At 44.2% G+C, this 65757-nt stretch overlaps 1 protein-coding gene across 2 annotated transcripts; it reads right to left on the reverse strand.

The window, feature by feature from the left end:
* Window positions 1-14721: 14721 nt before the first annotated feature.
* On the reverse strand, window positions 14722-58202 carry LOC119463882 (CCR4-NOT transcription complex subunit 11-like). Of its 2 annotated transcripts, XM_049668508.1 has the most exons (14): window positions 58060-58202; window positions 57698-57749; window positions 57472-57577; window positions 54711-54845; window positions 51254-51367; window positions 45854-45907; window positions 45665-45780; window positions 44866-44998; window positions 38521-38730; window positions 28934-29013; window positions 28702-28771; window positions 22727-22882; window positions 17218-17372; window positions 14722-14959 (listed from the first exon to the last, which is right to left on the reverse strand). In XM_049668508.1, exons 2-13 carry the CDS (start codon window positions 57733-57735, stop codon window positions 17235-17237), a joined length of 1350 nt encoding a protein of 449 aa, XP_049524465.1. In that variant the 5' UTR covers window positions 57736-57749; window positions 58060-58202; the 3' UTR covers window positions 14722-14959; window positions 17218-17234. The 2 variants fall into 2 exon arrangements, with proteins under 2 accessions (XP_049524465.1, XP_037580634.1); XM_037724706.2 differs by lacking the exon at window positions 14722-14959 and having other exon boundaries at window positions 17103-17372.
* Window positions 58203-65757: the final 7555 nt, after the last annotated feature.

The following is a 65757-nucleotide window of genomic DNA, read 5'->3' on the forward strand; positions in this document are numbered from 1 at the left end:
ACCTCGCAACAAGATATTTAAATATACGTATAAGTCTCCAATAAATCTACGTATTTAAGCAAACGTCACTGTATATAATGCGTCAAACAAGACACATGTTGTGCAGTCACAGATAGTAAACTTTACGCATAGAATGACAGACGATCCAGGCAAAAACAAAACTATGATAGCAGAAATCGTAATATGTACTTGGGCCTTGCGGCGGTCGCGACAGCACCATATCGGTAGAATAATAGAGGAATAATGCAGAAATCAGTATAAAATGTGTAATTTACATGCCTACAGAGCGGCAATAAATATTCTGTACCCAAAATTAAAGAAGGGTATTGCTTCAATTCGAAAAAGAAGTAAAAGCAGGTAGCTAAAAAGGCAAGAAAAGGCCAAACGTAAGCCACAGATGATGCGGCAAGTTGAACTGCCCAATGTCTGAGTGTTTGTTGGGAAACGCCGCGTGGGCCGGGCTTTCAATGAGCATGGTCGGTCAAAATTGGTTATTGATGTCCTCGTATTTTCACATTTGCATAATAATTTCGATCATGATGGTAACTGTTAGAATAAGTGGTGAAAATTTCTGCTCTTTTAAAAGCTAGTGAACAGTCATACGTTTTCATAATTACGAGTTTATGGACCTGAAGGAACAGAGCTTTTACTTGCATTGATTTTTGCTGCTTCGCTATCTAAACGACAAACTTCACTCGGCGGGGAAGTTTAGCGAAGCGGTCAATGACTCCGGACACGTTGATGCCGACGCCTCTGGGGGCATATAGAAGCGCCAGCCTAACCATGTGTTCCTCAGACATTGTAGAGCGCAAGTAGTCTTTTAGTAATCTCATGTTAAAAAATATTCTCTCTGCGCTGGCAGTGGTCACTGGAAAGGTGACTAGAATCTGCAGCAGTTTGTACACATTTACATAGAACCTGCAGTTGCAATGAGAGAGGGCATCTATTCCGGTGCTAAAACCTAAAAACACTCCTTCGGTGTCGTTGGCATCCTTTTTTACGTACCTTTCACAAACAGTAGGCTGTTCGATTTCAGCAATATCCGTCGTTTCGTCAGCAAGTATGGAGAAGCAGCCTGCAGCGTTTACTTTTGCATCTAGGCTTTCTTTGATAATTTCACCACAAATTTCTACTATTTGGTTTTGTACATCTGGGCCCAAATATGAGGCATTACTTGGGCAACTTTCCAAATAGTTCTTCAGATATGTATCTCCACAATCAGCTCGCATGCGAAGAAGTGCTCTGAAAATACCAGTATTTTCAGCAGGGGCTTTGCTTAAATCCATAGGACCACTGTCCCTATGGCCACGAAGAGCCAGACCTTGTCGCCCGCAAAAAAAGAACTGCCTCAATAATAGGCCGTTAACTTTCTTCTGTTTTCTCTTACTTTACTTTGCCTGCCCTGGTCCAGCTGATCGATCACATTGGGCACAGTTCCTGAAAATGTTTGGAGAAAATTATCAGCTGCCAGCTGACAGCCACGGTGATATTTAGTATTTTCGTGTGTATGGAAGATTGTGAGCGCGTGCTTCCATTTCTGGGACGGCTTAGACACGACGACTTTGAACATTGTAGTGCGTAGGGTCGCGGTTATTGCGCGAATTTTCTTACTTAACTTTTTTTATTTATTTGTTTCTTCTATCACCTTTTATTCCCTTTACCCCTTTCCTCAGTACAGGGTAGCCAGCCGGTATTTATACTGGCTAACCTCCTTGTTTTCTTTCCCTTTCTTTCTTTCTCTTAGACACAAGGGCTCCAGTGCGCGCATGTTGGCCCAAGTTTACAACATTAAACCAATAACGTTCCAGAATTGAAAATCTAAAGCATGCCTTAGCAATTTTCAGTGCACCTTTCGTATCAAATGTTTACAAGAACTTTATACCCATAAAGTTTCGGAATTGAAATCCATGCACTCCGTAGACTCCGCGGCCACCGAGAGATGCTGCAACACGCCCGCTGAGAGATGCCGCAACACGCCCGCTCGCTATCGAAAAGCCCTTGAAAGTATGTGCTCGGATGGGGCTCCTTGCGTTATGTGACTCCAGGTGCAAGGGCGTGGCCACGAAATCCAGCCCGAGTTCACAATGTTCGTGTCGAAATGTCTTTTCGAGCATGAAAATGACATTATAGGCAAAATCCAGAATGATTCCCAGCGTTGGTAGTAGTTTTGGTCGGCGGTGCATGCCAGCACAAAAAAATTTCGGGAGGGAGAGGGGCTGAAGCCCCATCAGACCCCCCCCCCCCCCTGGTAGCGCTGTATACTTGTTCTCGACTAGCGAGTTTCCGACTGGCGTAAAGGACGGGGTGCTCCTCCTCGGTCTCTCCCTTTTGGTATATAGTACAACACCCATGCCTCACTCACTCGCATCGCACTGAACCACAAATCCCCTTGTGTAGTCCGGCGATCTTAGCACGGGCTGACTCGTCAGCATAAGGTGTTGAAAGCGGATCCCTTTTTTTTTGTCCCAGAGGACGCTCTGTGGCTCAGTTTTTTGTAGAGAATCAGTCAGAACGCTAGCTAGTTAGGAATACCTCGGGATGTACCACTGATAGTACCCTGCGACGCCTAAGAAAGATCGGATATCGGTCTTTGTCCAGTGCTGCAGGAAATCTCGTATCACAGCCACCTTTAGCTCAGAGGGACAGCGAAGGCCCTGTCCAATTATGTGACCGAGATAGATCACTTCCGCTTGCACAATCTGACATTTTGTTGCCTTGACGGTTAAGCCAACACTGCCCTGAGATGTTGCATATGCTCCGACCAGGATGCGGAATATATCGCGACATCATCTAAGTATGGCAAGGGGAACTTTTCCTGTCCTGTCAATACTTTATCCATAAGGCTTGAAAAACAGTACGGGGCGATTTTTCAAACCGAAGCTTAGGCCCTTAGGGCGGAACCTTCCCAACGGCGATATGAAGACGGCATATCTACTAGCCTGCTCGATGAGTGAAACCTGCCAGTAGCCACGAACTAGATCTAGTGTGGAAATGAATCGGGTGCTACTAACCTCGATGCGCTCTTCGATGTTTGGTATAGGATAAATATGATCTTTAGTGATGGCGTTTAGCCTGCGGTAATCTACTCAAGGACGCGGATCCTTGCCCGGCACCTCAACTAAGATCAAATGTGAGGTGTAATCGCTCGCGCAAGGCTCGATCACACCTAGAGTAAACATTTTTTTCCCTTCCACATCCATAATCTCACGTTGGCACGGTGACACTCGATAAGCCTTTAAGCATACCGGCGCCGAAGAAGTGAGCTCGATGTCGTGCGTAACGACCGATGTCCTTCCTGGCCTATCTACAAATAAATCCTGAAATTCTTGCAGGACTTCCTGCAATTCCGTCGTTGTTCAGGCTTCAGCTGCGCTTTAGAGACTAGTTCCTTAATCAATGCTGAACTCTATCTCTAACAGCCGCTGTAGGCCTTCCAACGTGGGCACTACAAACAAATCTGGCAATTGCTCTTCCAATAGCTCGGCTGGTGCCACTACGGGTACTTCTGATTGCGCGGATCCAAACTCCTGTGGTTCCACCGCGGAGGCATTCTCGATCTCCGCTCCCTGAGATTGCGAACGACCATCCACCTCACTTAGTGCGGTTTCTGTGACTGCTTTTGCAGCTAACTCACCAGCTTTCGGTCTCGTTTGTGCCATCACGCTAGCCTTTTCGAACATTAGCCCTTTCTCGCGCAGAATCTGATCCGACCTATTTGAGAACAGGTAAGGCTACTGGAGACGAATTACAGCAAATGATTGAGGACCTTAACCAAGAAAGTGTAAGAGTGGGGTTGAAGATTAATATGCAGAAGACAAAGATAATGTTCAATAGCCTGGCAAGGGAACAAGAATTCAGGATCGCCAGTCAGCCTCTAGAGTCTGTAAAGGAGTACGTTTATCTAGGTCAATTACTCACAGGGGACCCTGATCACGAGAAAGAAATTTACAGAAGAATAAAATTGGGTTGGAGTGCATACGGCAGGCATTGCCAAATCCTGACTGGGAGCTTACCACTGTCGTTGAAAAGAAAAGTGTACAATCATTGCATTCTACCGGTGCTAACATATGGGGCAGAAACTTGGAGGTTAACAAAGAAGCTCGAGAACAAGTTAAGGACTGCACAAAGAGCGATGGAACGAAAAATCTTAAGACTAATGTTAAGAGACAGGAAGAGAGCAGTGTGGATCAGAGAACAAACAGGGATAGCCAATATTCTAGTCGACATTAAGCGGAAGAAATGGAGCTGGGCAGGTCATGTAATGCGTAGGATGGATAACCGGTGGACCATTAGGGTTACAGAATGGATACCAAGAGAAGGGAAGTGCAGTCGAGGTCGGCAGAAAACCAGATGGGATGATGAAGTTAGGAAATTTGCAGGCGCAAGTTAGAATACGCTGACGCAAGACAGGGGTAATTGGAAATCGCAGGGAGAGGCCTTCGTCCTGCAGTGGACATAAAATAGGCTGATGATGATGATGAAGGGTACTGCTTAGGAAGCGTAGGTGATACGGCAGCTTCCGTCTCAACTGCGCTGAAATTAACTTTATTAGCTACTTTTGCGACCGGAAAACATGCACTGTGAGTTGCTACACCTCTGGTTCCACATAAGAGTTGTGAACCACGTCCATGGTAGCCACGGAGTCGCACAGTACGTGACATGATTTCCCGTTTACCTCAAGGCTGCGTATATATACGGTACGAGCAGCTTCATGTTCTCGTCATTGCAACCAACTGATAAAAACACTACCATGACCTCTTTACATTGCGCAGCAGTGTCCCCTGGTTTGTGACAGTTATAGCAAAGAAAAGGTTTCCTTTTTTGCAATTTCTTTTGCTGCTCTGCTGTAACTCCAGGGGTCCCTTCTGACTCGGGAAGTTCTACATTTTGAGGTACCGTCAATTACAGGCTCGTTCTTTCTCTTTTCGGGCCCTAGCTTTGGCCTGCCGAACCTGAAATTGAGATCGCTTTTTCGACTGTCACTGACTTCGAGAGCCCGACGCGTCACAGATTCCTCGGCTAGTTCAGCGGCTCTGGCTATCATGCTAACTTCTGGCCTATCTTGAACCCAGTACCTCACACTCTCAGGTAACCAGTTATAAAATTGTTCAAGTGCAAAGCACAAAACAACTATCGCGTAATCACCATAGGCTTTTTTTCCTTGAGCCATTCCTCCATGTTTGACATAAGCTTATATGCAAACTCTGTATAGGACTCATTCCTAGCCTTTTCCATTTCGCGGAACTTCCGACGGAACGCTTCCGCTGACAGCCTGTACTTTCTCAGTAAACTGGACTTTACCTTATCATAATCCTCAGCTTCCACTCTGGTTAAGTGAGCGATTACGTCCGTTGCCTTGCCCAGTAACAGTGTGAGCAGACGCTGTGGCCACGACTCGCGAGAGAACCCTTGCTTCTCGCATGTTTGCTCTAAGTTCACCAAGAACAAACCAATGTCTCCGCATTAGCTCTGTCATCTTTAATGATACGCGCTCTCCTGCACTGTTTCCATCGCTCCTATGCCCTGGTGCTTGAACTCGTTCCATTTCAATCTCGAGTCGCGTCAATTCTAGTGCGTGTTCCCTCTGTTCCTTACGTTCCCGTTCTTTCCGCTCTTTTTGTTCTTTACTTTCCTGTTCTTCACGTTCCTTCTGTTCTTTACGTTCCTGTCGTTCACGCTCTTCTGCCTGACTTTTTGCAGTCTCCCTCTCTCTAATGATCTCTAGGCATTCCATAAGCTCATCATCCTCAGCCTTTAGAGCAAGAATAGCCTAAATCAACTCTGGCTTTCGGAGTGTGTCAGTGACATCCAGGCGCAACTCCTTTGCTAGCTCCAACAACTCCGGTTTATGCAACGACTTCAAATTCATGGCTGTTTTCAGTGCTGCTCTCTTTACTGCACACAACTATCTTGCCGCAATCTAACTAGGCGACAACAATAGCTCGAATTACCCGTTCTATTCTAACACTTCAACAAAACCTGGCAAAACTCAGCAAAGAAAGTCCCACACTCACCACCATGCAGCCAAGAATCCGACGTAGACCATCGCAAACGCTGCACTCAGTTGCGAATTGGTAGACGAGGCTCGTAGATCCATATATCACCACTTGTCATCCAGTTGCAGAGCGCGTTGGGATTTGATGGATCTCGCCGCTGCCATACAATTGTTACAGGCCGGGGTTTGGTGAACCTTCAACAGCGTCTGCTTGGAGCTCGAACCAGGTTGACCATCGGAGAGGGTCCGGCAAGGAAGACGAGGCGACGTAAAAACAAATAACACAATTTTAATACAGGGACACGAGTGAGCGGTGTGCTCCAAAGAAAACACACGAGAAACGTTCAGCGTGTATACACTTGCACGCTAGGGCAAATCAAAAGTGTTCCCCACATGGCTGCTTGCTGGCTTTCTTATACCCTCCACCATCCGGGCACTCTTCCCCTCTCCTCTTCCCCACTGCAGGACAGGTCAAACCAGACGAAGTAGTGAGGGTGGGCGACCGTAACGGAGTGAGTGTCCCCAGCGGGGGTGGTATGGTCGCAAGGCGGCGCGGCAGGTTTCGTCACTGACGTACCTCTGACCCTCGCGACGGACACATCTGTTCACGTTGACGAGCGAGATCGTTAGGCACGCCATTTCCCAAGCGTTTGCACGTGGTATGGGCATGGCCGCTCTAAGTGAATCGTAACAGTATGCTGAATATTCTGCTGGGACTCCATGACCGCGTACGTCATCAACCGATTGAAATGCAGCACTATAGGTTCTGCTTTCTGCTGTGAACAATTATGTGCGAAAATACAGCCTCTGGATCGGACTTTTCGTGACTGTTAGGATGCATTGCCTGTTTTACTGAAAATCGAAATAGCGGCTTGTAGAGGAGCTTTCTTTCCAGCTTACTTCGATGTGTGCGTCAGGCACTTAAGATATAATGAATCCAGGCCCTGAAAATATTAATGCCAAGTATACTCGTGGTATTGCGGGTGATGAGCGCTAGCTAGTCTGCATTGCGTACTTTCAGTTCTTGAATTCGCTTTGAATTGGGCTGCCACGCACGCACGAGCTGGTGACGATTATTTGGTTTTTCTCCGGATACAGGCAACGTGCAGGGGTTGTTCACATGATTGCGCACGCTTGCTCACACTGAAATTGTGCAACCGTCCTATTCAGTTTAGAGACCACAGTGCAAAAGCTACTTTCACATTGAGAAGACAAACACATGGACGGATGATGGACTCGCGACTAATTTATTACAAGAAGGCATGCTGAATATAATACTTGCGGTGCACATGTGCGCACAGGCAAGAAAAAAGAAGGCAAGCGCAGAGGGATGTGCCACAAGTAATACTAGATCAGATGCACAAAGTAAAGCATCTTATCATGTGGCAAAAAAAATGTCTGGATATAGAACTCGCCTCAAAGCTATTTTTACATCTTTACATCAGTATGCCCCATTCATACGGCTTTAAGAACGCTAAGGTGACTGTTTGAGCATGTTGGTAAGACATGAAAGAATTTTATGCACACAAGACGAGGACAGAGAAGAGGCTTTTCACTGCGCTCGTGTGTCCTGTTCTCTGTCTCGTCTTGTGCGCATAAAGTTATTTCATGAAGAAACCAACCTCCTCACGAATGTTACCTTCAGAATTCTCGATGCTGCTATCACCATTTTTAAAAATTTTCTACACCACAGGCCCAAACAACTGGCCCAAAATCATGCGCCTCCATCGAATGCTGCGGCCCGTCGGCGGGAGCCAAGGAGGAAAAGCGTGCCGTGCGCAACGCGCACGAGGAGATGATGATAATAATTTAACGACATCCCCTCTGAAACGAAGCAGTGACAAATAGTCACCTAGCCTGCTTGCTTTAATCAGGTATGCTATCCATGTTTTTTAATCTAGCATTTTTGTATACATCTCCTTCACATATATATATATATAAATATATATATATATATATATTTCTGCTTCAAAATCTACCTTGTACTGCTACCTATGACTGTAAGAAATCCGGTCGTATCAATTTCTTCTCTGATTTTTTTCCACCAATACTCTAAACGTCTCTTGCTTATCTCGACTGCCAACCGGTTCACGCTTTCGTCCACTTTAAACCCAAGCGCTTCTGGAAGGTGTACGTTACCTACGGTTCTCACTGGGTGAATCCCTTTGCATTCCATTAGAATGTGCTGAGTGGTCTCCGTATTATTGCTGCAGCATATACAAGGTGACCGAAAAATACTGTAATGCACTTTGAATTTTATTTTATATTGTCCGCATTTTTTAGCACCAACATTCAATTTGTGTTCCTTGTGCTTTTCTGATATAGAACTGCTATTTTTACTGTTCTTGGTGTCCCGTCTTTTCAGAAAGAATGGTCTCTGAAGAGTTGCGCCACACAATTGCTGCTCATCCAAGAAGCAGGATATGACGATTTCATAGATAGTGAAGATGCTCAAATTGCAGCGTGTTGAAGTCCAACGCGTCGTCAAACGGTTTCAGGAGACGGGGTGTCAAGGACCGGCAGCGAAGCGGGAGGCCTCAAACGGCAAGAACCCGGGAGCTTAAATTGGCCGTCAGCAAGAAAATCAAAAGAAATCCACTGAGATGCATGAGAAAACTCGCCAGAGAGCACAGAGTTAGCAACTCGGCCATGCAGCTACTCGTGAGAGAGGATCTCAAGCTCACGGACCAAATGAAGGCCTCCAGGCTGGAAAAGTGCCGCAAGATGAAGCAACTGAACCGTGATGAAGCCCTGAACTGGATTCTCTTCACCAATGAGATTTTCATGGTCGGTTCGAACCGGCTTGGAATTCACAGAATCATTGAGAATTGTTGGCGAAGGATTCTTCGTGAACTGTCCAAGTGGAAAAAAAACCATTTCCCCAGGCATGGTCTGGGGCGGAATTTCAGGCTTTGGGAGGATCAACCTCGTTTTTGTGCCGAAAGGGCTCAAACTCAATGCCGAGATCTACCACGAGCTGATCCTGGAGGGCGCCGTCATTACCTGGGCTCAAGGGAATGCAGAAAACACTGACTGGTGGCTGCGGCAGGACTGGGCCCCTGCCCATGGAGCAAAGAAGGCTCTTGAGTGATGCGAGGTGAGCCTTCCTGGCTTCTGGGGGAAGGACGTTTGGCCTTCGAATTCCCCCCGATCTCAACCCGATGGACTTCGCTGTTTGGTGGATCCTGGAGCAAAAAGTGTGCTCTTTCAAGCACAAATCCATCGAATCACTCAAACGTGCTCTGGAGAAGGCCTGGGAGGAAATCACTCCAGAAGACATCATGGCTATCTTGAAGCGTCTATCTTGAAGCCCGGAAGCGTCTTCAAGCTTTTATCAAAGCATAAGGTGGACATTTTGAAACTGAAAAATGAGTTCTACAGAATTCAATGGCCTTTTGAATAAAAAATGTCACAGTTTCGCCCTAAGGGCAAAGCAATGAATGCGATAGCAACACAGCAATGTCATACGAAGTAAGGTGAGCGGCTTTGGTAGCAATATGAATTGTAGTAAACATGAGCTGATTAAGTAAGCAGGTGTGCTGCGGCGTAAGTAGACCGAGATGAAGAGAGACTCGATGACCACGAGAAGGCGTGTGTGAAACGGTGCTGTTGATGAGGAGCGCTTCCCGTGGGCAGCGCGTGCGAAGGGACACACCTGTAGCGCTGCACTGCCGATCCGGGCAGCATTGCATGTGTAGCGTGCATTGCAAAATGTAGCCTGACTATTACTAACTGAATGAACAAGCGTGGTGTGAGCGCGCACAAACAAACACGAATAGATCACACTGAATGAGTGCAGACAACGACTGTCAAAACGCTGGCAGCAAGCATACGCCGCAGCGGGCGAAGGTACGTGCGGTCTATCGCTACAACGGAAACTGAGCGGCGAATGCACGGCGCATAAAGGTCAGAGCCATGTGGAGATAAGAGACGGTGCGGACGAGCGCGGTTGTTGGCAGAGAAGAAGTGCGCTCCCCCCACTCCCTCCGGCGCTGGCTTCCTGCTTCCTTGCTTGCGCGTGGGAGATGAGTGCGTTCGCTCTCCGTGATAGCGCGCGTCCCCGCACTAGGGTGGCTACCTGCACGCTTCCGCTCGGGCATACGGCGCGCGGCGAAGATTTTATCTATAGGGAACCTCACGGCGACGACGACGGCAGAAATCCGGTTGAAGTGTCCATATAATTGCTATCGCAATAAAAAAGCACGCCTTGTTTTGTTCATTCGTTGAAAAGCTATGGTTGTTTTCGCATTACAGTATTTTTCAAAAGGTCACCCTGTACATGCCTCATCTAGTTCCGAATATTTGCTCCAATATGTTTTTGTCCTTAGGCAACCAGCTCGGCCGCTCAAGCCTCAAATAGCAAGGCACTGCCCTTTGTGTTATCGCACAGATTTTCCCTTCTACTAGCTCATTCTTGTAAATTTCCATGGTCCTTTTTGTTTCCATTCTTTGCATCCAATTAACTTATCTGTTTCTCCCACTTTCTTTCTGATGACTCCTGGTTGTCTATTTTCAGTTTCAATTACCCTGTACTTGGTTGCCAACTTTCTTGACCTCTTCCTCCATTCTGTGTCCACGCTTTCCAAGTACAGATATTTGTGCACTTCAGCTGCCCATTTACTTTCATCCAAGTTTCTGAGTCTAACTAATTTTTCTCTGTGCCTCTCTGACTTGAAAAGAAACCCAACCCATGTCACCCTGCACTGCCTCATTTGTGGTTTTACCGTGGGCTCCCAAAGCCAACCGCTCTACCGATCTTTGGTTAACTTCCAACCCCGACAAGATATCCGATTATAAGTATAGAATGGCATTTGCAAACATTAGCGCTGGCACCATTACTCCTTTCCAGTTTCCACGCACCACCTCATACTTATTGTGGCCCAACAGTGCTCTGTGTTTCATTATTGCTGCATTCTGCTTCCACATTATTTTCAGGTTATATTCGTTGGTGCTTAAGTAAGTCTTTACCCGCCGTGCTTGCTTAGTGGTTATGGTGTTGGGCTGCTAAGCACAAGGTCATGGGATCTAATCCTGGCCACGACGGCCACATTTCATTGGGGGCGAAATGCAGAAAACACCCGTGTACTTAGATTTAGGTGCACGTTGAAGACCCCAGGTGATCCAAATTAATCCAGAGTCCCCCACTATGGCTTGCCTCATAATCAGATGGTGGTTTTGGCACGTAAAACCCCATAATTTTAAAGTAAGCCTCTCCTTCATTTATGTCTACTGCGAGGTATTTATATTGTTTGACTATGGGTATGACTTGCTGTTGAATTGACACCACGTAATTTCTCGTCTCCTTCATTAAAGATCATAATTCCCAATTTCCCTGTGCTAAACTTAAGGCCTTGATTTGTCGCTGCATTGCCACAGATATTCGCAAGTGCCTGTAAATCTCTTGCATTGTCTGCTAGTAACACTATGTCGTCTGCATACATCAGTCCAGGGACCTCTGTTGCACGATTTGTCCATTATGCATGTAGGATAAATCAAACCCTCATTCGCTGTTTTCCAGTTGTCTTTCTATGCCCTTAGCATAAAGCGTGAACAACAGTGGAGACAGAGGACATCCTTGCTTCAGCCCTTGGCGAATTTCCACCACCTCATTACCTTTTTGACCTTCTCATACAACTTGTACTCGGTTGTCTCTATACCCCCTCAGCAGCTCTGCGAAATTTTGTCATCTATGCCTTCTGTCTGCGTTGTCATAGGCTCCTTTAATTTCTAGAAATGATATCGATCGAGGAGGAAAGCGCCGCAGGGAGGCGGCCTGGATGGCGGATGGCTCCCTGCAGCCTGGATGGCGCTGTTAGCCCTCAGCTAACAGCGCCATCCAGGGGCGACCAGGCGCGCGCGCTGCATTACATTTTTATGCTATGGAGCATGCCGAATGGGATGACCAGAGCAAAACCTGTCAGTGGGTGCAATCTCTGAGGCCATGTCGTGGCTTGGGTATGTCCGGCAAGAAGCACCCCCAGGCAGCGTCCTGTCTTCCAATCTCTTCACGCTTCAGTTAGAGATAAGCTCCCAGAATTAGTATCCAAACACGTCCCACTTATAACCATATCTAACGATAAAACTAACCCTTGGTTCACAAGAAAGCATCTGCATATGAGAACGAAAAAAAAAAAAGACTGTACATAAGCGCAAAGCGCGAGAGTACGCCATGTGCCTGGGATAAATATAAAAACTACCTGAAATCATACTGTTCTGCTCTTTGTGACACAAAAGATAATTACTTTTCAGAAGACCTTCCTGCACAACTGCAGAATAATCCGAGTAAGTTCCGGAAAACAATAGGTCAGAAAAGTGTGAGCAATGATACTTTAATACATAACTACAACAACACCCCATACACCGATGCTGACAGTCCGATAGCATTTAACACGTTTTTCACAGCTGTTTTCACCAAAGAAGACAATTCTAACATCCCTTACGTACCTGATTTTTATTACCACTACATGATGCCAGTTGACATTACACTTGATGGCATCGTACATCTAATAAATAACCTTGAAGTGTCCTCCCCCCCCCCCCCCCCCCACTTCCTCCGGTGTTGACGAAATTAATTAAAAAATACTAAAAAATAGCATTTCCATCTCCAACTTCATCTTACGTTATCATCTATAGGCAGTCGTTATCACCAAGTGAGCTCCCCACTGATTGGGAAGTAGGAAAGGTGATACCGCTGTTCGAAAGTGGCAATAAACATTCGCACACAAATTATCGCCCCATCTCACTAACATGCATCTGCTGAAAAATGCTTGAACACATTATCGCATCCTATATCTACAAGCACCTGGAATCTAATCATTTTTTTCTTCCTCAAACAGCATGGATTTAGAAAAGGCTTTTCCTGTGAGTCGCAATTATTTCAACTCACTACTGACCTACATTACAACATGAACAAACCGATTGCATATTCCTGGACTTTGCTAAAGCATTTGATCGTGTAGCACATTGCCGACTAATATCTAAGCTTTCTGCGCTCAAATTAGATTCGCTAACCTTGTCATGGGTCCGTGACTTTCTTTCCAATTGCCAGAAGTTCACTATTGTTAGTAATTACTCCGCTCCTCCCTCCGACGTCAATCAGGTGTTCCGCAAGGAAGCGTCCTCAGTCCTTTACTCTTAATTTACATTAATGATCTGCCAAATAACATCTCATCTTGTATAGGCATATTTGCTGATGACTGCATAGTTTATCGTTCAATAAATGGTACTGATGTCCACCTTTCACTCCAAAATGACCTGGATCGCATTAACGATTCGTGTAAAACATGGCTAATGACTCTGAACATTTTAAAACGTAACACAATCTTTTTTTACCCCAAAATCAGCTTGTTCGCATTTTCCTTACAACATTAATAACAACACATTGGCTAGAACCACACGGTATAAGTACCTAGCTGTCCACCTCACACCAAATCTTTCTTGGGTTAATTATATAACCTCCATTTCTGCTAATGTTTCCAGATCATTAGGGTTTCTTCGCCGCAACCTACAAAACACTACCCCTCACGTGCGTAAACAAGCCATTTGTCAGACCGCAGTTAGAGTACCCTTCATCCATCCTGGTCACCTCATCAAAAATACTTAACAGACAAGCTAGAAGCGATCCAGAACAGAGCATGTCATTTTATTTCGCGGAATTACAATTATCAGTTCAGTGTAACCCAGTTGAAGCGTGACCTTTCACTCCACCCGCTGAAAACTCATTGAGACATAATCCTTTTATCTCACTTTCATAAATACGCCCATGCCCCTCGGTCGCCCCTACCACAATTACAACGTCCCTCTTACTTATCGCATAGATTACATAATAACTACAGCTGCACCCGCATTTACGGCACTACACATGCTTTTAACTTCTGGTCACTCCCGCGCGTCATCCGCCTGTGGAACGATCTTCCGGACTGCATCGTCCTACAGCGCAATCACGACATCTTTCGTGAACATCAGCTCAAACGCTTCATTGATAACACTAAGCACGTCCATTTGTTCTCATGATTCATACAACCTTTTTTTGGGGGAGCATTGTGCATAAAACTTTATGCATTTCCCTTATTTTGTTCCATGATGCGTAGTTGTCGTCTTGTACTTCATATCATCATTTCCGAATTGCAATATCTAGTAATTTTATATATGTGACCACTAGTTTTGTACTTACCTCTATCTTGCAGTTATGTTTTTTGATTGTTATCCTAATATGTATTGACTTTTATATTTGACCCCCCTTACACTATGCCTCTGATGAGGCCTGTAAGGTATTTGTATATAAATAAATAATATCTGAGCGGTGAGTGCAATAGTCTTCTTGTACAGTTTATGTATCTTGTGATGTCCAATATATTGGACATAGGGCCTCAAGCACAAGTCCACAATGAAATAAACATGCAATTTATTGTCGTTACATCAAAAGAGGTGATAAGTGGCTACGTTTATAGCACTAATACCATTGTTTTGCTATATACCGGGTGTTTTTTTAAAGTTGCCTGTGGCAGATATCGCAATTTTAGTTCATGAGCTGGTATACTCGAAGAGGCAGACATTACTTGCAAATAAAAAAACTTAAACATAAATTCACTAATTAAGTTTCTAACTAATTACCTTATGGCCCATATTGCAATTTACAAATTCTAGCCATGGAGTTTGCAAGGCCACTTGGAACGGATCCTCAGGATGACACCTGTTTCGAGATATTCTTTAACTTTGCGGAGAAATGCATTGGTGTTACAGTTACTTTTGTGCTTTAATGTATAAAATGACATTTTGTTAAGAAAGTAACTGGTACGCCAATGCGTTCCACATAAATAAAGGCCACAAGGGCTTGAATGGATGCCAGCTCTGGAGTTGATCGCACTGAGCAACCAAAGAGACCAGAGAAGAATCGGAAGAATGTCTGGAAGATGGACAGCTGAAGCTAAATCTCGTCATCACAGAGCAGCAGAGAGAGCCCATCTGAAGGAAGAAGGTCGCAAGGTTTCATTGCATGCAAATACATCCTTTGCAACAGTAGTAAGCATGTTTGGAAACAATCAAGTTCATTTTTATCTTTTTTTTTTTTTTCAATTTTAGGCTGTTTTCACTGCTTGTGCAAAAAAAAAAAAAAAATTCCTGTACATAATGCGACTCTCTCTCAGCGAAATTTTGCATGCACATGTGCATTACAGGAAACCATTCATCAATGTTCTCGATAATGATAGTTGAGATTACAAATTTTTCTTTAAATAATCTAAACAAAAATTAATTTACGAGCTTATTTACAATTTGCTGTCTATAAGGTGCAACATGGGCTGTTTTTTAACACTCTCCTAGGCCTGGTATGAAGCCTAAACCTTGCAGAAGAGACTATACTTCCACTTTCAGGGGGCACGGAAAAATGACGAGATAATATATTGAGTAACTAAAACTAGGGGTGTTCAAATAGCGTAATTTTCTGATCAAATGCGAATATGTATTCGAGAAAAACAACCTCTGAATATTGAAGAGTATATTTTATCATTTCTAAACAAGGTGAAATATTAATTTTGCATGGGGTGAGCTTGGCAACAACTGCATCACTTCATATGTCAGTGTAATGCTATTTGCACTTGAACATCCGGTTAACTGTGCAGCTTGTAAATGAGAACTTATTTCATTTGCTTCAAGTGACCATTCACATTCCGCTTCCATTCACTGGTGTCACAAGTAAACAGATTCGCAACTATAACAGAGCTGATTACGATAGCATTAATGCCGAACTGCAAGTGCTTTCTGATAACATCCTGATGCCCTTCTTTCACCTCGGCAGTAATGAAACAAGATATAGCACCTGACCAGATCCACATAAAGTATTGTGTTCGTTGATGGACATAAAAGTGTGACATACTACAGCTCCCCGCACATTGTTTCAATGAAATGTAAACATGGCGAGACTGGCTAAATAATAAATTGCTTTGCCTAAATCATGAGAACAGGTTCATAGGCTACCCATAAACAAGGCATTCTTATTGCATGACAGGAAATTATTGAGCAGCAGTAATCTGACACATGCGTGCGCTCATGAATTTGTGCCCTTGTGAAACAACCATGCCCCCCCTCTCCTATAGCACACTCATTCAGAACAGTCCTCACTTGCATTGGTCTTTCTTCCCTGCGACTTCAATAAATATTGTTATCACTCATATTTAAAAAGAAATTAATATTCGACAATTTCGAACAGTGAATTCTCAAATTAAATTGGTGGGACTAATCAATTTGCATTTAGAATTTTGAATATTTGTACACCCCCATTAAAAATGTATTCAAAAGTTTAAGATTAGACTCTATATTCTGCATAAATTTAAACCAGTTGGCTTTATCATTAATGAAAATGTATCTCTGAGGAGCATCTCCTCTTAACAAATCCAACTGATTATGCACAACCCATGGAAACAAGGCAGTTTATTTTTGGCAGGCAGAGTTCATTAGGCATATAACTTCCAAAAATTTTAAACCACAGGACTACACCAGATGTCAGCAGGCTAACTACATGTGAAAAGAGACAGAACACAGCACTAACTGTTTTGATTCTCAAAATGAGAAAATATATACTACTAGAAAGCAACAAAAACTAAACATGCAAAACAGCATCTAAAGCATGCTTACTAGGACGACAAATAGACTAGTTATTTTTAATGTGAAACGACTCGCTGCACACTCACACAACCCATACCTTTCAAGCCAATAAATATTTTTCATATGCATTCATTACAATAGTGCTTCTTTATTGCCACTTTGTCAAATGAAGGGTGACAGCCGTACATGCCACAATGTATTGCCAAATTGCTGCCGGTCTTCGTTTTGAAAGCTGTTGCCTTGCTCATGATGCTTGTCATAAATGCCAGCATCCTGTCTGCTCCACATATGTTCCACAAGAAAGCAGTAATTCATATATGACATATATATGACTGCCTGTTACTGATTATGCCTGCTATGAACACAGTTCACAAAGCTTGCAGCAAATTGATCAGATGACTAGCCCAAACCTACACACTTCCTGAGTTCTATTAATTTCACTCATACAAATACAGGCAAGAGCTATACTGAGACACTTGCCCAGTCAAAGTGACAACACAAAACACAAGATGCTGAAGTAGTTTATTTTCAAAAAACAATTAATTGCAGCATAAAAATAACAAACCTCTTCAGTGACAACTGCTTAACCAGACCGTATTTTACAGAACTGCTCAGCTTACCATAGTAATCCACAGAGCTATTTCGTACTTGTTTGAGATGGTGATGACGGTCCTTGCTCTGCAGTATCAAGCTGCTTGAGAAGACGAAATAAAGCTGCTGCTTCCCTGATTCGGCTGAACTCTATGCAAAAGGCCTGAACTTCAATGAAGAGATCCTATAGAAAAGAAAAGGCAGGTTTCAAACATCTAGCATGTCTGCATGAGACATAAGACATACCAGTGCCTAACACAGGTACAACATAATATAGTGAAAACGTCACCGATGTAAATTAGGATGCACAATTTAAAAATGCCCACAATAGAAGTCCATGTGTTTGTTCACATGCTTGATTCAAAAGCTAGTAATCTATCAAAATAGCAAATTCAAAATTTTTTAATTCACAGTAGCAGCCTTGTAAATTGGAATAATTCATGCCAAAGCACTGGACTTCAAGGCAGAAGTGCTACAAAAAAGGATAAAGTGGTTACTATAACACCTAGTATGTTCTCATTATCTAATTCACCCACTGCAGTGGTTCGATGGTCTGCTACAGTGCAGAAGAAGGTTGCGAGGTAAAACCTGGTGGTGGCTGCATTACTTGTGTACAGAAAAACACACGTCATGTTCTCAGTACATACGATTTCTCCGAAAATAGTTTTTCTTGTATGTTTTTTTTTTAACATCCAGTTCAAAGATTGAAGTGTACACTCACTCACATACACGTCGGAACACCCAAGGTGGCCAAAATTAATTCTGAGTCCACCAGTACAATATGCAGGCAAATCATGTTTTGCATTGTGTAAAACCTCGTAGAGTATAAAGAGACACTAAAGAGAAATATAAGGTTAAGCTGTGTAGGTAAATTACACTTCTGCACTATTTATTTGCAAAATAAAAAAAAAAGGCGGAACTTTGGTCATTTTCTTTGATAGTAACCAATATTTTGCCACCAAATAAATGAGAGTGCTTGAGGATCATTCCACACCCATTGATCCAGACCATGCGCTCAACCATCTTCGATTCCTAAAAAAAAATCATGGCTTATTGCGTTACTTTGACAAACAATAACCCAGCTTGGTTCTGGCGAAAAATTTTTTTCGCGCCGTGGCCACCATCTTAAATTTGCAAGCGGCCACAAAACCTAGTCTAAAAAAAATTTGGTAAAAAAATAAGCATTTTTACCAATGACTAGGAAACATTTTTCATACATTAAAAAAGATGTTTTTCTTATATATATGAACTTGAACTGAATTTGTTTTACTTTTTTTTAAATATAAAACACGGAAGGAGGTACAAAAAAAAATGGAAATTCGAAATTTTTAATAAAATTTTATGTTCTCACAATAGTCATTCCACCTATTTCTCCATGTTGTCCAGAAGGTGAAGAAGCCGATAAAAATGTTTCATAGATGAAAAAACATTACGTGTCAGTACCTTTATATAGTCAGTACCTGAGCACAGTACCTGTGCTCAGGTACTGACCATATAGAGAGTCTGCTCTGGGATGCACTGCACCTTGAAATTGAGGAAGAAGAAACTATGCAGGTACAACAGTGGATCAGTGGTGTACGGTGTCAGCTAGAGACAATTATTTTAAATTTAGAAGACTTCTGTGAAAAATTTGCGGAGATGCTCAAGCACCTAAATATTCATCACTTTGTGAGCAAGCAACAAGCAAAGTACATACTTGTGAGAGTTGAAAGCAAACATTAAAAAAGACGAGGCAATCGCACTCATGGACTTTGCAGAGAACTACAGTTTTATTGTTCAAGACGCCCCGCAATCATACTACTGGGTAAATACGCAGGCCACGTTGCACCCAATTGTCATTTGCTTCCGTTCACGAGAGAACAGTGCAGACATTTCAGTGCAGTCGTTTGTTGTGATTTCAGGGGCCGTATTCTGAAACGTTCGCCTAGGTGAAATTTCTTTTTTTCGCTTTCAGGCGTGCGCTGATTGGCTGTTTTAGCAAAATTAGATGAGCTGATTGGGTGGTTGAGCCCGGCGTCATTCAATTTTGCTCAACCAGCCAACCAGCGCGCACGCTGATTTCGCCTAGGCGAAATTTTGCCTAGGCGAACGTTTCAGAATACGGCCCCCGACTGCCTAGAACACAACACAGTTGCTGTCTGGTCATGTCAGAAAGAAATGCTGAAGAAGTTGAAAAATGATCTACCAGAAGTTAAGAAAATTCATTACTTATCCGATGGTGCGGCTTCTCAGTACAAGAATAAAAAGAACGTCATGAACCTCTGCTACCATAAAAACGATTTCCATTTTTCACCGGAATGGAATTTTTTTGCCACCTCACATGGCAAGAGTGCTTGCGACGGCATTGGTGGAACTGTGAAGTGCTTGGCAGCAAGAGCAAGTATCCAGAGGTCATACAAAGATCAAATACTGACCCCCTATGAGCTGTTTACATGGGCGGAGAGAACTATCAAGCGTGTCGTAGCCCTCTGGGTACCCCAAGAAATTATTCAGCAAAACGAAGCTGACCTCACTGGGCGGTTTGCAAGAGCGCTACCATTGAAAGGAATACGGAGGTTTCACCACATCAAGCCTTTATCCCTCTCAACGATGCACACGGGACTTTCGTCCTACTCAGCAACCCAAGAGACCCAAGATCTGAATGAACACGGCAGTGAAGTTTTCAAAAGCAAAATATGAAGAGCTTCCACTTGGAGCACGGTGCAGTGTTTTTTATGGGCCTCCTTGACGTCGGCTCTAGCGTGCACTGCAGTGAAGAGCAAGCACGAAGCAACGCTGGCGTTGAACGCAAGGACTCAATTTCCAGGACTATTTTTTTGCTTAAAACAAAAATTGTTCTGATTAAACTTTCAGAAATAAATGCCATTGAATTGTACTGTGTAACTTACTATCTTTCATATTTTTATTTGGACCACCTCACTATGCAATTGACAGCTGAATATGCCTCAAAAAGGAAATTTTTTCAAGTTTGCAATTTTTTCGCACACACGCGTACTGTTTTTTCATCTCTGAAACATTTTTATCGGCTTCTTCACCTTCTGGACAACATGGAGAAATAGCTGGAATGACTACTGTGAGAACATAAAATTTTATAAAAAATTTCGAATTTCCACTTTTTTGTACCTTCTTCCGTGTTTTATATTTAAACAAAATCAAAACAAATTCAGTTCAAGTTGATATATATAAGAAAAACAATCTCTTTTACATGTATGAAAAAAAGTTTCCTAGTCATTGGTAAAAATGCTTATTTTTTAACATTTTTTTTTGTTACACTAGGTTTTGTGACCGCTTGCAAAGTTAAGATGGCGGCCACGGCACGAAAAATTTTTTTTTCACCAAAACCACGCTGGGTTATTGTTTGTCAAAGTAACGCAATAAGCCATGATTTTTTAAAAAGAAATCGAAGATGGTCGAGTGCAAAGTCTGGATCAGTTGGCGTGGAATGACCCTTCACCCACTAAACTGGTTTAGTGTTGCTCTTAAGTGTCCATTTAACACAAAAATGACATAGAGGAGTGGTACTACCATAAATGAAAAGTGAAATGGAGATGGAATGGAAAAGTACTTGTTTACCTTGGCTCAGCTGCACAAAAAAGAAACCAAGGTAGCCAAAACTTTCAGAGCACCATGACATCCCTCATAGCCCACAGTCAGCTTAGAACCTTAAGCACCGAAAATTATTGTCTCATTCTAGGAACTGCAGTAAAGTTAAACAGGTGGTGCTACAGCACCATTTCACTGACTTGTTTTTCAATGTTATACAATAGACTCTCCAGTAATTCTGTTAACTCTCAGATAAATATTTTACTGATTACTGAGATTTTACTGAGATAAATAGTTCACTGATTAAGTGTTTTTTCAGCAAGCTAAACGTTTGGTACAATAACAGGGCCTGCATTCAAAAAACTTCTTATATAAATGCATTTTCTCACTGCCAGCACCTACACACAGGCTCCAGCCACTCTTGAAGACAGCGCTATGTTCAGTCTTCCATCTTTACTTGGTCCTTCGTTTTATGTGCCCTCTCTTCGCCAACTCATCTGCTAACTATTATTCCTAAATCCTGATTATAACAAAACGATCACCTCGGCAATAGTCTGCCAGAGATTGCACCCAGGTAAGATATGTTTTGTCACTACAGGCCCAGATGTCCAAGGTTTCTTTGTGTCTACTGTATGATGGAAAACAATTACCTGCAAGAAACCTTGAGTAAATTCATAATTTGTCTGGTGTGTAGATCATCGAGTGGCAACACATGGAGGAGAATAAATCTTAGGCATTTACACAAAAGAAAATTTTAAATTACAAACACACATACACACCCAAAATAAATAAAAAAAACATAAATGGAAATTTATACAGTTAAACCTTGATATAACGAATGTGGTAAAATCGACAATGTGCTTTGTTATATCGAAACTTCGTTTGGAATTCGACCTTTTATGCAAATTAGTCATAGATAAATTTTTCATATACGGAATGGGTCGCGAAATTTTGCGAGTCATCGGACAATCGGAAAAAGCAAATTTGAATGAGAAAATATTCACTTTTTTTGTTTAAATTTGAGCCATGATAAAAGATACGGTTTGATACCGTGCCGACGATATCTTCACATAGGCGGTATGAAGCGAGGCCAGCCACACTCCCGCATCTACTCAGACCCCGCGGCTAATGTCGTGGTGGAATGACACTATCATGAAAAGCGCCGGCAGCAGGGAGCGAATGGTTCGTCTGCCCCTTGCTGCAATGCGTTTTCGAAACTCAAGATTACGCAACCTCCAGTACTAAATGTGCCAGAAAATAGTGCACACGATGCCACGCCCATCTCAGCACGTCCACTCTCTTCACACGCAGTAGATTACCTCTAAAACAATGCGTGCGGGCTGCATATGCGCTCAGCCGTGCTGAAAGCTAGTGCAGCCACGGCAGCGCTAGAAAAGGAGACGTGGGACAACTTTAGGAACAACCTACCCCCCCCCCCCCCTCGGGGGCACTTGATCGCGTTACCGGGAGCTCGCTACCCTTCCTACCTTTCCCCTTGCTCACACATGAAGACAGCGCTCATCAAGCCACAATCCTTCTCGGCTCACCCCTCGCACGCTTTTACTCGCACTCAAAGTATACAGCGCACAGATTTTATCGCACTTTATACGGAATGTGACGCTGCTCCGCATCGGCTGTTGCTCTTGGTCGTGCGGCGTGCGATTTGACATGTGCGTGTTTACAAGCAGCTGCTTGTACTTCCAAGCATTTGACTCATTATCCGCGGAAGTTTCCATTTAGTGTCTCGGTATTCCTTCGTGGCAGCAGTGAAATTTCATTATATTGAAATCATGTATAAACACACCTCGTTATATATTGAGGTTCTAAGTACATGGTGTTGTATGGACAAGAAGTTATAAAAAGTTAAATAATTTGCTATATCGAGGTTTAACCTGTATATGCTATAAAATCTTTAAAGTGTTCACAATTGAGTGAAATTGTCCAGCCTATGTACTGCCATGCATAAAGCCCACCCTTAGCTACAAAGCCACTTACCTGTACATTAATAATCTTGTTTCTGATGAGAGACTGGAGAAACACACAAACCAGTCGCACTAGTCTATTTTGCATGTAGCGATCCTTGATAGTCTCACAAGTCGATATGCAGTTTGAGATATACAGATGTACAAATTCTGTAGGGAGCTCCACAGCCTGCATGGATGGTCAACAGAAATGCTTTAATACATTGATACTGTATTTACTCTAATCGAAATAGATACTTTTCCAAAAGAGGCATATTGAAACTTGTGGTTTGGTTCAGATTCGAAGATATGGTGCAGACTGCAAACCACAGGTCACACAAGCAATTGCCTGGCAAGATGAGAGCTAATTTGGCAAGCCATCGAAAGCCAGAAGATGCCAGGCATACATTACATTTTCTTCAAAAAAGCATGGTAGCCAATAAGCAACTAGAAGTGAGCAAGGAATATGAGTAATTGTGTGAGCAAGTAAGCTCGGTGCAGTGTCATTGCTTTAATAAATCTACTTTGTGGTGCCCAAGGTTGGTGCTTTTTATGGTCTTTATTTAAACTGCTTGCGCTTGAGGATATAGTTTTCTTTCTTCTACTGTCCATTCCTTGAGTATTTGGGCACTATCATTTGACATTTTCAGTAAGTCTTTATTCCATCTTGTAGTTGTACACAGTTGCAGATCTAAAGCCTAAATGTAATATGAGGGAGTGCCCAAAAATAACCATATTGTTTTTTACCTGCATGAAGGCTTTGAAGCTTTTAAATGTAACGCTATCCACCACATCAATGCGCCAAGCACCATAGCTCAAAGTTTAATTGCTCATTTACCGATTTTTTATGGCTGAGCACACAAAATGAGCCGAGAAGGTGCTTGAAATAGTGTTTTCTTACAATGGCTTGTTCTTTGCTTAGTTTCTGCATTTATCGTTCTGAACAGTCTCATGTCGACTTCCCATAATAATTTTCAGCTTTTTCATGGCAAGAAACTGACAGGAACCAGTTTTCTGACCTGATGGGTACCCATGAAATACTTTCTCTAGTAGTTCATTATCAGTTTCTCTAGAAATAATCTGCCAATGTCTACTTGCATGACCGTCATTATAAGGTTACACCTTTAGAAATACCATTCAAGGATTTTCAACATCACTTGATTCAACACTGAAATTTTGAACTTTGCATCATTCCTGCTCATTGACAGTCAATGTCATGCTTGCTTTTGAACTATAATTTCACCTCCTTTGATGCGCATGAAACAATTCAGAGGCATGGCAATCATGTTCTTCTTTGGCTTTGTAAATGCGCATCAATCACCTCACATTAGGTTTAATGTTGACGGAAAAACATTGTTTCATGGTAGAATTGCAGAGATTGATCAGAAAATTCCAAAACATTGTGCTCACATGCTTTAACTAAAGTACCCCTAAACAGCTTGTTATAGACTGTGTTATATTTTTTTTACCATAGCAAATTAATTTCGCACTGCAATCTCAATATAACAATGTTTTTACATACCATATTTATTTGATTACGAGGCGGTCACAATTATGAGACGAGGGTGCAGTTGGAGGAAACAAGGAAAAAGAAACACTTAAGTATGCACACTAATATAAGGCGATATTGCCACATGGTGTGGCAGAGCAAGGGACTGAAGAGGAGGAGAACGAGGTTCGTCTTGGCATCACGCGTCGACGCTTACGCTTAGTAAGTTCCAACCTACTTCGGACCTTACAGAGCATTGCAGCAAATTAGTGACGTGAATTATGAAGTCCTTCCTGACGGAAGCCAGCCTCCCCGACGTCGACAACCGCAATCTGAGATTGTGCACGTTGTGCGGTTTAAACTGTACTATAGCCCCTAATAGCCGACGTTTTCAGCAGCTTATGTTAGTTTTTGTTGCTTCTCGTCGCTCAGTGACTTGTGACTATATCACACACCACAGTGATTGTGACTATGTATAACCTTTATGTTCGTCCTAGGCCATCTTGGCCTTATCATAGCAAGCCTATGTTTTCCTTCGTTCTTTTTTTTTTTTTCAATTTATATATATATATATTGTGAGCGCTAACTCTGCAGTTTATCATTGTCTTCATGTGTCGTCTTCATTTTTTTTTTTTTTTGGAGAAGGGGGTAATGCCACATGGTGTGGCAGAGCAAGCGGCTGAAGAAAAGGAGAACGAGGTTCGTCTTGGCATTGCACGTCAACGCTTGCACTTACTGAAGTGCTAACGCCTGGAGACTAACTCAGTGTGTACTTTATCAGGGTATACGTGACAATACATAGCCAACAAATTATTCAGACTCAGCACAGATAGTCCAAAATACTGAATTACTAACACAGCCACAATGCAAAACAGTGACCATGAAATGGGGGGAAGGGAGCTTCAACAAGTAGAATGCGGGTTATATGCAAATGTCGCCTTTAGGTGTGGCTTCACGACAGCGCGAAATCCATCTTAAGGCCGACCACCATAAAGTGAAGTTTCAGGATAAATTTTGCACAGCGGAAAATCCAGTGCAAAGTGCCACCGCATATTCGTCACACCACACTCCATGCAACCAAAAGTGGGCGAATGCCACCGACTGTCGCCAACGCAGCTCGTGATGAGTCGTTGTGGCCAGACGAGCTAGACTCTGAAAGCAACGTGTGACCAACTTTTGTGCTATGGTTCAGGTTAGCACCACAGCTCACACCCATAACACACCCCACCACATGGCAATGGGAGGCAGCGCCGTCCAGCTACGACTCGACGGACCAGCTCAACCTAGTCAACCGAGTGAGAAGGGCAGCTAAGGCCGCTGGACTCCTGGACTGAGGGGACCACCCACTGCATAGCGGAGGAGCTACCTACGCTCGCGCGCTCTTTTGCATAAAGTTTATTCTCTCTCTCTCGTGTGCTATGGTCCGATTGGCCTGCACTCCCCGCTACGCACGACCACTTCCAGTGGCGGCGTTCACTGGCCGTAGAATATCTGGCGAGAGCTGATCGGTAATGAACACATCGTGCGACTGACGGCCGTCGCCAAGCAGCAGACGCTGAAAGTTTGTGGCTTCCTTGCTCCATGGAGGTCAGCCTTTATAGTGTGACTTCATGGCATTGCGGCGTGCGCTGCTGTAAAGCCACACTATCAAAATTTGCGCTGCCGTGAAGGCACACCTGAAGGTAAAATTTTGATGTAATCCGCACACTGCCTTTACTGTTCCTCGCAAAGGCGGGATACCTAAAGGCAAAATTTTGACATAATCCGCACACTGCCTTTACTGTTCCTTGCAAAGGCGGGATACCTAAAGGCAAAATTTTGACGTAATCTGCACACTGCCTTTACTGTTCCTTGCAAAGGCGGGATACCTAAAGGCAAAATTTTGACATAATCCGCACACTGCCTTTACTGTTCCTCGCATATAAGGCGGGATGACTTCGAGGCTTAGGATTCTGGGAAAAAAACCTCACCTTACATTCAAAAAAAAAAAAAAATTACTCCATCTCCCGCTAAAGGGAACCATGTGTGGTTGCGAAACAGCGGGGAGATGGTTAGCTAGAGCGGGAGATGGTTTCGCGGCAGCGGCCCGAGCGCTAATCGCAGCGCTGCACAGGAGAGAATGAGGCGCGTGCGCTCCGTCATTTTCATACCGCGGAACTACCGTGGCGCCCCCAGCGGAGTATGCAGCTGTCGCACCACCTGTCGTGCGCGCCGCTCCGGATTCCTAGAGGAGAGAAAGGGGGGAGCGTAGGAGAGGAGAGAGGGGGGAGGGGACGTGCATGCACTGTGGGGATGTGGGACGCGGGCGCCGCTCCGTACAGTAGAGGATTCCTAGAGGAGAGAAAGGGGGGAGCGTAGTAGAGGAGGGGACGCGCATGCACTTTGGGACGCCGTGGGATGCAGGAGGGACGAACAAAGCCCCCACCATAAGCTGCTTCGCATCTAAAAATAAATACGGTATTGCACACACGCTATGGTAACTTCCATGCAAAGGCTGATGCAGACATAGAAAGCGAACATCAGCGCTGTGACACCTAATGCTACTAGATTACGAGACCAGTTTTAAAGAACTGTCTTGGAGCAAAATGGAAATGTGGCCCGTTTCTGTTGCCTGCTGCACCTGTTGCCTGCTGCACCTGCCAAGAAGATTCATATGTGCCACCACAATACAGCAGACTCAGCAGAGAAGTTACATATGGCATGGCCTCCAAGAGTGGTGCTCATCAGTCAAAAAATCCCTTTCCATTGAGAGATGACACCTGGCTGCAGCTAATGTGCAGCTTTGAAGCATGTGCACAATCTCAGAGGCCACGTGGCATGCAACACCTCTCTCGTTTACTATGCGATTGCATGCACTACGAATCTCACTGGAAGGCATAGCAGGCAATAACAACAAATAGTTAGTTAAGCAAGTGACATTGAACTACAAGTGTTGTTGCCATCCACCATGCTTTTGGGAATAACCCAAACAGATGACACCAAACTGCAGGCCGAGCTTTTCCATCATGTCATTATCTTCTCAATTTATACTGAAATCTTTCTGATGCTTATGAACAACATGTTGAAAAACAGGACCTGTTACATGGACAATAGAAATTTACTTGCTCTGCTAAACAAAGCAACCTTACAATATTATTTAACACTTCCCTTCCAGCTACAAGTGCAACAGTGTTAATACTTCAGTCTGGCTGTATTGGGCCTCATTCACACATCCATCGTCCATCCAGTCTAATCATTGTCATGGGGAAAAAAAAAAACATGCCAGCAACACAACAAAGTAGTGTTCAAACAGGTGACGGTGGTGGTGCAACTGGCTGGTGCATATGTTGCTACGATGTTGACCAAATGCAACAGTGATGCGATAGCTAGCCCACATGCCAGGTCGGTGCCACAAATTTGACAGCGTGTCACCACTGTACCCGCGGGAGCGAACCTTGCGCGTGGTAGTGCACACGCTCGAGCGGGAAAGCACGAGGTGGTCGGTGTCGCAAGTGCAGTGGAGAGGAAGGCGAAGAGTACACATTGACGGAAGCAGACGAAATGGAGAAACGGAACAGGGAAGACGTGTTGGTTAGGTTAGGTTAAGTTAGGTTAGGTTTGGGTAGCCAATAAACTGTCGGAGGGACCCAGTCTAGTGTCAACACCCGAGGGACTTCGAAATGACATGCCGCTTGCTCTCTTCTCTCAGCAGACGCACAAGAGAGTGCAAGAGACCACCTTCTGTCTCTCCTCATAAACTTTGAGCGATGCACCACACCAGCTTCGTAGGACGCCAGCCAAACTGTGAACGCGCTGTGTTACTGGATTGGAATGCTTTGTAGGGGCACTTAGATACATTTCTCACTTTCCCCATTTACCTGTGTTTTTGTTTTTGTACTTTTTATGTTTGAATATATGTTTGTTAGCCCTGACTGTTGCAATTCCTTTCTTGCTGCCATTGACGGCATCTCTCACTCTCATAATCAAGCTTGCTCCCCGAACCAAATCTTAACTGCAACCTTGTTTTGGCTAAAACTAAATCAATTTGACATAGTAGTTGTTCAGCGAGCAATACAAGTAATCATTATTTGAACTTCGACAACTACTAATAAAGCAATATAATTATTCATAAATGACTAATAATTATATATCTATAATTACTGAATAGTCATAGATTATAATATAAATAACTGCGCAAGTATGCCACTGTAAATGTTTGTATTCTTCAAGTTGAGAAATGGTAACAGTTTATGCTGGCAAATGGTGTGTATGGGGGCTTGAAAGTGTCACATGGCAGTGCACAATAGTTTCCAGATTTGTTGGTTTCCAACAAGGTGGGGTTCAGTCACCGGCATGGAGATGGAAATGTAGAGCAGTGACACACATTAATGGCAGCCCATTTTTTGGGAAGAAACTGGTTTGAAAGCCCCCTCTCCTCCTCCAACAGAAGCCAGCGCAATGACAGTGACAGGATGGAGCAGGAAACGGCAGTGTGATGTGTGAATGAGGCCTTGGAAAAAAATTCTTGGTTCCATACTTACAGTTGTTAGCCTGTTCACAACTTCCATGGAGTGCAGCGACATTTCCATATTCACCAAGACTGAAAAATATCTGGAATGTAACATTCACATAAAAATTTCAATTTGTACCAAGAACATACAAAAACATGTATAGGACAGTATATATAAGATTAATGATATATTTTGGACCAGGGCCAAGGAAGATTTATTTTGTACGAAGCATACTACTTGAAAGTATCATCACAATACTTACTCTGTGATCTGGCTTGACTGCATCAGCTTGAGCAGGACCTCTATTGCTACAAGTGGGTTGTTCTCCACCAACTCTGGCAGCTGAAAAAGAGGTCACAGTACTTGTCAGCTTTCAAAACTGCCATCAAAAAAAGGTGTTGCCTGCTCACACAGCAATGCATGTCTTGACTACCCACTGTTCTTTATGCATGCAATAAATGTGATCCAATGTTCATAAAAAATATTTTTGCAAGTGTGCCAATATACATTTATTTCACATGCTGTCAATCACTAAAGGGATTATAACAGGAAGGGCAAACACAATGTTAGGAGTCACAATCAACAAAGCAAAAATAAATAGATCAGTATGTAATTACATGGCTGTTAATGCAAGGTTTTTTGCAAGGCTACAAACAACAGAATTAAATACATCACCACAGATTCACAGTATGGCTACAACATATGGTTAGCAAGTTAGAACCTAATATTGAGAAACATAATGGGCCAATTCTATATAAACATGATAAAGATACATGATAAACAACAGGCATGATAAGCACAAATGCACATATATTGCATTAGCTAAAAGACCGCAGTGTTGATAGAAAGTACATATACAGAAAAAGGGTGCATGCATTTTGGATATTAGAACATCAAACTGACAACAACAGCAGGATTAAAAAAGAAGAAGAAGAAGCAAAATTGGGTAGCTAACAAAGTCTACACTGATACATAAAATGAGAGTGCTTACAAGGGGCATTAATAATGTTGGTTACGTAAATGGCAAGTTTTTAAACACTGCAGGCATACAGACACCAATGTCAGAGCAGGGCACACAAATCAAAGCAGTAAGGCGAGTAGATTATTTTCAATAAAACTAGTGAAGCTATCTAATGAGCTGCTGCTGATAATGCACTTCAGGCTATTCCACGCTCTTATTTCTAAGGGGAAGAACAAATTTTTAAAGCAATCAGTGCAGAAGGGAAGTTCACTGAATGTTTGAGGGTGCGTATGGTGTGCAGACATTTTTTTTTCTTCTGTGAAATGGCAAAAAGGGCTTCATTAGATATTATGGAATGATAAATTGAGCCTGAATAACATGTCTTCTTGCAGAAATAACAGGCATTTCATTCGCACCACACATGCTTTCCCGAGCGTTACCTGGCACAGCTCATAAAACTTGAGTAAGAATAATTAGGGTGACTGTGGGGCTCGATTTTGAGTAATAACCATATGAAGTCAATAGGTGATGAAGTCAAGGAAAGCATAGAAGAAATAACTTTTTTTAACATTAAAATTGTGGGAACGCTGACGTGAATAGTGGACAGGAGCCAACTGTGGAACGAGGAAGATGACGGACGCGCGAGCAGTGGTGCGAGAACGCAAGCTGCGGCTGGGCGCCCTGGGGCGCGGCCAGCCGGGACTGGAGCTGTGGCAGTAGACCGCGGGACCGAGGCGTTTTCCCCACATTGGCGCCCAACGTGGGGCCCCGGCTGCGTTCCGGGATGGACCATGGTCGTGGGGAAGGCTGGAGGTACCCGTTCCACGGCTAGTAGCGACTCCTCCCCTGCCATGGCACGTGACCATTTCCGCGGTGCGAGCTGCACCTCTGGTGTTCGATTCCGCCGGTTCCTCCTCCGTTGCCGTCATCGAGCCTGGCGTGGGTCCTGGTGGTGGCGTCTTCTACGCACTGCTGCAGCTCCCGGCGTCGCCGTTTGAGAAGGGCGTCGCCAGCGCAGGTGACATAATGCGCGCGATCGCGCCAACACCATCTCAAGAGCGGCTTCGTCCCTCGGTGGGTGGTTCTCTGCTGCGGTTGCGGTGAAGTTTAGTCTTTGGTGGCAAGGCATTGAGCGGGTGGCAGCTCCTTCCGGCGACCTGCTGGGTGCACTCATCAGAACGAGGTCGGAGAAAACCAGACCAGGTGTGCGCCAGGGGACGCCAGGGGATTGCGGGACCAAAGCGTGCTTTCCCACATTGAATGTGGGAAAGTGCGGTTCGGTCCCACGGTCCACGGCCACAGCTCCAGTCCTGGCCGGCCGCGCCCAAGAGTGCCCAGCTGTAGCTCGCGCGTTCCTCGCACCACTGCTCGCGCGTCCGTGAACTTCGTCATCCACAACGGGCTCTGATGCCACTATTCACGCCAGCGTTCCCACAAAATGTAGAAAAACCATTGCTCATTGCACAGTGTCTCAACCCTGGCAGCCTTGATATACGGAAGTAACATATAAGGGTATTGGCCAGTAGTCTTCTAAGTTCAAACACCAAGCAACATCTGCAGTTAATGAAATACAGTGCGGCCGTTCTGTCCCCCCTTGTTCTGTGTCCTTTGTTTAGCACTATTTGCTCCCAAAATATGTAGAGACTAGCTCACCTTGTGTTATTGCAGTTAAAGAATGTTGACCATTGAAACATGCCAGGGCGAGGTTTAATACATGTACACAAATACAGTCAAACCTTGATATAACAAACACGAAAATAATGACTTCTTGAATATAAATAAGTATGCAAAAAATATGTGGATATATTATGAATATTGGATATAATGAAGGTATTTTGCATATCAGATGTAACTTCATTATAATGAGGTTTGACTGTACACAAGAAAATTAACAGTAGGACACCCATTGCAACATGCATCATGCGGAGGTTCTGGATTCAGCTTTTACCGGTGGCAAGTTGTATTTTGTCTCACTACCACTTCCCCTCTCTTTTATTAAAATAAAAATGTGAACCCTCAACCATAATCATCTTACACTTGAAGAAAAACAACCCTATTTATAGAGGTGTGCGCACATTCAAACTTGTGAATAACAAATCGAATAGTGTCCCATGTGATTCGGTATTTGAATCGAATAGTCAATATTCATAAATACGAATCAGTAAAATCTTGGTGATACGAATCTCGCGGGGTCGCTTGAAATATTCATATCACCTAAAATTCGTATCATCAAAACATACACAAAATCAAGAAAAAATAAATATTTTAAGCAGAAAAAATTCCTGATAGTGAACCCCGTTGATATGTTCCTCGCTGCTGCGTTTTCCCGGCTGCTACATCGCGTTTTCGCGGCGCCGACCTAAATCCTAAATTGACTTTTGTGTATTAAGTTCCCCTTGATATGTCGCCAATCTGTAATTTTCATGTATCTTATGTTGCTTATAAATGTGGCGGTCACATAAATTTAGCGGTGAAGCCAGCTTGTAGGTTTCAACAAGTGACCGGTGCGTTGCAACAAGCGACCAGTGCGTTGCAACAAGCGACCGGCACGTTCCAGATACGGCGTGCCCGCGCGGGCCTCGTCTTCAAAACGATCTGCGATGTTGACAAAGTGTGCCTATTGCCTGATAGCTTAGTATGCGCTGTGCTTTCGAGGTTTAGTTAGCTTTGAAGCGAGAGACAGCGCAAAGATCAATTCGCTCGCTGCTGCTGCCGCGCTTCCTAACTCCAGCGTTATGACAGCGAGTTACCACGGTTATCGCAATGTGTTCCGTGTTTACCTGTGTGCGCGTGACACTGTGCTGGTTAATTTAGATAGTAAGTGAATGTTTACAAGTTTAAACAGTCGATAAAGCTACTATCCTTACTTCGCACAGTTGTCTACTAATTTGCTACCGCAATCATTGCTTCACCTTTCGGGCGACACTGATTTCTTTTTTTCTTTTTTTTCGCAGTCCCTTGAAAAACATATCAACAGGGTTCTACTATCCGTGAACATTTTCTTCTTGCCCAAATAATCAACGATTGCCTTTTGGAAGGCGTAGAAGTGCGCGCACGTGATGTCACGAATGTTTTCGCACGCCACTGAACACCTCAGCATGTCGAGTGCAGGGAGGGTTTTGGCCGTCGTGGCTGCGGCCGCGGTTGTGCTGCTGCAGCGGTCCTCGTCTTCTTTCTAGCTGGTCAAAGCATCAGCTAGGCTGTGATGTGGTCCGGTCTGCTCGACGGGGGAACCAATGAGATATTGCGCAGCCACGTGACGTAGCCAGTTGCTCGGCGACCATGGATCCCACCCAGATCACTGTGCTGGCTTGTCTGTGCCGGTTGCTCCGCTGACTCGGCTGCCGCCGTTGCTCACGCGTTCGTATGATCCGCAGCGGCGCGGCAGTATGTTCGTAACAGCTGATGTTTTCGTATTGTGAGCAATGTATTTTGGCTGGGGAATGTTACGAATTCATATCGCACTGTAATTCATACCAGCCGTGATCATACTGGGATGTATTTTCAAATAGTTTTCTTATACTTCATAGTGTCAACTGTGTGCAGTCAAACATACAATTGGAGCAAAACTCGTTGTATAATAGTAGAGGCATAATATTCACATAAAATAAGAAAACTTCCTTGTGGAGCATGCTTCGTCGCTCAGGGAGTCAGACTTCACCAGCTATACAAATGATCATTCGCACTCTTCCGATGAGTCCTGTGCATGCAAAGAAACTGCTTATTTGTTCCTAATGCTCCTTTTGTGCTTTCAATGAACAATGTTTCATGAGACGTGCATTGTAATGACAGTGACTTGCTAATGTTATGAATACCAAGATGTGAACATTGTTTTATATTAATTATGAAAGTTGTTCATTATTTGAAAACTATTCAAAAAGTGTTCTTATTCAAGTTGCTTCTACCGCTATTCCATTCGTATTCAATTCTATGTCAAAAATTACTATTCGCGCACCCCTACATATTTCCCCTATGGTTTCTTTATTTTCATTGTCTGTTGGCTTTGGATGGTTAGCATATAAAACTTGACACAACCCTCGAAAGCAGCACAGCTTTTTCCTCCCTTTTTGAAGTTGCTCAAAGTAATGAAACATTAATGACACAATAATGATGTGAATGAGCGAATAGTTATCATTATGCATGACTGCATCACACAACACTACTTCATTAGGCCAACACACTGAGAAAGACCTGATTCACCAAGCTTCAATAATCAATATGCCTATAAAGCATTACACAGAGTGCACAATGCAAAGGCAGTGCAATGCAAACATGAACAACTCCATAAATGATGGTTAGAGAAATGCGCCATGCAATACATATGAGAAGTTTCAGAGAAAATATGTGGTCACTTATGCTGCAGCAGAAGGTCAATTCCACACAAAAGAGCATTGCGTATAAGGTGAACGTTCTGATTTGGAGGCAAAAAGAGCATGTATGCTTGCAGCCAGAAACACCAGTTGTCATGCCTTATAATAGTCATCACTGCCATTAGTGAAGTTATGAAGAAATATTCAGACGTTGAGGTTCAAGCAAGCTCCACAAAGTACTTGCAGAAAGAAATGTGCTGCATTGCTGGTACTGCCCCACTGTGGATTTCATAAATCAACGATTTTCCAATGTCACATTATCATTGCTGCTCTCTCATGGCGAAACCTCCTTGCTCAGAATGCATGAGCCTCCTGCACAATATAGCTGTCCATAGCATGCAAGCCCATGTGCACATGAATGCTGTAGCCAAGCTGATATCGTTGCAGCTGAGCAACACTATTAGTATGGAGCACACCCTCATTCAAGCACTCTAAAGTCTGGCACTTGAATACAGTAGAACCCCGCTGTTACGTTTTTCACGGGACCGAAAAAAAACAACAAAAAAACGTAAGAGCCGGGAAACACAACAGCCAGGAAACAGGAAAAATTGAGAAATGGGAGTAGTGTTGAACTGCACACAATATTATTTTAATTCTTACGTGTGAAAAAAAGTAGTTTCGCCCGACAGCTGAAGTATTGATTGCGATCGTCCGTATAAACTTGTAAACATTCGCTTCTTAACTAATTAACAAGCATGGTATGAGCACCCACAGGCAAACATGAACACATCACACTCGATGAGTGCGGACACGCGCTGTCAAACGCTGGCGGTGTGTGGAAGCGCCGCTGCAGAAGCGAGCGAAGTGACCTTCGTGCTGTTGTCTATCGCTTCAACGCAAACTGAGCGCCGAGAACATGCAGCACGCACAAAGCTATGAGCCGCCGACGCACCTACACTGCGTAGACTCTGCCCCCACGCAGATCGCTTTCAAGATACGGCCCACGCGATCGCGCGCCGCCGCGCAGTACGATGCCAGAGCACAACAATGCCCGCTATCCCTCCCCCCTCGCTCCCTCGCCAGTGCCTCGAGCGCAATGAAAGGAGGCGCGCTTCCTCCCTGCTTTTCTTTCTGTCGCGCGCGAGACGCGGTCGTCGGCTCCCCTCACACGCTTTCACTCGCACATACCGCATATGGCGCGCGGCGACGGCATTATCGCCCTTCGACTTTATACGGAACATCTATGAGCCAAAACTAATTTTGGGGCCACAACGCGTCATAGACACCATCTTAGGTAGCAAATGCGGATCTCAAGGGCCATACTTTTACTGATGGAAACCGAAAATACGTAATAAGTGCCGCCCCCGGCACTTTGGGCGGCCAATGCCATCGTCAAGCAACCAAGCCAAGCAACATTAAAAGTCAAAATGGCCGCTCGGGCCGGCGCGGGGTGGCAGTTCGCAACGTATGATGCGGGAACGGTCCCACAGTTGCGACGTAACAGCGGGGTTACCAATGCATTGGGTTCTATGGGAGCTGTGCCGGGACCGGCCGAAAACGACGTAACAGCCGGGAAAACGCAGCACCCGGGAACGTAACAGCGGGGTTCTATTGTACAGCAGTACCTGCTGCTGTCAGACTTGACATAAATGTGAAAGTGCATGGTTTCCGTAGCTAGAGCGCTGTGAAACATTGACCACTGGGTCCAAGTCACACAACACTACGTTCAATATACTGCAGCATATTATGTATTAGGGATCATACTGCATCAGAAGTGACTGAGCAGCATGCAGCACCAACAGGCATTTGATGCAACTGCCCTGGCTTCAATGTGGTAGCTGCATTCACTGTTGAAAGGTGCCACATGCTTATTTAGACTTGTCTGGGAACCAGTGATGAATGCTTTGCAGTGCTCGCATTTGCATGAGCTATGCGCTCACATGTTCAGTTTAAGTCTGACAGAGGTAGTATGGACACACAATTCAGTCACTGCATCTCTGCACATAATTAAATCTTAGTTTTTTTTTTTTCTTTCTTCAGACAGTGGTTACAGGAAACCAAGCACTATCATGTCTGCTGCTCGTAATCAGCCCCTTCAGCAAGTAAGAGGTGGCATCAATTTATGCTAATGTTCAGAAGGCTTGAGCAAAAACATTTAACAGACATGTGCACTATGTTTAGGTATAACTGTGTGCATCTTTCTCAGCATAAATGCCACTGAAGATTTCTCCACATGCATCAAAACTCAAGCTACTCAATGAAGAGTACATTTTGGTTTAATAACCACTTTTGTTCCTTTTTATCTGATGGCACATAAGTATCGAAGCACAAAATCAGAATTTGGTCACGAAGTAACCATGTAAAGAAGGCGACAGGTAGTAATATTTACCATATACAGTATAGACCACTTATAACGTAACCCTTTATAGTGCAGAACTGGCTACAATGCGGCCTTTTCCGACTCCCATTTACCCTCCCATAGAACTCCTGTATACGCATACCGCTTACAGTGCAGCCGCGTGAGAAGAAATACCGGTTATAATGCGGCTTCTGCGGGAAAATCTCGCCAACAAGGGCGGCAGCGAGCACGCTTCTCAACAAGGTGCGTGCTCCCTGCCAGCGTATGCATTATTCAATGCAATCAAACGCTCGTTAATTCGGACTTATTTGGCCGCACATCGGTTGATTCTGACTACTTTCGGAGCTCGGTGAGCGAGGAGCGCCGCAAATGTGCGGCGCAAAAGAGCAAGAACGGCGCTAGCGTCCAACCGAAATGAAGCGGTGGAGTCCGCATCGCCACAGTCATCAGTTGAAATCGTACGTGAATGACAGCAACGCCGGAATGCTTCGAGCCTATTTGTGTCTTTAAATCCTGTATTCTTGCGTTTACCGCCGCGCATAACACCGCGTTGGCCGCGGGCTTTCGTAATGGCGTAGTCATCATCCACGATTGCGTCGATAGCGGCCGCGGCTTTCTCCGCAGCGGTTGCGGCGAACAGTAGTTTCGTTTTTACTTGGTACACGCGTTGGCCGCGTGCCTAAAGAACTGCGTAGTCGCCATCGATGATCGCATAGATAGCGACCGCGGTTTCGACTGTAGTTGTTGCAGCGAATAGTAGTTAATTCGTCCAGACTCGGTGTGTGCCTCGTGCGCGTTCCTTCAGCACCGCAAAGTCGCCGTTCATAATCGCGTCGATAGTGGTGACGGTTTTTTCCGCAGTGGTTGCGGCAAACAGTTTTTTTCGTTTTGACTCGGTGCAAAGCTGTCGAGCTTGAAGAGCACCGGCTACATCGCGATTATGTTTTCACCAGCTCACTGGCGAAAACGTAATCGCAATGTGCGCGCGATGGAACAAAGCGTGTCTACATGCTTGGTCTACATGTTTTGCATACGTGCCGGGCTTGAAAATCGTTGTTTTGGTTATAGTGCGGTACCGCTAATAGTGTAGATATTCGCTACTCCGGCGACTTACGTTATAAGCGGTCTACACTGTATTATTGTGTAATGGTGTTGTGTGAGTAAGTGACGCACCCTTAAATTTAGTTTTAATTATTTAGAAAAAAATATTGTAGAAATTGTCCATGCACAAGCCACACCCCCCGTTCCAATGTGTACACCTGGTCAGCCATGGCAATGCGTTTGAACTACCCTAACGTGGTATACCGGCCTCTTCATCAGTATATTCACCGCTTTTTTCAATTGACAGTGCGTAAGCAGGAAGCTTGTTGGCTTTAAGTGTTGCAGTCATCACAAAATTCATACCCTGTTGTCCAGTGGCTCATCCAATTGTTCTTTTCCCTTGAGTTCGCATGTTTGTGCAGTAAAAGAGCCTATGCCAGTTCATGCAGAAAATGCCTACAGCTGTGCATGTGCACCACACAATGAGACTCTGTGCTTCGTACACACAGTACATCTCTGCTTTCACTGCTTCCATGCCACCACAATTGCAGGTGGGCAGTATCGACTTTAACATTGTGTTCACACTTTGCGAGAAAACCCTGTTAGTTTTGCCATTGTGCAACCTTGCATGCGACATAGAATCTGAGGACAGCTTCAGTTTTGAACAGCATGCTTCCAGCAAATTAGACTCCAGCTTCGTGGTTACGTTCCTGTGACGAGGAATTAGATAGCAATAAACAGCTAAAATAAAGGTTTCCAAAGGTTACTGCTTGTGGTGGCAAGCACCTCTGTTATTAAGAGTTGGCCCACATACAAGCAAACATACAGGTGTATTTTTTAAACCAGTCGGTATCAGGATACCGAACAGCATGTACTACAGTAAAGTGGCAAGGCATCTCAGTTAGGTTAGATACATCCCTCCTTTACAAGCTTTCTCCTGCTACCCGAATAATACTGTGCATTTTATAACAGCAACAAATAACTTATTGGATGCTTATTTGTCTGTAAGCCTCGCGTACCCGAAACTCCCCATCGCCATCTCACTTTGCAGCCCAGAAAATCTGGTCACTTTAGTTATTGCCTCAAGCACATTTGTTGACAGCTCTAGGCTCGTACATCATTTTGGTTTTAATAAAATTATATTCCTAACACGTCACAGCTCTGACACAATAACACACCTTTGCAGGTGAAAGACCTATGTGGTAAACAAGCTTTGGGTCTGCAGACAGTTCATCCAGGAGCTGCTGCTGCTGCTGCTGTGTAAGGGTGCTCTTGAAGGCACGTGCCATGAGGCGCTTAGCTTCAGGGCCTGCTGTATCACTCTGGCAAAGTGTCGGTTCCCACAACAAAGAGTGCTCTTCCTGTTCAACTGGAGTAAGCCACACCAACTGAAAAGAAAAAAAAAGAGTGTGAGCGTGATGATAGAACGAGTGAATGGCATAAGCGTGACACAATTATGGTGAGTGACTCTTTTGTTCTTCAGAACACGAGGAGTGATGAATGACTGCACCACCCTACCTAAGACTAAATATGCAAAGAGACTCTATACATAGCCACTGAAGTTATGTCTCTACTAGACACAGCCACAGGAAGGGGGGGGGGGGGGGAGGGTATGAACAAACACAAATTATATTATGAACTCCTTTTGGTGGTTCCATTTTCTTTGTATTGCCTCAGTCCCTTGCACTGCAGATCAAATATGGCACAATACTGCAAATATCAGTATGCATGCAATGCTCATCACAAATGAACATTACTTAGTGCAGTAGTGTGTTCTATGGTAAAAATGCAAGAGTATGTTGCGAAGTGCTCACGGAAGCTACACCACCACTACACCGGGTAATCATTGATGATCACCTGCAGCTGTAGCCCAGGGACTATGGTGTTGCACTGCTGAGCTCGAGGTCGTGCATTTGACCACAGCCGCAGCGGCCGCATTTTGATGGGGGCGAAATGCAAGAATGTTCGTGTACTGTGCATTGGGTGCACATTAAAGAACCCCAGGTAGTTAAAATTAATCCAGAGTCCACCACCACGACATTCCAGATAATCAGATTGTGGTTTTGGCATGAAAAACCGCAGAATTTTTTTTCTTCATTGACGGGGGGAAAAAAAAAAGATACAGATTTTGAGACAAAATGACTTTTAGTGGCTGACTGAGATTTATAACAGTGACAGACATCACAAATAGCGAGATTATTACCAAGCTCTTCAATCAACAATATTCCACTAACTTTTTAACTAGCTACCTTAGCACACTTACAGACTTACAAAATTGAAGCTAGTCAGTGCTCAAGGCATGTTCACCTAGTTAGGAATCTTGAGACTACCACCAGTTTCACAATTTTTGTCCCCAATATCAGCAATGAAGTACATTGGCATCACACATTTTTGTCCTGCACTGCTTAAAAGGTCTTTGCGGGAAAATGATATGTGGAATGTCAATGTGTGTGTCATAAATTTTGAGACTGAATAAGTGGGGCTTGTCTCAAGGTAACTGCTGCATGTAAGTGCTTTGAGCACTGACTGTCTTCAATACTGCAAATGCATTATACACATGAAATATAAATGGAATGATCTTAATTAATTGAGCTTACTTTAGATTATCACACAATTTCGGATGTGCTGCTATAAAATTTATTTAGCAGAAACACATTTATGCCCAGATGCCACATTTTTAACAACCAGAGACAGTCATACTTGCGTTGAGACATTTGAGTGGCACTTTCTCACAAGTGACGTCACTACAGGGACTTTACTCATTCTGATTCGCGCTGCTGCTGTGCGCATGCATGTTCTTTGTGCACCCTTGGAGTGGACTGCGCCTACGAGCTGTGCTTCATGAAAGTTGTTTCTGCTAGTTGCTACTGTCACATTTGAACTGTGGTTTGGTTTTCCTAATCTTGTGAGTAGTGAACATTTGCAGCTTGGCTAACTCGGGCTAGGGAGTTGAAGGGGTGTACTGCATCGTGAGGCTTACAGCGCGTGAAAAGACAAGGACGAAGGGAGAGGTGACACACACAGACGCTAACTTGCAAAAATATTTATTTCGAGAAAAGGACCCACACATATATACAACTTTTTCGCATACATCATCATACATGCGCCGTTTACAAAAATGCCTTACACACCATTACACAGGTAATCTAACTCTTTGCGGGAATAGGCAATTGTTTGTTGTGAAACTAACTAATAACTGGTTGTGAAATACAGTTATCCCCGAGCCTATCAATCATTTCTGCTTCGATAATTTCACGTGTTAATCTTCCTCGTGCTCTTCCCACGATGGAGCAGTCTCTGTATGCTGGAGCACTTGTCGAGCGGTCACCTTCATCCGCCCTGGCATCAGCCCACTTGCAATGCCTACAGTGAGCGTCAAGGAACCCACCCCGCTTTCCTGCTACAGTATACCGGTGTTCCTTTAAACGCTCGTTGAGGCACCTTCCGCTTTGTCCCACGTAATTTTTTTCACAGTGTCTCTGAGCAATGGTGAGTCAACAATAGCGACAGTCCCTCCGTCGACAACTCGTACAGCTTGGTTCGGGGCAGGCGTCAGAACTTTCTTGAGACGACGAAGAGTAGCACTCAAAATAGACACATGCACCCCAGTGTCAATCAACGCGAACACAGGAACATTGTGAACAAGAACTTCCAAAAGATTCTGGTTCGTGGGTATGGTCAAGCGAGGATTTCATGCCAATGTCATCAATGCAGCTCCACCTCCAGAAGCCGCACTGTCGAGTTTTCCGGTCGGCTATGCTGCGAATAGGTTGGAGAAGGAGCACGACATGACGGGGGTGAACGAGATTGACGGCACGAGGGAGAAGGTGAGTGGGAGTAGCGGGGTCGTGGCAGAGGTGTCGCAGGGTCAGATGATGGGTCCGGCATAGAAGGAGCGAATGAAAAGGACGAACTCGAGGGACAAGGGTGGTAGTCCGAAGAAAAGCATGTCGAAGAAGGCCAGCGGCAGTGGCGAGCGATGTGCCCCATGCATCGGCAGTGAAAACAGATCGGCTTGTCGTCCACGGTACGCCATTTGGATGGCTTGCGTTGTCTATAAGAGGAGTAAGAGGAGCGAGGAGGGAACATGCGTGGATAAAGAGGTTCCGAGTGTACACGATGAACGGAGTGCAGGCTGACATTTGACAACTCCCAACGGACCATGGCCTGTATCAAGGAGATTGTCGCCGGAAAAGGATCAGATGACGGGAATGAAAGAGCCACCGGTTGTACTGCTTCGACCTCACGATGAATGATGCAGGTTAAGGTGGCGGTCCCACTTCAGCGGCACACGCTCGGCATTTCAGTCATTGTTTGCGGATGCACTGTGCTTCCTGCGCTCATTGGAAGAATGTGAACTTTATTGCATTAGAAAGCTTACTTTCTGTGCTTTCCAATGACACCTAGTATTATTGCCTAGCCTGAAGCATTACTTGACGGCAATCAAAACAGTGGGAGCAAAAAACAGCGCTTTTGCTGTACTAGCCTTCATTGTACTGCGTTTCCGCCAAAACTGTTCACCATAACAAAATGAAATTTGCTGTGCCTTTAAGTGAAATGTAATACAAGGTTTCTATGAAGAGAAATTGCGTGTAAAGCAATTAGAAATTTATAATAGGCGCCAATAAAAATGGGCAAAGCTATAAAAGTTTATGAATTAATATATTTTTTCCTTTTAAACTCAGGACAACAATATTCAGCGGTTTTTTAGGCTACAGTGTACTTATCATCTATGCGAAGTTGTTTTGTGTTCTGATGAACAGTTCGTGAGTTCTTATTACTTCAAATTGGCAATTTAAGACGATACTTGGTCACGCATTACCGAAGAAGGGACAAAACTATTCAAGCTGAAACTGAAATTTTCAATAATCAAGCAGCAAGCCCTTCTCTCGGATTCTATGAAGAGAAAATTGTCTTATGTTAATTAGGGAATCTACAGGGGAGCAGTGAAGTTAGCAAATTTTTCGGCTGGCCAGGTCCGTGCAAATTGACATTCTTTTTCATGTACACGCTAATTCACAACGATTGTTGCACATTACTAGAGCCATACAGTGTCTTGTAATTACTAGCACTCACGAGTTTTAATAAGCAGTGCTTGAAACAGAAGATTTTCAATATGTAAGTCTCACAGGCGATTTTTGGTGGTGGCGCCATCTGTGCAAAAAGATATCAAGCTGTTTCACGTCAGTTCCAACGTTTGTCAAATGTGGTGCCACTAAACATTACAAAGCGGGCAAAACGCGAAGGGAATTCTTTCTCCAGGTTTGAGTGTTTGGCTCAGTCTAGTCACCCTGCCTACCCCACATTCCTTCAAGCACACATTGTCTGCAACCACGCCTTCAATGTAGTCCTACACGAGCTCACTTACTTGTGACTGCGGGGAGAAAAATATGAAAGAAAGAAGAAAGAAAGAAAGCGCCTTGCACGGTACATCATGAATGCATGCCAGCTAGCCAGCAGGTTCGGCTATTGTGCCATTGTGCCAAGGAGAATTGCAAATTGCCCTCGCCTCCTCCTATTTTGCAGGCTCGTACGGCGATATCTGGAAACTTGCTTTCCCTACGCGGTGAGGTGCGATGTGTGTGGAAAGGTATTGTGTTTGACAATTCTACGTGACGCCAGTTGAACGATAGGATTAGCAGCAAACAATGAGCGAGCCTTGCAGATTGCAGCGAAAAGTGCTGATGGCTGCGTGACCTGCAGCATTCCGAGCCGTGCGCTACTAACCAAATGTCACGTGTTCCGACGCCCAGTGAAGTTTTGAAACATGTGGTTTCCAGTAGGTGCTTTTCTCGTTGAAAGATATATTGTATTTATCCGCGTAAACATCGCACTCGCATAATGGTCGCACCCCCACATTGTCCACTTTCTTTTTCGAGTGATCATCATACCCTCGAAAACCACTGCAGTGACTGCTGTTTGCTTGGCCTAATCTCCATTTAGGTTCATGCAGTTTGCAAACAGCGCGAAAAAAAAATAAAAAAAGGAGACATGTTTCGGGATACATGAGGCTAATAGTGCTTTAGTTGGCTATACTCAAAGCCTTTCCGTCGCGCATTTATGTAAAAAGCACGCTTTTTGGTGCTCTGCAAGGCACGCAATGGGGCTCTGTGTATTGTTAGCACTGAAGTAATGGAAACGAGCTTGCTGGGGGGCTTCTGAACGTTGGGAAATAGGCATCAGGTCACGCGGCACATGCAGTCGAAACAAAACTGGTGTCAGCCATGCCCACAACTCTAATTTCTATGCACGTGGACTGGGGTAGCTTAGAAAAGCACTGCTACTTCTTCGAAGAGTACGGCCTCGACACCCGGTTGTTCCACGCGACCTAACAGTGCCAGTTTGCGGGGCCGGTGACAAACTTTCTTGAGGAAATCACTCCACGAACGGTCTTATTTTTTTTCTTTTTACTTAGTCGCTCAGTTGTAAATATATTGTTGTTACTCTATACTCTCTACTAATCCTTTACCCCTACTCTTTTACTGCCACCTCTACTCCACTGCTGACCGCTGTTCAGGTGTCAGCAGACTGCGCTAGACAGTTACTGTGGTCTGTAGCAATTTCCTTCCCTTTCCTTATCTTTAGAGGCACAAAGCAATAGTGACCATTTCAAGCCTAGAACCTTCGTTTAGCGGGCCTGTACTTTGCAAAATGCTAAAATAGACACTAGGAAGAGAAAGCAACAAAACTAGTTGACGATCAATGTCACTTAAGGTTCCGCAGTGAGCACTGGTCTGCAGGCCATCTGCCGAGACGGCTTTCGAAGCAGCGGCATGCACTCACACGACAGCCACGTCAAAAGCGTCAGTGATGAACCACTAATAGCCACCATCATTAGCACTGACCATTTTATATACAGAAAGGTTCGACCGAGCCATTGTTGAAAGTATCAGCGGGGAGAAGGCCACCACGCGCAGCAACAAAACAACGATGGTGCCAGGCACAAATTGTCCTGAAAAGCAGGGGGGAGGGGGAATTTTCCTCAACTACAATGGATCACTTGTCGCAGCGTCGCAAGAGGGCCAGATCGGGGCACACTGCGATGGCGAAGAGCAGATTTTTTTCGCTTTTTCCAAACATGACTGAGTGGCATCGCCTGGTGGGAGAATCTGAACTACAAGCAAGATGGTGGCCGTGATACCTTTACCTTAAGTTGCCACATCGGGAGGGCTGTTGTAAGAGGTCGTCACAAAATGACGTAGCAGTTGTGTTGGGAAGGCGTGTGATGTGTTGGGATCCCCAGCGGCTTTTAGCACGCTCGAGACAGCGGCACTCCGTGAAGACCGTATTGATGCTGGTGACACTGGTAAACACCGGTAAATTGAAGGCGTCGTCAGCAATGCCTTTGAAGACCTTATCGTCCTCCGACATGTTCGGGTCGGCCTTGCTACAAAGGGCCAAGACGTCGCAAGCACTGCTCAGAACAGAGTGCACTTTCAGCTAAAGTTCCACATTCCTAAGGTCTACTTCTACGGCAGATTCTAGTGGGCCTCAGCATGAATACCATTCAACAATTCACTCACCTCACCATCACAATCATGAAGCGGAGGAACAAGCCTAAGAAATTCAGGCTGGAAAACCCCTTCTACAGGGGGATTTTCACCAGTTAGAAGCTGCTGCATTGCTTTTGCAGGACTTGGTGCATCACTTCCAATTCTGGAAAATGGACAAGGGGGAAAAAAAAGATGCAGAGATGCTCAGCATGCAGCTTGGTCACTTAATTTCCCTTTTTCTTAAATTCCCATCAGAGGCAGATGCTTCCAAAGCTTTCATGAAACCACAACACATAGTAGAATAAAAGGAATAATAATTTACAGGACTTTAACGTCCTGGAACTGCACAGTGGGCTGTGCGGGATGACGAAGTGGAGGGCTCCAGATAAATTTTGACCACCTGGGATGCACCTAAATCTTTAACTAAACTTCAACACATGCCTATATCTAAGGCCATGAACATTTTTGGATTTCGCCCCCATCAAAATGTGGTCACTGTGCCCAAGAACCAAATACACAACCTCATGCTTAGCAGTAGTACGCCATAGCCACTAAGTGGAACCTCAATGTGGCTCTCATGGAGTGATGTAAGATATACCTAAAAAAAGAAAATTGCATGATCAGAACAACTGACATTTGTATTTTTAGGCAGTAGACAGGCATTCTATCAAATTCATCCATGGCAGAAGAGGCCCCACACAACTTCAAACTAGCTTTTCACCGTGGCACGAACTGCAAAAATGTCCAAATAACTGGCCAGGTTGAAGACGTCAGACATATCATACTACGCCTCAGCATACACATATGAAGAGAGGTATCTATGGCTTACTGTGGCCGTCTCAGGTCAGGGTCATCAATGATCAGTGGTATTCCAGATCGGCTGGACTGCGGCATTTCAGATTGACGCTCAGCAAAAGACACTTGGATGCCTCCAGTGTCTCCCATCTGTCAAAGAATGCAAAATGAGTTCTACATAACAGTGCCAACATTAATTCAATAGAATAATAGCAAACCAAACCTGAAGGTTGCTTTCATCCAAGTTTAGAACCTGCCAAGGTGTTTTCTTGAAAAGCTAGAACAGTTCAAATTTTTCAGGTTAGTTATAAACACCAACATTGACAAATCTTTATAAAGGCAAAGCAAAATAAGGTTGCACATATTTAACATATTTATGATACAGCACCTGATAGTTTTGTGAAAAAGCACTGAAACGGCAACCCAACGATCTTTCATTAGCAATTTTTCTTTAATTACAAGAATGAAGCGTGTAGCACTTTGTGCCATTTAATAAGATTAAATAATATCCACCCATGCAACCATAGCAATTCCATTCATTTAAAATATGCAGTGCACAAATTACCATAATTTTCAAAGTTGTAGAAACTCTACATGTTTCTTGCATGTAAAATGATGACATTAGACAAGTGTGAAGGTCACGAAATGCTTTTAAGATATTTTACCTTGATATTAAAGTTGGTCTCGAAATGTGGACCTAGTGTCATTAACATTATCATGATATAAAAGCAAATTTGCATGCAGAAACTCTACATGTTTCTTGCATTTAAAATGATGACATTAGACAAGTGTGAAGGTCACGAAATCTTGCATGTAAAATGATGACATTAGACAAGTGTGAAGGTCACGAAATGCTTTTAAGATATGTTACCTTGATATTAAAGTTGGTCTCGAAATGTGGACCTAGTGTCATTAACATTATCATGATATAAAAGTAAAATTTGCTGATGTTGTGTAGCAATAAGAGCAGGTACGATGATGTTGCTCATTAAAAAATTAACAAGAGTGCTGGACGCAATTCTTCTGGTTGCACTCATATGTTGCAACCACAGCGATCACAGGAACGGAATGAGCCAGTGTATTATGACTTCATGACCCATCCACCACTTGGGTAATTAATTATAACACCAACATTGACAAATCTTTATAAAGGCAAAGCAAAATAAGGTTGCACATATTTAACATATTTATGATACAGCACCTGATAGTTTTGTGAAGCACTGAAATGGCAACCCAACGATCTTTCATTAGCAATTTTTCTTTAATTACAAGAATGAAGTGTGTTGCACTTTGTACCATTTAATAAGACTAGATTATATCCACCCATGCAACCATGCAATTGGTTCGCAGAAACAAGTATTACAGTTAATCATTTAGGCTGCCCTGATGTTTGCCGGTGTTCTTTCTAGTGTTTAAAGCTCTAGGTTTGAATTTTCATGTAAGACATACACAAAAAAAGAAACCTCTAAAATGTTGTGATAGTACTCCTTAAAGGGTGTAAGCAGACTAGATGCTTTAAATTTTGTGCCTGCGATTTCTCTATAGCAGCAGAGCCAACTTCTCCAGCTCATCCCCGGGTAATGTCTCTACTGCCCTGTAAAATACGCTTTGAAGCAGACACAACTGGTTTAAGAAGCTTCATATGAACTAGTGCACAAAGCTGCCCATTTATGCGGATGTGGAGCAAGATTCTATTGCTGCTTCAGAGGACACACATTGCGTGTGTGCTCACCTGTCGACTGCATGTGGTCCGAGCTGTTTAGATACTTGCTTGTAGTAGAGCATTAACAAGTTTTAAGTTGGCATATAGCTTAAAACAGCTGCAAGCATCCCGTATGTGCTGCAACTCTATCAACTATGTGGGAGAATAGTTTTTCTGCAAGAAGTTATCATGAGCACTATACAGAAGTACTTAGGCATCAGTGCTCTAAGTACTGAAATGAACACCAACATGATTTCTTGTCACTGTTCTTTTACCATGTATCATATCTGAAATTTTACACTTGCAAAAAGAATGTCTAATCATCAGAGGTGTTAAGAGCAAGAGCTTGTATGCTAAACACTTTGAAAACAAAAACGCAATTTGTACAGGTATAACGGTAACATAAGCAACAATAAAAACACCTGCAAGACAAACACCCAAATTCGAGCAAAAAGTCACCATCAATGGTGAAACAGTCAAAAGACCTCTTGTAGCCAGCTCTTGTAGCAGACACTTCGGCTTTTGTAGCAGGGTGTTTAGCATAAATAAATGACACAAAACAACAAAACACAAGCTCTGTAACTCTGCAAATCATTTCACAAAGCTATCGATGAGAAGGAATTGCAAAACAAAGCTTAATTAAGGGGGGACACGGGTTCTAGAATGGTAAAAAACCGCCGAAAAATTAATTTTTGGAAAAACGCACTTTAGGAATGTTTGGGCCTTCAAGCACCTGCCCTCAAATTATTAACCCTGATTTCAATTGGTAAATAGGAAAAAATCGGCTTTCAAAATGCCACGGGAGCCGTGAAACGACCTGCGGCAGGCAAAATTTATTCAGAATTCCTGCGCGCGCCGCGGGCGCAGCCACCAGCCGACCGCCGCCATCTTGGGCTTGTTTTGTAGCTGTTTTCTTTGTGAGCATTTTGCGCCAGTTCAAAATGGCACCGCTCAAGCAGAACGACCGCTCTCGCCGCTTTTCCGAAGAGTGGTTCTGGGCCTCTGATTGGGCGGAGCGCGCGCGCAGGACGAGCCCTCCGTCTCGCGCCTTTCATTAGCTGGCGCGGCCACCGAGGCAGCCATTTTGCTTTTTATTTTTGTTTTGCGTGCACCGCCGTTTCAGTCCTCTGTTGCTTCCGGTTTCTCGTGGGCGTCTGCTACGCTTGCGTTCACGCGGCTCACGCACCGTCTTTTTGTCTTGCGCTCGCCTAAAGATGACGCGTTAATCTTACGGAAAGAAACAAAAGCGTCCATAGAACGCACGGCTGAAGGATGCGTACGAAGGCGCGCTACCCGAACGGCCGGAACCACCGCTGCACATCCGAAGCTGCACATCTAACGTCACCGTTGATTCTACTGGCATAGCTACGGCCCATCTGATGTCATCGGATCATCAGCCAGCGCGTCCAGTGGCATCCAAGACCGCATTGATACGGCATACTATTCAGTGGGCGAGTCGGCTGAGCATGCGAGAAGTGCGGCGATCTTGGAGTGTCTGGCATCACAGTGCGCAACAGAGCGGAAATTCAAGCTGCTAGTCGCAGAAGCTTCGGAAGTCGCAAAATGAGCATCTAAACAGTAGTGCTACCAAGATTAGGCTTTCAAAACGGCACAAGCCAGCAAAGGACCCTGCATATACAGCCCTGGCATGCTGTAGAGCAAAGTGTTGTTGAATGACAATAATCAATTTAGGTCATTCAATAAATGTTCCATAAGTGCGTGCATTTGACTTGAACATTGTGTAAGTTTATTTGTCTATGGAAAGGCTACTTTATTATACAATTTGTGTATTCATTTAGCTTGCAGGTCACTGGAACGGCCACATGAAGTGGTAAATGTAGTTTCTCATGCTGGTTTAGGGGCAGTACATGGCTTTATAACAAGCTTTTCCCAGTTTTCTGGCAGGGTACAGCCATATATTTAGTATAGTCATTCTCGTGAAGAATAGAGCTACAAAATGATGTCATTAATACTGCTGTAGCTGGATTCTAGAAAATGTTGCAGCTGTCTAAACTTAAAATGCATTTTTCTCAGTTCTATGTTTTTACACACCACACTCAGTCTTACGGGGCTTTTTTCTATGATGCTGTGAAGTGACAATAACAAGTTTGGTATCAGTGTATTCGTAATGAAATGATCTAGTGGGTGATGCTATTTCTGTTACTCTAGCATCATTTTATAAATTACAATCAAAAGTAACAATGAGTGAAAATAAGAAAAATGTATTCGCAGTCAATGTTGGTCTGCTTTCTTGCCCTTTAGAATGCTTTCAAACAAATAAAAATAGCATCACCCTCTAGAGAAAGTCTTTGGCATTAAAGTCATGCTCTTATCTTACTTTTTGTCTTTGACAAGAAGAAATTGCCAAAAAGCCCCATAAGAAGTACTCATGAAATTTATTTTTAGATTTTAATACTTTCTGAACTAGAGTAGCTATCAAAAAACTAATTATAGATTTGAAATCAGCATGAAAAATTGATCTAAACACGAAGTTTAGTTCAGGTAGAACCAAAACTAAGGAAACAATTTTTAGAACCCACGTCCTCCCTTAAAGACATCATGTCATGTGCTACAAAGTGAAATACACCATGTGGCAGCTTACAAGACAGCGGCAATAGCGACACATTATGTAGAGATGGTGGAGTGTCACCCTGCATGCAACAGCAGTACATAATTTTACTTATTTCACAGTGATTCCGGGCTTTCAAGTGTTACGAGAGCTTCTTCTGGCCCTCTTTCAAGTGTCTCAGCATTGTGGATGCTGGAGGATGAAATTTGCTCATCTCCAGGGGTGGCTGCTACCTACATGTTAAAAAACTTCAAGGACTGTTTGCATCCAGTGCGACTGAATTTATTCGCAGTAGCATGAACCAAATCTGACAAGGAACCAGCCAGGGCATGACTATGGGCTGAGGGGATGGACACTGATTTTAGAGAGCTTTAGAATAGCGCACCCAAGTGTCTTTACATATCGAAAACCCCACATTCTGCGTGCATTCTTTTGTGCTCCTTTTGTATTCTTTTGTATGCCCAGCGGTTTGCGTCTCCCTAACTTAGAGCATGCAAAACCTAAAACACCCTATTAAAATTAACTTTCCCACTTATAAGTGTTGCTCATAAAGAGAGCTTAATCAGGGTTCTCTTTGGTACGACAGATGGTGAGCTTGATGCTGTTGGCCAAGAAGAGTCCATCTAGACTAGTAGCTCAACTCAGCAGTAAAGCACTTTGGCACGTCTGCAGTATGCAGCAAGTTCACCTGGAGCACACTTAATTACGCCACCCCACACCACGATACCAAGTAACTATGATACTTTTTCAAAAAATACTGGACATTAATGCTGTGCCAAGCTATTGCAGTCCTCCCCAGAAATATGTTCACAGGAAGATGGAGACTTGAAGAGATCAACAATGGTTGAACTAGGGATGTTGGTTGAGCCAATGTTTCAATAAGAGGACTTGTCCCCTTAACCTGACAAAGACAAGTCCACTTGTCAAAATGTCGGCTCAAGCGACACCCTCACCAGGCAGTCCACAAATGCACAGTGCGTGTGCCTGTTCACTCTGCAGAGCTAGCAAGCGACGGCTACTGCAGATTGGTCATTACCTCCTCTATCATTCTGTGCACTTTTCCTCATTATCACAAACTGCTATGACTTAAATCTGGCTTTTTGGCTTCCTTATTACTTGCTACCATAAGTAAAAGCAACAAGAAATTGAATACATCAAATGTGAGTTGTCAGAGCATGATATTTCGATGCATAACTTGCACTGCTCAAAAGTCGTTCCAATAATTGCACATTGCTACTAATTTGCACATTGCAAATTGAGAAATGCAAGTAGATTATATCAAAGGAGAAAATTAAGAAGCTAGAAGCTTGAGACTAAATATGAACAATGGCAGCAATACAATAATAACTTACATCTTTCACAGGAACAGTCAACAGTTGTGTAAGGAAGTATTTTTCATGTAGTGTCAGCTTCGGAATGACATGTGCAAATTCTGGCTTCTTTCCCCCGGTTTCTTCAGCAGGATTCTGGCAATAATCAGATGCTGTTAATCTCATAAGGAACACACTTTGCAGCCATCAAATGTATGTTCTTCAGCCACTGTAGCATGAAACATGTTGTAAAGAACCGCATATAATATGTGGTTTTCTTTTCTCCAAAATTTCACATGAGTAATCTCCGTCGTGTATTATATTTGGATACCAAAGCTTTCCACGTCATTCCAAGCATCTAGTCATGGTTTCGGTTCAGAAAAGTGTTGCAAAGTGGCAGGCACCTATGGGGCTGCAAAGCTGGAGTTTTGAACGTACTGTGGTGCGACCTGGTGGAGATCAATGAAGTTGGCAGGGTAGTACATCAAAGACGTCGCCCCGTAGAGTAACATCGGTATCGCTTGTTCTGCGCTTTGATTTAAGTTCTGTGCGTAGTTCTTGCACTCAAAAAGTGTTTGATATGTACGTAGGGCATTGTCCGCTACTTTTTGTCCAACAAACCGTGCCGAAGGCAGGTTGACCCGGCGACTGCGCCAGACTACACTTAGCAGGGCGCGGTCCCCAAGCATCGTCATCGCCATTATTGTTGCGTGGCAAATTGTCATGAGGGTCATGGGCCTGACCTGCTGGAGTTTTCAACATATCAGGCCACGACTTGGTGGCAAACGGCGAAATTGACTGGGTAGTATACATCGCAGCTCTCCACATTAAGTTACCCTGTCAATGGGATGTATACAGCCGATCTCACTTGCTTTGTGTGTGTGTGTGTCCAGATTTCATTTCTTATTTCAATTTTGTGTTCAGCTGCTGCAAAAGGCACCTGTGTCACTGAGGACCTGTGGACCTGTGCACCATCTCGTAGAGAGTGCATCCCGTTCTAGCTAAACCATGCAAAAATGCAGTCATTTCTCAAACAGCGGATTTTTTTTATTAGAAAATTGCGATGGATAGATGGACAGGACTTAGATGGTAAAGCGGCCCACGTAACTAAGCACAAAGTTCATAGAGTGGTTGAAACTGTTTCAGAACACGTTGCTGAGAGGAGGAGGAATAAACTTTATTTAGGGAAATGAGCAGACGCTAAAATCGTCCGAGGTGCTGAGAGGTCAAGTAAAAAAAAGATTGAACGACTGACGTGGTACAGAGCGTCAGTTACAGCATTAACTTAGGGGACTGTGCATAAAAAGTGGTGTTTAAACAGCCGTTGTCACATTATATGTTACTGTAAACAAATGAATGACAACAAACGAAACTATTGCTGTGGCATCGTTCTTTCTCTGCAAGAAAAATTACTGCGCATCAGCGCTAAGGCTACATACACTCAATCTCCATATTTACCGATCGCCATGTCTGGAAATGCGCTTTTGCGGCATAAGCATGTATGTGGCCGGCAGTCTCAGTGTCAAACACATACCAGAACCAATCAAGCTCAGTCACAGTTCTAACACAAACAGCTTATTAATTCTTATATTAGTTTTGTTAGTTAATTACTTCATTGTTTAGGGGCCACAGTTCTGATTTGGTATGCGCACTTAAGCGAATAGACACATATTGCAACAGTCTGCCATTGCAGCTTCATATCACGTGACTTGAACGGTACATACATGAAAGCTGCAGCTCAGTAAAACGGTGTCTGCAACTTCTTGTGCACAGCACTTTGCTTCCTTGGCGATGGAAGGAATGCTACAAAGCCACCCACGTACGAAATTCTCCAAAATTCCCGCCACAGCACAGCTCAGCTGAACAGATATACTGTGGCGTCATGCATTCACCAATAGGGCCTCGCGTTTTGTACTACTCGAAACCAATAAGCGTGGTATGTAGGGCTCCGTTGACGGGTGTTTTCATGCCGCCCTGGGCAGCCCATCAGGCCCATCACTATCGTCATAAGGTGCTGCAATGGAAGTGAAAAACTTAAACTACTGAAACCACGAACGCCTGTGCACGATGTGCCGTGACTGGCCACTCTACCATTAGGGTGCTAACAACAGCTCCACCAGTAACATGTATTATGCAAAAAAAACTTTTCCCCCCAATTTTGTGGCCTTAAATATAACCCTCGTATTATATTAGGGTTTTTACGGTACTTAGTTCCTTATGAGTGTTACATAGACTACAATAAAACATGTAAAACTACTAGCAACCTATCAGAATGCATTTCCAGTGCCCCATTGCAGAGTACCTCTGCTGCGCTGACTGTTGGTATTTTGCAAGCGTGCCTACCATGCCCACCAAACTGACGACTAAAGACTGCCGACAAAACAGTTGGAGCCGGCTACAAATAGTCAAACTGCCAGTGGTTGGTTATCACAGCAAATCCAGCAAGAATGCTAGCACTTTACACTGCTATGAAATGCACAAAACTATGCACTCACATTCCATCAATAATGACTATTTGCTGCACAATTTGTGGCCAGTAAAAAGCACACAAGAGGAGTCCTTCATTCTCACGGTGCTATCACAATGAAATGGTAAATTTTCACTCTGGATTTAATGTGCATGTCAAAGAAAAGTGATGCAAGGTCACATTCCATCAAAAGGCTGCATTTTGATAACCTTTCCTTCTCGAAGTTATTCTGACTTAAACTGCTTCTTGCACAGATCACACCGAGATTACACAGATCGTTCACAGTGCAATGCGATGAACACTCATTTGGTGCAGTAACAAGAAGTAACAAAGGAGCTAGCCTGAAGTACACAGACTAAAGAAAATCACCACGGGGGCCCTTCTACAACTAGTACGAGTGAGGGTCTTCTGCAATGAAAATTTTATATGTGCTCTCTGTTGAAAAAGCGGATGTGTCCAGATGCCCTCACACATTCAAAAGTGTACCCTAAAGCCATACTGCATTTTCAAGCAGATTTATGTATCCTTCATCTTATTATTTATAACATCATGAAAACAAACCCATACCACTGCTGCCATCACTGTACTTCCGTTTAACATATGAACATTACTTCACTAAGCTGTTATTTCATTCACTCGAGCTGAACCAGAACTGCACCCGTTTCAGTGAACAAGCCCCCCAAAAAAGGCATTCATATACACTCAAAAACAGGAAAGGGAAATTGCTAGCTAACACCCGAAATACACGTGTTATACACCTATTCTCAATCATGAGATCTGGCTACAGAACACCTTTCTTGTGGAACTGATGCAAACAAAATGCCACACTTAGCACAGCACACTGCAAAAAGGAGATTAGAGCCTGTATTTTGAAGAATTCCATTTCATTTTTCATTCTTCTTTCTTTATGACAGAGTGCACCAATGGCACAGTGCAAGTGATGTTCAAGTCAATGACGAAGAGTGAAAAAGATGGAAAATGAAATCTAATTTACAAAATACAGCTCCAGAAGTATAAATGGTTCATACTTACAAGTAGATGAACAAAGATTGAAATGAAAGGATTCATGTGGATCGACTCAGTCCGGTACATTTCGTACAAGAAGTAGAGTGCAACTATTCGTTGGCATGGCCCACTGATGAGATCCGACTGCTGAATGAGCAAGGCCTGAAATAAATTCACATGCATAAAACTGCTTCTCAAACAAAATGAAGTATTCAAATAATCCTGTACCCATTTGAAAGTATTTCTGCTAGACAGTCAGACATCCACACTCAACTGTGCAAGAATCTTGTGCCTCTATGCTCGATAAAAAACTATGTTCCGAGGTTTAACATCCCCAAATTGGCAAAGGGGGTGGGGCACAATGGGTTATGAGGGACGCTGTAGTGGAGGGATACGGGTTAATTTTTGACCACCTGGGTTTATTTAATGTACATTTAAATCTAAATACAGACGTGTTTTTACATTTTGCTCTCAGCAAAATTCAGCTGTCATGGCAAGGAGCCTGTGACCTTGTGCTTGGCAGTAAAACACCATAGTCGCTGAGCTACGACAGTCGGTATATGTTCTGTTTAGCATTTTCCACACCTGGGTTATACATTTACCACACTATAGGTTATACATAACCTATAGCACAATGTTAATCTACTAGCATAAGGCTTCTACACAAAGTTCATAACGGTGACAACTAGCTGCTAAATGCGTTTAGAATTGAATTAGCATTGCTAGCACAGCACTGGTTCTTGCGGCATCATCCAACCCTTACAGCTGCAAGACAAAGAACCCCCCATCAATAGATAACAATAATATGGTGCTCAACAATGGTGTTTTTAAAAGTAGTATTCAAATTTAGTTCATACGACACATCAGAAGTCAGAACTGAACAATGCTTCTTGTACTTATGATGGAACTTGGGAGTGCCTAAATGGCATGACGTCACTTCCTGCTTTCAAAAGCATTTTATTTATTTAATTAATACTTCAAGGGTATTCAAGTAATTTTGTTTTCTTGCTTCCAAAAAAAAGGAGGAAAAAAAAAAGATTGTGCTGTTCGTGTTTCACTTAAGGCCGATACTACAGGTATCCGCAGCCGTGGCCTAGTGGTAGAACGCCCGCCTCGGCTGCGGGAGGCTGTGGGTTCGATTCTCACCGCCGCCGGGCACCCACTGGTTCAAAAGGGTACAAGCGTACCCCGGCCTGGCGTTCGGCTTCCTTCAGGGGTGATACGCTTGGAAAAGGAGCCTGCGCCCTGAATTCCCGTCGAAACCAACGTGAGCACGGAAATCAAGTGGTGTCTGGGCCGCTCCCATGGCGGTCATTTCCCATGTGGCGCCCCAAGCACCTATTGAGGTGGGGGCACCTCAACGCTTGGAAAGGGGTGTTTGACCTCAACCCGAAGGTGCCCCCACCTCAATAGGTGCTTGGGGCGCCACATGGGAAATGACCGCCATGGGAACGGCCCAGACACCACTTGATTTCCGTGCTCACGTTGGTTTCGACGGGAATTCAGGGCGCAGGCTCCTTTCCCAAGCGTATCACCCCTGAAGGAAGCCGAACGCCAGGCCGGGGTACGCTTGTACCCTTTTGAACCAGTGGGTGCCCGGCGGCGGTGAGAATCGAACCCACAGCCTCCCGCAGCCGAGGCGGGCGTTCTACCACTAGGCCACGGCTGCGGTACAGGCTATGTGACCTGTTAGTGCACTGTGTGGCGATTCTTGCGCAAATCATGAGCCTAAGAGGATGGGAAAGAGACGCTCTCCAGAGCACGAGAGCAGGTGATGCAATAGCAATGCTGGTTGCACATGGTGTAGCTTCCACACATTTAAAAAGGCACACACACACATATTTTCTTCTTAAGAGCATGCAGTTTTCCAGTGATTTGGGCATTCAGAAATGAAACATCATTATTCCCTCTCTTATTAGTCACAAAAATGTGCTTCGATTTCCAAGTATTTTTACTTTGAGCCCCTGCCTGGAGCTATTGCTGAATTACTCGTTTGTTCCCACCATTGCCTCCTGAGGAAATTCCACCACAGCAACAACCACCGCACTACCAGCCAATGTCACTAGGGCAGTGACCAGTAGTTGCTAGCATGATTGCCCAAGTGACTGCCAAGTATTTTCCAGGCTATGTGGCGATTATGTCGAGCAACTGGGTAACTGCACCCATTCCAATTCAGCTGATGGGATCAATGTCAGAAGTTTCATTACCTTTACTTCCAAGTTCCTGACCAAACAAATGCTCTGATGAAGAGGCAAAGATTATAAGGTTCAGAAATGTCCCTGCACTCTACTTTAAAACACTTGTTGAAAGCTTGAAGAACATTTTCATGGCATAACATGCTGCTATTTTCCAGTGCTTGCTAAATGCACCAAACTGGTCCTCCAAAGGATGGCCCTTCTATGCTACCAACAAAGCTAAGAGAAATTGAGCATATTGTGTGTTCAAACAAGTGGATGGCACAGTGCATTTTAACTGAGGCACAGGGTAATCTCAAAATTGCATGTAATGACCGTACTAGTGTCTGCCAGAGTATGACACTCAAATTTTTGTAACGTTGGACAAGTAAGAAGTGCCATGAGGTGTAGATATCCCATGCTGATTTCTGGCAGCAAGCTTTGTTGAAGATATTTTATTTGCATCAATCAATAGTTTCCTTCCACATAAATTGGAAGTGTTAACCAGGAATACTGTTAAAAAGTATTTTGCTCTATAGTCTTTCAGATTTTGTTATGGGCTTAGAAGCTGCTCAGTGAAAACTGGAGATAAAAGTATTATGCACTCAACAAACCAGGGCACAGCTGACACGGAAGTGGTCTTGCTTGGCGAAATTGTGCTGAAGTGCCTGGCCTAGGGATTCAAAAGTTTGCTTCTCTAGCTGCTCATCCTGCAACAAGCTGAAATAAACAAAAGTGTGCGAGGATAAGAACAGCTCAGATTGCAGTACTCACAGCAATTTTTTGCTTCCACGTTGGCGAAAAAAGAAAACGGGTCGTGAGTGAAGAGCAACTTATTACCTGAGTAGAAGAGCAAGTTCCTTTTCTGATAAAGCCATGAGTGAATGGAAACCTGGACACACACACAAAATGAACAAGCTGTAGTTGTCTTTAGAAGCTATCACTACGAGGTGTGAGCTTTTAAAGGCTATGCAACAAGACATTTGCAGTGATTATCTAGCTGTGCGCAAACCATTCACGGAAAGCGTCGTATAAACAACTCCTATGGAAAGCATATGTGCATGAAGTTCGCGATCGTAAGTAGGGAAACGATGAAATGGTAGTTTGACAGACAAAAATCGTCAGTCAGAGGCGGTTGTTCTTTAGCTTGTCGAGCTGATCACAGGAATAAAAACGCTTGTACTGCAAACGAAAGTTCTTACCGGAAGGTGGCTACTTATGTGAAATCGCCTTCAAAGAACATACATTTGGACATCAACTAAAGAAGAATTCATCATTACGTTGTTTTTTTCAAAACGTCCCATACACCACGATGTTTTTCACGCACTCGTGCAAACCTGCTACGGACGCCGTAATGACGATGCCGATTGGGCTAGTAAAGCATGGTAGTCGTTAAACAATTTTGTAAGTTTCAGTTTCGATAGGAGAAAGCTGGAATCCATGCTACCCCGAACGTTCAGCGCTTTCGAAGGCAAAACGACCTTTCAATTACGTCCCCGCTAACGCAGTACTGACACTTCATTTTCGACTTCACTTTTTTTTTTTTTGTTTTTGCGTAAATGAAGGTCCTGGACATGGACACCCCAGAACCACTAGCGAGCCTCAGAGTGCCATATAAATAATTTCCTAGCGTTTCTACAAACTCGGTGGTCTCTGCTGCATTGTGGCTGCGCAAAAAGTAGCAGCAAAACAGAAGACCGAGCGACCAAACCAACCAAACTAAGAAGTTTGATCAGCAGCAGTCAACGCACCTTGAAAACTCCCACATTTTTCAGCAATTCCTGCCATTGGTTCCATTCCTCGTGACTGGAAAGTGGGCGAGATCGTTCCATGCAGTTCTAAAGAAGGCATCAGGTAACAGCTACCGCCCCATGTCACTCACATTTTCAAAGATAATGGAACATGTTATTTACACCAAAGATATTAACACCCCTGAACTGTTATCACCCAAACCAGCACAGCTTTAATTCAAGAGGCCTTTCCTGCGACATCCCCACCTCCCTTATTTCTCAATGATATATGCAAAAGTTTAGACTCAAATATTCATGTGAACGCTCTATCTTTCTGATTTCCAAAGGGCTTTCGATAAGGTCCCGCATAAACGCCTTCCACTAAAACTGTCACAGCCAAATGTAAGTCCCCTAGTGTTCCAGTGGTTAGCAGAATTTCTTACATATCGTCAACAATTTGGGCACGCGAATCAGCTGGCTCTTACTCTACCGTCGTAAGACCGAAATTATAATACGCATGCGCAGTATGGGACCCGTACCAGTCCAACCTGATTTAACACCCTCGAATCTGTGCAAAATCATGGCATCAGGTTTATCTAATTCCAGTACTCCCGCCTAACAGATGCCACGGATTTAAAATTCGAAGCTGGCCTACCTTGCCTCAAAATGCGTCGTATAATACACAAACTCAGCATTTTAACGAAATTTTATCATGCCTGCAAGTATAGGCGCTGTAAATCCTATATGTAAAGCCCACACTAGCGTTTTTTTTTTTTTTTTTTTGTTTTTTTTGTGCTGGAGGGAGTTTTCTGTTTGAGTAATTAATTTTTACTCAATTATCATTTCAGTTTCCTTCGTACCAATATACTCTCCATGGCCAAAAATGTGGATATTGTTTGTGTTAATGATGTTCGGGCTTTGTGGGGTTAAAACACCTCCTGTGTAGCTGCCCTTCGGATAGGTTCAAGCAAAATAGATGACGGGCCTTTTACAGAAGATCACGGGGCCGTGGCCTCGTGCGTCTGCGATGTGCTAAGCTACAAAAACGCTGCTGCGTTTTTTTGAGATGCGCCAGCCTTCATGACTGCTTGTGACGTCCTAACGATGAACGCTTCATTGCGTGTGTCTGTGCATACCGTGAACTTCTCTGTTTATCATTCAGTCTGCTTTCCCCTTCTCCCAGTGCAGGGTAGGGGCTCAGCCTGGTTAACCTCCCTGCATTTCCCTCACCACTTCTATCGCTCTCTCTCTTATAATGCACCGCTGCCTGACAGCCCTGTCATAATGCCGCAACCTATGGGACGTCTGACCGCATATCTCACATGCAGAAAACTGTAACCCCCCATGCTCGCACAACGGCGCATATTATTTCCCATTTATCGCGATATCAATTATATTGACACTCCAGGCAAATTTTCGCCGTCGCCGTGATGTTCCGTTTAAAGTCCAAGTGCGATAAGGTCGCGCCCCACGCGCCGTATTCTGTGGGTGCGAGGGAAAACGTGCGACAGCTCACGTTGGTTTCGACGGGAATTCAGGGCGCAGGCTCCTTTCCCAAGCGTATCACCCCTGAAGGAAGCCGAACGCCAGGCCGGGGTACGCTTGTACCCTTTTGAACCAGTGGGTGCCCGGCGGCGGTGAGAATCGAACCCACAGCCTCCCGCAGCCGAGGCGGGCGTTCTACCACTAGGCCACGGCTGAGCGCATACGCAACCCACGCGCCTTATCTTGGGAGTAATCTGTTTGGGCGGGCCGAGATGGCTTATGGCTTCATGTGCGCTGTCTTCCCACGTGCCTGGCGTTGGAGGTCGCGTAATCTCAAGTTTCAGAGATGCGTTGAAGCGCACGAAGCGTTCGCTCCCCACTGTCGGCGCTCTTCATCCCGCCAGTGTTGTGATAGTGAGTGAGATCTATTCATGCTTGCCTGTGCGCGCGTGACACCATGCATGCGTGTTACTTTAATCAGTAATCAGCATTGGAATAGCCTACCAAACGACATAGTTGACATTCTTGACCCTGATTCCTTCAAAGCACGCTTATGCACATTATTTGCATAATTCATCACAAGTAACCTTACTGTGCACCAAAGTAATGACTTATAGCGAAGTTGTATAGTTTTTGTTAGTTTTTTTTTTTTGCATTGCGTTGACATTATTCTTTAATCTTCACCAGCTTCCATTTGTATAATTTCTTGGTACTCCTTTTTTGCTACTTCACACAGTCGTTTTGTTTCATTATCGTGTTATTTATATTGTTAGATATTTGTCCTTTCATGTTTACCCGCTAACAATGTATAATTTATTTGTACTCCTTTCTTCTTTTTGCTAATTTCCTGTATCCTCCCCTCACGCAATACTCCTTCGGGAGCCTGTGAGGTAACTGAATAAATAAATAAATAAATAAATAAATAAATAAATAAATAAATAAATAAATAAATAAATAAATAAATAAATAAATAAATAAATAAATAAATAAATAAATAAATAAGTGGCTGTTTACTGCAATTTATACGGCCGATAAAACTACGAACCTTACTTCGTGTAGTTGTCCAATGCTTTTCTATCGCTATCAATCCATTGCCTATTGGGCGAAACTGAGACTTTTCACACAAACGACCAAGGAATAAAGCAATCTTCTTGCGAACGTGATCCTGTACAGCAATCCCGCGCACTTCAAGACCGCCCTCATTATTTTACTGACCTGATATTGACCACCTGTCATGCAAGGCCCCGTTCTATGGTGTCTTTGAGGTATTGACAATAAATAAAATATATTTCCGCGATGTCGCAGACAGTGATGCAAACGGCTACACGAGAAGGAAATGGGGCTTCTGTGGACATAAGCAGCTACGCCAGCGTCAGTATGACGAGGAAAGCTGCAGAGTTGGCAACATAGAAATTGAGGAGGCCCTCAGTGGGCCTGTGCAGGCTGCTAATTAGGTGAGGACACTACCTTGGAGCAACAAGAACCAGCTTCACGTATGACGCAGCTGATAATGCATGGAGCTTTGTTCTTGCCGTGAATGGATTTCCTTCTGGCCCCGCTGGGGATGCTTTCTGGATCATATTATGAGGACCCCAGCAACTGGTGACAATAGCCTTGGCTATGCTTGCTCAAGCATGAACAATTGCTGTCTGATGGCAGCAGCAGTCTACTGAGTGTGTCAGCAGGACCTTGGAGAATTAGTGACAGGAGGGCCAATTTGCATGCCACTGGATTAATTTGGCTTTGTCGCAATGAATTTGGCGCGGCCAACTATGTGCTGGCGACGCGCTGCGCACTAGCTATAGTGCTCTCTTCCACCACTCGCCTCTTCTCATTGTTGTACCTTTGAAAGACATGCTCTCTCATCTTTCTTTCTCTGCTATAGCTGTTATCACTAGGGTGGCTCAATGTCCTCTTCGCTGGCGGGCGAGGAGCACCGAGGCACCAGAATAAATGTGCGCGCCGACGTACCGGAAGTAGATGCAGATCCTTGTGATATACTGGCACGTACCTATTCTGGGGGATTGGCCAAGAATCGGGTAGGTCAAGGGCTGGCAAAAAAGAAAGAAATAAAAAAAATGTCGCTGTCGCAGTTTCGCCCGAAAGGTGAAGCATCAATTGCGATAGCAAATTAGTAGAGAGCTATTCGGAGTAGGGATAGTAGTTTTATCGGCTGCATAAACTTGGACACATTCGCTTACTAACTGAATTAACAAGCGTGGTGTCCGCTCGCACAAGAAAACATGAATAGATCACACTCAATGAGCGCAGACAACGACTGTCAAAACGCTGGCAGCAAGCGCAGCCGCCGCAGCGAGCGAAGGTTCGTACGGTCTATCGCTTCAACGGAAACTGAGCGGCGAATGCACAGCGCATACAAAGGTCAGAGCCGTGTGGAGATCGCTTTTAAGAGACGGTGCGGGCGACCGCCACAGCCGGGCAAAGTACAAACGCAGTTGTTGGCAGAGTAGAAGCTCCCCCCCCCTCCCTCCAGCGCTGCCTTCCCGCTTTCCCTGCTTTCGCGTGGGAGATGGAGTGGCCAGTTCCTCTTGCGCCCGGTTGCAAGATACGCATTTGGTGCCGCTGCACAGCGTCGCCCCGCCTCCCTCCCTCCCATACCCCCACGGCCTTTCGCGCGACGAAGGTCGCGTTTGCTTTCCGCCGTGCGTTCGCTCTCCGTGATAGCGCGTGTCCCCCGCGCGCTTTCACTCGCGCATACGGCGCGCGGCGGCGATTTTATCACCCTTGGACTTTATACGGAACCTCACGGCGACGGCGACGCCGACGGCAGAAATCTGGTTGAAGTGTCGCAATAAAAAAAGAACGACCCACGTGAGAGATGTATAGGCCCTCTCAAAAGTTTTGTTCAAACTCAAGCATTGAGTTGCCTATTGCTTCGTGTTGATTGTTTGCATTTACCTCCCTTCGGCATTTTGGTAGATGCACTTTTCAAACAACCCAATATGTGGCCAATCCCCCTCTGTGGCTACGAGCCATGTGTGGAGGCAACAACAACTAACGGTGCCCGTCGCCCAGCCGGACCTTGCTGACATCGCGAAACCCGGCGGCGATCATGTGAAACGCGTGTTACCGGAATGCGTCAGCTCGTTCTGCGGCTAGAGAAAGGTGGGATCATGAGCGCGATTGCTGTGCTGACGTTGTTAGGCAACAACAACAACAGCAGCTTGCACTATTGCCATCGTGGGGACAGGCGCCACGCGGTGCCGTTGTTGCTAATTTTGGTTTGGTTTGGTGCCTATATCTATAGCACAACCCACTGCGGGGGGGGGGGGGGGGGGGGATTGGCCAAGAATCGGGCGGCAGTAGGGAGAAAAAGAAAGAATACTTCAAGAGGGTTTTCTTATTTGTTAGGCTAATAGAATGGTTAGTAATAATGTCCCTAGAGCTAGGGACCTGATGATGATAATAATAATTTATTGACATTCCCTATGAAACGGAGCGGTGGCAAATAGTCACATATAGCCTGCTTGAGCTAATCAGGCAATCTATAAATACTTATTATCAGCCTAGCATTTTGCAAATACCTCCTTCATTTCTCTCTTCATTAAAACCTCTATATCTACCTCGTACCTATGCCTGTAACGAATCCTATCCTATCAATCGCTTCCCTGCTTTTTTCCCACCAATACTCCAAACGTCTCTCGGTTATCTCGATTGCTGACCGGCTAACACTTTCATCTGCTTTGAATTCCAACTCTTCTGGAAGGTGGACGGGTCTCGCTGGGTGAATCCTTTCCCCCAGGATATGCTGAGTTGTCTCCGGGTTTTTGCTACCACATCCTGTTGCGAATATTTGCTCCGGTATTTTGTTGTCCTTGGGCAGCCAGCTCGGGCCTGAAATAGCAAGGAACTGCCCTTTGTGTGATCGTACAGATTTTTCTTTCTAATCTCTCTCTTGCCATGCTTGTAAATCTCCATGGTCTTTTTTGTTTCCATGCCTTGCACTCAATTTAATGTCTCTGTTTTTCTCACCACGTTTCATCACGCGGTGACGCGTCCACTGCTTGCCGGTCACTGATTATTTTCTGACGTATCTCTCGGGGGGTGCTCAGTTCCAATAGATTTGTTCTTGCTGCGCACAAGGCTTGAAACGTACGTAGCTGTTTTGTAGATATATCTTCGCTCGTGCGAGGCTTTTCGAATGGTGCTCTCCGTGACTTTTCAAAATAATTTTGAGTGGTCCCCTTTGAGTTAAATCCATTCGTGCGCTATCGGTGTAATTCGTCGTTTATCGTGTATATACAGTGTGCGCCCATTCATTTATTCTTAACACGTTGGCGATAGAGTGGGGTTAAATTTCCGAGCCAGTTGGGGTAATGTGTGTAGATACTACATGTGCGCGAAACTTACCATGACAGGAATCGCGGCGCTACTCCCTTTGTCATTGTTTAACGAGCGGTACTCACTCATACCGACGTTCCCGGGCTGAAGCGCTTTCTTTGAAGGTTAGCGATACTAGAGTGTACTCTAGCGATAAAATGCTGGCGGATAAGAAAATTTCTGTATCCTCGAGGAAAGCCGTACATCTCGAAGTACCGGTAACACGTACGGACAGTTACAGCAGCGGTCCACGAATTTGGCCACACAGATTAATTTCATTGCTTAATATGCCAGTCACTATTTTTGCAGCCAACTACTGCACACGTCTTCAATCCACTTGATTCAATATAGTTGATCACACAGAAGCAAGGTCCTTCCTCCATGAGCAAGGTAAAAGCGGTAATGGTTTCGTGCGCTGTCGCTGAGGCCACGTGCGCGCCGTCGCCGAAAGCGTCATCTCGTTTCTCTAGAACAAACTGCACCGCGAAAAGGGACAATAGGCCGATGACGAAGGCACTCCTCATTGTAATTCTGTCACTAGTACTCAACCACTCTTAGACAAAATATCATTGTATTGCATTATAACACGAAAGAAAATTCTACTTGTTCAGTTTTACTTGATTTTTAGAAAAAAAGAACTAATGGACGTTACCCTTGACAACGACATAGGTGGTTGAAGGGTTTCGTTTTCTGCACTCTGCGCCGCTCGCGCTTTCGCGTTTCAGTAGTTTCGTTGTGGGAAGTAGCTTGTGAAGGCTCGCGAAAGTAGCGGGCGAAGGTAGCCTGCGGAACTAGCTTGCGCTACTGGCATTATGCCCAATTTTTTGGGACCGCTATCTCCGTATTTGAAAACACAATCTGCTGGCTATATTTAACCTGCAGGCGAGGGACATGTCCGGATAAATTATTATAATCAGCCGCGCCCAAGGACTGGTGTGCCGTACGGCATGAGATAGTTGGATTATCAAAGTTGGAAATATATTATCTCCGTCCACAGATAGCCTAAATAGCGTTGCAGTCTCAGTATCTTATCACGATCAAAAATCTAATCAAACCTCTTACAAGAGTAACTGCCGTATTTCATTGTGTAATCACGACTTATCGTAGATTTGTTCGTGAAAATGACCTTGTTCGAACGTGCAGAACCATTTCAATAGCAATAGAACACTGACTTAATTTTTTTCTAAAGGCATGTGTCACTTCAGACTTAGTCGATTTCATTTTCAGGCTGTTTCTATATAAGAGCTACACTATTACTTGTTTCCCGACAGGAGCAATAGATAGTTCATATTTTGAAGAAATGAGAGCCACTTTTTAGTGACGTGTACCGAAATTTTGAACTGT

The sequence above is a fragment of the Dermacentor silvarum genome, chromosome 1 (assembly GCF_013339745.2).
Source record: "Dermacentor silvarum isolate Dsil-2018 chromosome 1, BIME_Dsil_1.4, whole genome shotgun sequence".
NCBI lineage: Eukaryota > Metazoa > Arthropoda > Arachnida > Ixodida > Ixodidae > Dermacentor > Dermacentor silvarum.

What these genes read in the sequence shown, in the direction of transcription:
- LOC119463882 (XM_049668508.1), bottom strand. Translation starts at nt 57,735, where the DNA reads ATGGCTTTATCAGAAAAGGAACTTGCTCTTCTACTCAG. An exon ending in TGACTGTTCCTGTGAAAGAT is followed by an intron (nt 45,908 to 51,253) that starts GTAAGTTATTAT and finishes GAACTGTTCTAG; the next exon opens with CTTTTCAAGAAAACACCTTG. An exon ending in TAGGTCTTTCACCTGCAAAG is followed by an intron (nt 29,014 to 38,520) that starts GTGTGTTATTGT and finishes CCTCTTTTTCAG; the next exon opens with CTGCCAGAGTTGGTGGAGAA.